Genomic DNA, 70430 nt, shown 5'->3' with positions numbered 1-70430 from the left:
GGACATAGCTGTATGCTTGCCTAAAACAAACTATGTACATTGTTAATGTTGCACCAGGTCTTTCACTGGTAACTTCTTGGATGTAGTTACTTCTTTAATGTGTACAGAGAAGGGCCTAACTCTTAATGTGTTGCAGCTAATAAGGTTCTCAAGTAGAAGAACCTCAGTTCAGCATGCAAATATGTATATACAGATTTTGCATGGTGGATCACATTTAGGTAAGCCTAGGATAACTTGAGAATCAATACTTATATCAACAGGCAGTGATGAATGCCAATACTTATTAACATTAAAGGAATGCTTCTAATTCTAGTTCTCATACACAGAGTTTAGTAGCCTGCATCTGGCTGCAGACTTCTTAGTCTTAGTACATGGACCAGTTTAAGTTCTCAGCCTTTCTAAGAGCAAAGTTACCGATCTCTTAAGATGTGCTTCTCTTGGTAATCTTGCATCTTTCTAACAAACTATTTGCAGCTATCGGGCTTGGTCTATACTCTGGCTTTCTCTTGTGGCTTCTGTAGAGAGGTATGAAGAACTTAAACTTTACTTTTTTTTTTCTTTTTCCCTTGCTAACTTCTGTAACTCTGCTTTGTTATTTTTCTAGGAAGGCTGCACAATCCCTACCCATTGGCAATGCTTGCTACTGTGCATGATAATATCTACTTTGTTGTCCCATTCTATGGCCTGTTGCTAGCTTTAGCTTTACAAAGTATTTCTATATTTTAACTCTACCTTTCCTTTTAGGCAGAAGTTACAGAGGCAGTGTCCCACGTGTCAGTATCACCATTATTATCCACTGAATCTTCAGAAGAACGCAAGGAACGGTGGGAACAGGGCCAAGCTGACTATATGGGAGTGGATTCCTTTGACAACATCAAGAAGAAACTTGATACCTACCTTCAGTAGAAGTGCCTGACTCAAACAGTGGTGATGCAAGGACTTATTCCAGAACTAACAGCTAGAAAGGTATAGATGGTGGTCAGTTACACTTGCTAGTAGCTTGAGGAAAAACTTCTTGGCTGAAGGCCTCTGCAGTGCTACAGATGAAGACTGAGCAAAAGCTAGGAAGCAGAACCCTTGGGCCACCTATTACTGCCCAATTTCCAATTCTCCTTACTAGATAAAACCAGGTATTTTCAGCTTAAAATTTCTTCTGTTTTGATCAATTGGCTCAACATACTCTTTAAACTGGGTTTGTTACTTCACCTCATTAAGGTGATTAGCATTGATTCCTTTGCTTGCTGTTTTAGATGTAAAATCTAATTCATGGGATTGCTCATACACTGGAGTGGTAGCCATTCTGCTTTACCATAGATGTATTAATGACACTGGAATACATACAGTTGTAACAGTAATAGCACTGCTTTGCTCTTCCAGTCACAATTGCACTGAAATTTTGACCAGGTTCTTACGCACAGTGCCTGCAGCATGGCAGAATGCGTTTTTCAGTTCTGTATACTATGGGACTAGTAAACTGAGTTTTATCTGTTCCTTGCAATGTTGCACTTGATACAAAAATAAAAAGTCGTCATGCATTTGTCTTCCCTAAACTCTTGAGCAATTAAAAAAAAGGAGCTCCAAAGCAGCCTAACTAAAATATTTAACAGGTATAAATACCTTAAGCTTTGCTGATGCTACTCAAGCTCTCATTAGCAAATGTCCAGCTTTTAGTTTGTAATTATTTAGAAGTATTTAGTCATTTGCCAGGGAGCTGTTTGGGGCCAATCCCCGTATTAGCTTGCCATAAATATAGGACAGGGCACTGGAGGAAGTACCTGCTGAAGCTGTTTACATTCATAACTTGAAGTCTGAGAAGAAGGTATCTTTCTTTCAAGTGGCTAAGGAAACATCATCCCTAATGTAAGCCCTGTATGCTGAACTTAGTCCCAAACACAACAGTGACACTGCTTTGGCAAGGAAAGACTATGTAGTTGCTTAAGTAACTGAATCTACCCTGGTAAGGAAATCTACTCTTTCCATGTGTAAAGCCAGTAAAAGAAAGTGCTTTTTTTGCTACACTCAGGCTACGTGTACTCCAAGACACATAGAAAAGCAGTAAAAATAAAGCATACTGATGACAGAGATTAGCTGTCATCTGTACTGAGGTTTAGATCTATCCTTTAGCCAAAAATCTAAACAGAACAAAATCATTGTTCTTTGACAGCTGGACCTTGTACTAATCCAGAAACACTAAGAAAATATTACTTCATTATTTCCTAGTAAAGGAGGACTTTGGCTGGAATCTGGTGATGGTGTTAAACCTTTAGCCTAGAGATAAAATAAAGAATGAACAAGGACTCACCATTTGCTGGTAAAGCAGAAGACATAATACAAGTATAAGGGTTGGTCTGTTTTAACTTGTTTTCACTAGTTAATTTACTCTTGATTTAATTGGTCACCATTTAGGAAAAATGCTAAAAGATGAGGTTCAAACCAAAGTAGCTTGTAGCTACCTGAACTCCCACTTGTAACTAGCCGTTTCCTGTATGGGTTTTTCTTTTGCTGTGTTTTTGTTGTTTGTTTGTTTGTTTTTTTCAATGGATAAATTTGAAGTTGTATGAAAGCAGGAGGGATTGCTAGTTACAGTCTGTAATGACAAAAATATACTTTATCAAACAAATATTGGAGAGTTCTGCATACTCAAAGACTACTCTATGGAAAATGGTAAAATAATCTTTTTAAGAGAAACACTAAATTTTCCTCCCCTTGTCTGTATTCATACTTGAGAATAGGCACGTTACTTATTTTTAAGCTTAGTGGGAGAGAACCAAGAAAGTATGAAAGTATGACATTTATCACCTGCCTGAAAATTTGGTTTAGCATGTAAGTTTTTTTACGTTAATACAATAAGATGAGGAGAGATGCTGAATAAGATGAAAACCAGTATGTTTTGGGTTAACAGGTACAGTTAGTGAAGAAAGATAACCTGTGAAAATAATTCTGTTGTAGCCTCTGTAACTCATAGTATGCTCAAAGCCTCAGGAAAGGTATGACATCTATACCAAATTCTATGCAGCTTGTTTTCAATAAAATGACCTTTATGTCATTATTTGCCACTATTTCCTTCACAATTGCTGCAGACAGCTCTTTGCAGAAAAGCAGAGATGCCTTTTTATCCTTTGCAATAGCATCACTTGATACATCAAGCACTTTTCTGCACTAATCTGAAGGTACTCAAAACAGCACTATACTCTAAACATCATTATTCAGAATAATGACAGCACTGCTTAGATTGCAACTCAAATATTGGAACTTCATTTGCCATTGTGAAGCCTACAACACCTATAAGGTGTTCCTTAAATGGTGACAACTCAGAGCAACTCTTAAAAGCTTAAGAAGCATTTTTTCCATATACATCTTTATTTTATGTATAGGGTTAAAAAAAACCCAAAAAAAACCCCAAACAAATAAGCAAAACCAGAATGACAGACTATTGACTCAATCTTTGGAGTTATAAATAATTACAAAAACTCACTTCTAGAACATACTGTTTAAACTCCACAAAAGAGAATGCCAAAAGCCAAAGACTGCTTACAGATCATAAAAAGCAGAAAAAAAGTCCAAACAGCCAAAACACCAAGGTGTTTAACCACCTGCTTACTGAACATCTCCATCAACTCAGACAGGAGTTTTCTGTGCTTAGCTTTTACCTCTTTTTTCTCAGATACATTAATGGCTTTCTTGGGAGAGACCATAAAGCTTTAGTAGTACCTTTAGTAAATTATATGTGGCTTTGGAACATGGAAATAATAATCTAATAGACAAAAAAAAACCACATTCTAGTAATTGTGTTCAGTTGTTTTCATAATCACAATAATTGTTTTCATAATCATACTATGCCAAATGTCAGCATACTTTCACATAAATAATGATGTAGCTTGATTAGTCAGAAATGGCTCTCTTCCCTGTGAAATTTTTACTTGGAAAATGGATATAACAGAAAAAAAGGCCAAATCCCCCCTTCATAATTGCAAATTATTTTTCCAGTTTATCTCTAAATATCAAAATCTGAACGAGAACAACGCAAAGAAAATTTAATTTAGATAAACTCCATGCAAAAAAACCCAAAAAACCAAAAAGAAAAAAAAAATCCCAAAAAACCCCACTCAAAACCCACCTTCAATCAGGTTTAGCTCTGTTTTGTTCTTTTTCAGCTTTTCAGTGACAGTCAGATACTGGGGTTCATGCTGTCTTCCATCGTTCATGTTCTTGTAATTCTTTCTCTAACAGACTTAAAGTATGCCTCTCTCCATAGCTAAGGTGCTGGCTCTGCAAAAACTGCATCAGTTTGTTAGTTTACTTGTTTTTAATTCCTTTCTCACTCCTTTCATTAGCTCGCTTTCTCCAAATAGTAGAAATCTTCCCTTTATTTCTCAGTCCTTTTCCATTTCCTATGCTTGCAATTCATCTTGTAATCAGTAGGCCGATATTCTCAGACATAAGAGGTGAAAGGCTTTACAAGCTTTACAGACTCCATTTCTCTGCTGCCAAGTACACCTCCCAAATGTACAGGTGTAGTTTACTAAATTCTTCCTCCATAAGTCAAGTGGCATGCAGATCAGCATTCCATTAAGACACATGTATGGAAGTGAAAAACATCATTTTTCCATTACAAGAGGAAAAGCAGTACAGGAAGACTGTTATATAGCTGGCAGCTATTAAATAATTTTTTGTTTTAATTTATTTTGCAAGGACTAACTTCCTCACTGACACGAGTGGATTAGATTCTACTTTCAATATAGCACAGTCTTATTGTTCAAAATGTCTATTGAAATTGCTAGCTAGATAGCATGCTGTCAATACATGCCTATGATTCTAGCATTATTTAACTATTACTTTGTAAACACGGCGACAAGGGTTGTAAAGCAGTTGGAGGAAAAGGTGAGGTGTTTGAATTTTTTGTGGTTTTTTTCTTTTAGGCATTTATTGTTAGGACATCTATCTTTTCTTTGCTTTATTAGAAGAGGACCTGGCTTCAATTTTTCAAGTAATATTTTTGTGATAGAATATTAACAAGCCAGGCTAGCTGCTCTTCCACAGCTAAACTAGCTGCTATGACTGACAAGAGCATTCTACATACCTTCAAGATAATGAACTGTAACAGCCAGGCTAACCAACAGATCTACTACCCCATTTGACTCACTCCAAATAGCTCAACAGGGACATTTAATTTCTTATATTAAAATCTTACAATCCAAAGCACACTTCAACAGTCACTCCACAATTTAGTTTTACTGATGAGACTGTGATGGCACAATTATTTTTAAAATACCGTAAAGCTTCTTGGAAAATAATTATTTATTCATAACCAGAACGCTGTTGGGATCATCTTTCAATTCACCTTAGTAATTACAGCATTATTCACGCAACACCTGTCAAAACACTGGTCTTCTGCAGTGGGATTCCAAGCTATTAGAAGCAGCAATGAATAAGTTAAATAACCTCCCTTCAAAACACAGTAGTATGCACATGGCATCACAAAGCAGATACTGTACCACCACCTCTTGAACAAATATTACCTGCAAATGAATTACTCCCTGCCTAATGTCTTATTCTTTAAGTATCCCGCTATAAAGAAAGCTTTGAGAACATCTGGTTATATGTTCATAACAAGCAGGAACTTCAGGTAAATGCTTTAAAAACAGAGTTTGTCAGGAGTCTAGGAGACATCAAAACAATCCTGTTATTTTAATTCTGAAACAAACACTGCATATACTAACTGCCTCAGTACCTGATGGCAAAATCTAAATCAGTTGGACACAGTCAGTTACTTAACAGTAAATTGGACTCTTAAAAAAGCCCACATATACTTTCGTTAGTATATACAATAATCACCATGTTATGTAAACAAGAAATTTTGCTGAACACAGAACAAGTGTAGCTGTTGCTATTTGTACTTTGAATGTAACATTAAATGTAAGGATCTGTGAAATGCAAAGTCTGTGCTCTGCATTTTCCCAGAATGTTTTATCTATCTAAAGGTACAGCACTACTAGTTCTTAGAGAAGAGATACTTAAATCTACATGAACTGTAATAATGTTCTGTCTCTGATAAGCAAGTCTTGTGCAGTGGGCTCGCCTTGTCATGTCACCCACATACTGCAAGTTGTCTAAGAATTCTTCTTAATAACTTATTTTAGATTCTAAAAACCTCTGATGTCTATGCACACTCAAAGACATCGAGCTACAAAATAAAAGCCAAACAAATCTTATTTCTCCAACCTATGGTAGTAAGCAAAACAGCAACAAATTATGTATTTGTCACTGCAAGATGAACATTCCTGGCAAGCTATATATGGCACACTCTTCTATTATTAATCTCACTGTATGAGAACAAAATGATGTCTGGAGGAAAGACCTAGCCCAAACATGCAGAATTCTGTTCCAGTCTATTTTTGCTGTAGTTAAGAAAGACTGAGGTGTACAAATTTCAGTCTTCCCTCATCAGTCCAGCACAGGAAAAGTGAATTGCAGTACTTCTATACATTTCTGCAGTATCCCATACAAAGGATACTGTATTTTACATTGGAAAATACTAAAAAAACTGAGCCTTGGAGAAACATCTGTATATTGGTGGTACTCTCACATTAAAGGTTTGTATTTCTTTCTAAAGGTGAGAATTCTGCATCTATGATTGTATTTAAACAAACAAACAATTTTAAAAGTGGGGGGAGGGAAAAAGTAATCTATGGTTGGATAAATATTCTTCTCTTGCACTGTGGTATTACACCTCTCAGAGAAGGAATGCAGACCTCCAAATTATAGCTCTACGATAAATCCACAGAATTTGAAAAACTGGTTACTCCACTGGTATTTCTGCTTCTTAAATCCTATTATTGCTGTTAGTACGCTTCAAGGAATGCTAAGGCATGAATGAATCTCATTCGGCCCTGATTATTCCAAAGGGAGATCATGAAGATCACGTGGGCCCACTGCTTCTCCATCAAACACAAGCAGTCAACCACTGCCACTTGGGATAGTCACCATCACAGGACAGCTACCAGCATGATGGTAAGTTGCTGTTCAGTGGTGCATACAAGCAGCAATTATATTTGACCCTGAGTTGTTAGGTATACCTATAGATTGTAGATGGCTTGGTGTTAGCAATGCTTAGTTTCTTTTCTTAAAACTGCTTGCCACAATACGATGAATTCACTATACCTCATTTGTTATCTTCACAGAAGATTAAAATTCTCTTGCAGTTTCCACAAGTATTCAGAGAGTTCTTTAAGAAAAAAAAAAACAAAGCAGCAGTCAGACTCATTGGCATTATGGTAGTGTAGGTCTCTTCCAACTGAATGAATCAATGCAGTCCATACACAGACATATTGCAATTAATGAACAAATTCTTCCATGGCAACTACTCCAACTCTATACTCTTACTCATAGTTAATTTCTTTCATTTATTAAATAAATAGCTTTTATCTTCATGCTGTTACTATTACTGGCCTGATGTCCAAGCCAGTGCTTTTCCTTTACTATTTGCGGTGACAGATGCACAAGTCCAAAGCTAAATTATTATTTTAATTTACTCTGTTTCTTTCAAGTGCAGATTTTGTTTCCATTTCCAACTGCCAAAAAACTTGAGAATTATATCAGAATGAACAGGGGGAAGGGAGGAAGTGAATAGAAAACCCTTAATCTGGTACAATGACACAACACATGAACCAATTTTGCTAAGAATACAATTTTGCTATCAATAAAGGTAATTTACATTTTTATTCCTTACAAATAATTTTGCATTTCTGAGTGCTTTAAAGAAAGGAAAAAAAACTTCCTAAATGTAGGTATTACCAGTACCCCATGACCACAAAAGGTAACCTCAGACTAATGTCTTAATTTATAAATGTGTCACACCACTCTGTTAGTAGTACTACTAGCATTCTTTCCACTTACATGGACTTAAATGGACAGCACAAAAATACAGTGTTAAAACAAGAAGATACTAGGGAAACAAATGAAGAAAAGTCATATTTATCTTTTAAACAGATACTCATTAGTGTCCTTCTTTCTCAGATGGGCTTTCCATCTGCCTCTTAGGAAAACACCAAAGAGGCTTCACCTAGATTAGGCCATACCATTATGAACAGCTCATTACCCACGGGATCCATTAAAAACACTAGGAAAGCTGCTATCACATTTAATCCAACTCCACCCACTTTCAGAGACAAAAGCATTATAGTTCAGGACCCTGCCTGGTTGCTTTGGAAACAACAAATTGCTTTCATGCTTTTCTTCTGTGCCATTGACCCATCCAAATGAGTAAAGGCAAACCCTGATTCTCTAAAGAGAAAGTAAAAATGTTCAATTTAACAATCCATTTTCGGTGACAACAGGAAATAAATACATTAAAATCCTACCTCTGCTTTGAAATGTATATTTAAAAATGCTGTTTTCTTTGAGAGATCTTTCTAAAACACCATAAAGACACATGTTTATTAAAAATAACATCAATTCTACTTACTTCAAACAGTTTTCTATCAGTGATAAGAAAGTTATGAACTGAGAAGCAACCAGACATTTAGCAGCTGGACTTAACCCTCTGTAGTTCTACTAAAGTATGCACATGAGCATTTATCTGAAATCAAATAAAGTATTTATCTGAAATGAAAGGAACTTTTTCTGGCTTGGCTAGAGTCCATTCCTACAGATGGCTTTGATGAAGTTCACGTCAATTGAGAGAAATCACCATTCAGTAATACCTTTTAAATTAACGAATCTTGAATTCTGTGGGTAGGCTTTCTTCTAACTTCCATAGAAAAGGAAGGTTTCAGCCTTTTTAGTAGTCACAAACTACAGGCTGATTGAGAGTGCTTTGAGAAGGAGGATTCTCAACCCATTTTCCAGACATACTTCACGTTGTCAAAAGTCTGCAAGTCCTCTATCTCCAGGGTACATGGAAAATAGGAATAAAGTACTGGAACTTCAGAAAATAAGGCTTAAGCAATGGACAGCCTAAAGGCTGATCTACCGTAGCAATACGCAAGAAGTAAGAAAGGCTTCCCCCAGAAATACTGAGGCAAATAAGGTATGCACGACCTTAGGTGGTGGCTTAGGTTGGCTATGTATGACAGGGGCACAAGGAGGCACCAGAAGCTCTCTTGGAACCAACATGAGAACAAAAGGAACAAGGAATTGGATTTGAGCCAGAAGATCACTGCTAGTTTTCTCAGTAAGGTTTAGCTATGATGATGTAAAGAACCACTAACTAGAGAATGAAAGTAACTGAACCAGCTAAAAAAGAAAAAAAAAAGAAAAAAAATTTTGATTTATTTTAGAGCACAGTGTCTGAAATTAGTTATTAGGACTCCACAAGAAGATTTTTAGGGAATAAATTTGTAACCGACATTTAAAAGAACAATTTCTTCATTAAAAGTGTAAGACATAATGTTTCAGAAAAGCAATCTCAAAATGAAAAGGCCAAAGTACAAGCAGGAAGATACAAATTCTGGCAGCAAATGAGAGTGAGGCAAAGAAAAATGATGTGACAGACCTTGAGAAACAAATCACAAAGTAAAAAAACAATATTGCAATGTTTTTTCTGACAAGTGTTGGATTGAACCTATGCCCATTTAGTTTTCCCCTCTGGAGCAGAATATATATTGCATAACTAAGATTTAAGAAAGAAGGATTTATTTAGATTTTGTTTTCAAAAGTAAATTAAGGTTTGAGTAAGTTTCAGTGGTTATAAAACTGCTCTATCTTCAGAAACCGAAACAAAATGCAAAGCTCTTTACCGGAAGTTTTTATGTACCGAACAATTCCCAGCATCAAATTACATCTGGCGTTCCTTTTGTCTTGTTTCCCTGCTGGAAAATTTGTTTGTAGTGTGATTTTAGTACGCATTTTCTTCTGTGTTGGCTAGACATGCTGCACAGACTTCTAAATAATAATTTGAACTGTGTTATCCATATGTATAATATGTTTAGTATAATTACACAATTATAGAGTATGGTCTACAAAACCATAATGAAAACTAAATAAAACACAATAGAATGCACCTTTGAGCTAGCTATCCTCTCCTGATAAGGCTTCTTTCCATTACTGGAGTCTATTTCCTTTTCTAAGGGACCATTCCACCAAGTTGTCTACTTGAAGCTCATTCTTACAGAGAGGGCATTTGGCTGTGCAAAAGCCCCAAAAACATTAAAAGAAACATATTAAATCTAGTTATTTATAGTGAATGATAAATAGCACCTTTACAAAGCACCTTTTATGCATTTTTTATTCTGATGTTCATGTAAAAAAATTCTCAAGGATTCATTCTTGTAACACACTGTCATTTCTGATGTGACAGTGAAAACATTTTATTTGTAAGAACATTAACATGACATAAATACTCAGCCTTCCTTAAAAATGAAGTGGTCTTTCTGAGCATATTTATATTGAAATGAGTAGCTCGAGGTTTTAAAGCAAGGATGTATTTGGGCTATTGAGAGTTTATTAAGATTATTTAAAATATGAGAAAAATAAACCATCTTTCAACGACAGTATCTTTCTTAGTTACAAACAAAAGAATGACCTTTTACCCTTTTTTTTTTTTTTTTCTCAAAGCCTGCACAGAAATAATAGCAGTCTGATGAAATATGCTTTGTCAGGACTAGACACAGGGTATCTTCTCTTTTTCCCCCAACAGACACATGAAAGGAGACATAATTTAACACCAAAAGCCTTTTTCTCTGAAGTACATTCTGGATAAAGCAAAATTTATACAATAGAACTTTCATAGGACTACTCAGAAAATTTAATAATAGACTGTGTGCACTGTACAAATGACAACTCTGTGAAGCAAAAATGACAAACACGAAAAACTTCTGCCTAACAGAGCAACCCTTTAAAATTAGCTAATTCTGTTTATATAGAAATCTGGCCACAGAACCAAGGCAGCTTTAGAGAGGCTACAAAGCAGATCTCACAAAGCACATGAATACTGGGGACTGCTAATCTGGAATGAATCGCTAGGCAATTAAAGAGACTGGCAGTCATAGTCTGATACATTAATTTATTGCAGCAATAAAGATATCCTTTCAAGAGACAGACTCCAAGCAAATTTGAAATAACAGTTTTCCAAACATAGTGAATGAATGAGCCATTCCTGATTTGCCAGCAAACAAAAAATCCTCCAGTGACAAGACAAAATAAATTAATTCTATTAAATCTTAAAAAAGTTTTCAGGAAAAAAAACCCTCCTAACAGTGCTTATAAAGACTTTTTTTTTAATAAAAAGCTCGCATCTTTCTACATCCCTTCTCCACTATAGTACTGTAATTATGAACAAAACACAAAAGTCAGCTGAACATTGCCAACACAGATACCAAAGACTTCTGCTACAAGGATATGAAAGTGGCAAAAAAAGTCTTACAATGAACAGCTAAAAGAAGAAAAAGTATTTGAATGTATATCTGGCAAGCTTTTATAAGAATGCAGTTGATACACAAAGACGTTAGATTACTATAGAGATCTTATAGCTTTATTGTGGCTTCTGCATAGGATCTTTACTTACTTGCACAACTCTAAATTTAGTCTTAACAGAAGACTGAAATGAAGGTAGTATTAACTCTCAAGCTGTTAACTTCCAAGAAGTTTTTCCAGTTTTGGTAAATGCTTTTAGGTTAACATTAGAAAGATAAAATGATTTCTCAGTTCACAATACCACGACAAGCCAAACTTTTCACTCAGCAGTTTCGTGTTTGCAGCTTCACATCTCATTTCTCACTGATGATTTAATGCTGTCATTTGTATTAATAATGGAAACCGTTATTTTGCCTGAAAGAATCCTACTTGAACCCAAGATGCTTTGGGGGGAGGGTATGCAGTTTGTTAGTCTCCTTTGTTTTCAAGGTGATACCTAAAGTACTTTGCCATGTTATTTATTAGGAGAGAATTGCATTCTAACCATTCATGCACAGCAACTACCCAGATCAGATGCAGTACTAGTACAAATACCTATCATGCAGAAATGGTGAATCTCCCAAACTTTGGGATTTAGATGCATGTCAGAGTTTAGGCTAAAAGCTGCGAAAACTTCCTTGGCAATTGATTGAAATTAGGAATCATTTTGAAGGTAAGAAAGCTTATTCACTCACCATTGTAGAGACTTGTGTTAGTTCAGAAGAACACAATCCACACCCGCCTCTGTTCACACTTCACTGCTATGAAAGCAATCTATAGATCAACATGGGATTGAACAAAGGCAGTAGTTCTGGAGATTCCACAGTCCTTTCTTGGCAAAACAGAGTAAGTAACTTGTCTTTACAGTCAAGTAGTATACAATGATGGTAATTTCATCACATCATAACCCAGTTTATTTTTCTGCATGTTAAAATCACCAGAAAGTTCAGTAGGGGCACTGACTGCTACAGACACATCAGAAACCTCTGCACTGGAAAAAAGGCCTCTACAAGTGTTCTTTCCTTCACTAGTTACCCTCAAATTTCTCAGAAACTCTACAGAATGGGATAGCTGCATCAGAATTTTGTGTATCCAGCAGTGGAACAATGTCAGTCCAGAAGCCAGACAGACCACGCTTCCCACCTCTGCCTTCTTAGGTTGACTGACTATGCACAAGCAGGGACTAACCTGTCCTTGCTAGTTCCTAGTAAAGAATACCACACAGACTTGTGCTAACATTTGCAGCTCTATTCTGGCTGAGGGAGAGTCAGAACAACTCCCAAGAGTAAGTGCAGCAGCACTAGATACAAATGGTGAGACTACCATGCCATTATATTGCCCTAGATAGAAAAGGGCAAACAAAAAGGACAAGTGTATCTTAGAAGCACACAACAAAAATAAATACTGTGGTTTTCAAAAGAGCAATCCAAGTATACTCATATCCAAGCTTTTTCTGGATAGGGTCCAGAGAAGGGACATAAAGATGGCCCTTTAGCAAGACAGCTATTTCACTGTCTTATCAGATTGGAAAAAGGAGTGCAGACATGATTTTAATTCAACAGTCAACTTCCAGTACACAGCTTTGGTCTCTTTCAAGCATAATAATATATATGTGCGTCACATCACATACAAGCAGTGAAGAGGCACCCAGCCCAATGGAAGCATGCAATGCTGTACACTTTTACTTCAGGGAGAAAGTAAGGTAAGAACTGCAGGACAAGTTTTTGAAAATACTGATGGACCTTACCACTGTTCAGCTACTCTCTCCATAGATTGACTTCAGGACAATAGTTTTTACAAGCCAGATGATAACTACGTTTCTACTCTTCATGATTGAACATAAATGAACAATAGCTAGACAGCCTTCTGGTGATAGCAGTTCATTGCTTTTGAATAGCTATTACAATTACTTTTAACCATAGAACAACCAACTTGTTCATTTCTGAGGACTTAAAAAATACACGTTTTACAAAATACATGTGCACAGTGGGTTATCACAGGAAGAGTCAGTGATTCCAAGGAAATTGTGCATTCTTCATCTGAACCAGAGCCTAGAATAAACTTAATTTTACTTAGTAATGTCTCACACAATTCTTCAGGAGTTTTGTCATTTGCAAATATAGAAACATACTTAAACACATAGATTTTCGTACAGGAAACATTCTGATCTCTCATGCTTCAAAACAGTTCCATTGATCAAAATGCAATCAGAACAGTTAATAGACAATGAGGATATAGCGTACAATACATAAAAACCCAAGCTGCCCCATACTACAGAAAATTCTGGCCTACCATTTCAAAATATACTGAGTAATCCTACTTGGAAAAATGGTAATTAGAACTTAAAGTACCTCATCTGTATGCTGAGTGATAAGCATGTATGCAACACAATGCCTAATGGGAATAAGCAATTTTCATGTGGCAGCTATTCGAGTAGGAACAATACTATGGATGTGACACTATAGTTACGATTACTTTATATTTTAAGTAAAGAAATTCAAGTCATACTTGGTGTTAAAAATGACAATATAATATTGGCTTTTGCATTTATGTATTAGCTCTTACATGTTGCTATTGATCATAAGTATTTAGATATGGTATAATTTGTAACTCCTTTTAGCTGCTTATTAGTATAACACAATCTACTAGTTTTGCACCGTACAGCTTATAGAAATAGTAATGTGATGAATATATTATATCTATGTATGCACCGTATAGCTTGTAGAAATAGTAGTGTAATGAATGTATTATACTGTAGGCCTTAGCAAAACACAAAATTATAAAATGCTTCTGTGTAACTAAGGGAATAGCGTAAGGCAATTATGTTGTTTCCCCCACATCTGCTGACCGATTTCTCCAAATGATAAGAGCAATACAAACCAGAGCACCGAGAAAAACTGGAGAAGAACTTGTTAACACCTTATCAGGGAGTGTGAAACAACAGGACGCAGACACAAAAAGAAATAAAATATATTGACCTAACCGACAGAATGTTGTGCAGATAAGTCAGAGGGTAAAATCAAACAAAAGAATTCCTTAAACATTAAAAAGCTCACAAGAATGTTTGAATAATGTATGAAACACATGAATATGAGTGTACCTCAGTAATGTAACAGTGTTCTTTGGCAAATAGCCAGAAACACCCCAGTGCTGGACATTGTCCCATTTTATTCACTTACTAAACTTTTAAAAATTCTAGAGACTGAACTTTGCTTTTCACACTTGGTTAATAATTAAGCTATAAATAATTATTGAACAATTTTCAAATAATTTTTTCCATCCTGTATTCTTCAGGAAAACAAACAACAACCTTCTAAAAAAGGTTCTGTCCATTATCTCATTGGTCTTCCAATATCCTGAAAAATCAACAAGGAATCTTTCGTCTTGTCTTACAAAAACTGTAAATAACACTAATCTTCAAAGGAGTGAAGATGTTATATTTTGACCTATTTCTTTGGAATACCCTAGTATTGTTATATTTCAAGAGCAATGGATTTCTTTATTTGGCACTTTATTTGAGTAATATTTCACTCTGAGCATGTAAGCAAAAAGGCACCTGTCTCTTCCCACTTCCTCGGCTGGTTTGAGGAGTTAATCACACAATTTCCAGAAGTGACAAAGTGAATCTGTCTAGTCAAAAGCAGGGAATGGAAAATGTGCTCACTACTCATAGAGTGGCTCTGTTTTTCTATTAAATAAAGCTCCCCTTGGGAAAGCAGGTCTGATTCCTTTTATTATCAAGAGAGATTACAGGAAGTAGTACTTCTGTATCACCACACTTAGCATAGATCACGCTGACATATGAAAACAGCTTGGCACTGCGTCCCCACGCCGTTCTTAGCACGGTCCTTCTCTCCCGCCTCGAGAGGACAGGACCCGCCTCCTGCCCGCGCCAGCCTTCCCCCTCACCGGCCAATCAGAGACCTTCCCTCGCGCCCAGTCCGCGCGGGTAATGGCCAATGGGAGCCCGCACCTGAGGCGAGGGGTTTGAGGCGGTTAACGGTCGGCAGTTGGTTCTGGTCGGTCTCAGCGGCGGTCGTGTTGTAGCGCAGTCGGAGCTCGTCACCTTAGCGAGGCACCATGGTGGGAGACGGGATCTTTGCAGCTGCGGGGGGAGAAGGGGCATTTGGGAGACGGGATCCTTGTGGCTGCGGGGCGGGGGAGAGCGTTTGGGACTGCTTCTGTTGCATTTCAGGAGAGTTCATGACTGCACGTGCTGCGGCAGAACTCGCAGGCAGTTTCTGCCTGAAGTCCCCGCGGTAGCTCTAAGGCAGAAGGGTTGGGGAGAAGGAGAGAAATTAGTGTGAAAGCTTAATAGGGATTTTTTGTGCCTCGCCTCAGGTGAGGCGAGGCATAGAAACCGGCCGATAGCTAGCAAGACAAGATTATGTGCAAGGGAAGTCTATTCGGAGCAGGCACTTCCCGCGCTAAGAGGCGAGGGACGAACTGAAACCTCTATCGGGCGGCGGGCAGATCTATATGCCGGTTTTGAGCCGCCTTGGCGCGTGAAGCCGTAGAAGGCGCAGCGCGTGCTCCGGAGTCGACGGAGGGACGGGGCGGGCGGCGCGCGCCGGGAGCCGCGCGCCGGGAGCCGCTCTCTGGGCCTAGCCAATCAGAGGAAGAGGTGTGGCCGGCGGCGGTGAGGGGCTCGGCGGGCGGCGCGAATCTCGTGACGGGTCTGCGGGAGACTGCTGGATTTGATGAAGCTACTGGGAAAGCAGCCCGGGCGCCTTGCTTTTTCTTGTCCACCTCTGCTTTTTTTCTAGATACACTCTTAACAGTAAACTAGAAAATCACCTTATTTCCCTCTCAGGTGTAAGGCAATTCAGGTATTGGAAGATTAAACATATATGGCACGGTCACTTAGAATCAAAGGAGCTAGCTTAAAGGGGGCTTATTACATTTAATTGTGACTCTTAAGATGATTTCACATAGGAATATATAGGGGAAAAATACGTAGTAATTGCTAGGACCTAGATACTGGTATGTTTATTATAAAGGAAAAGGTACTGAATGGTCTTGTGCAGGAAAGATTCTTGCAACAGTTACCCGGTACATGGTCTGGTGACAAGTCAAGAAAATTGTGGGGATATTATATAAAGAGGTCTTCCAAAAACTAAAAGAAGGTGAAAAAGAGACTAGGTATATTAAAGATGGAATATATATGCAGCATTGTAAGGGGTAATGAATTTTTATTCACCCATGTGTCCATAGGGACTATGTTGTCTTTAGGGTCTTCCAATATTCACAGAGTCAGTGCAGGTCAGCAAAGGAGAGTAGTGTCTTGCCAGCAGGAGACAACTTGTTCTCTTAAATTGTCATTTAAGAGTAACCAGGGAACATTGCAGCAGAGAAAGATCGTGGAAAGTACAACCCACAGGCGGGTAGCTCCATATCTCATTATCATTGTCTTTTTACTTTGCAGCGTGAATGCATATCCATCCACGTTGGTCAGGCCGGTGTTCAGATTGGCAATGCGTGTTGGGAATTGTATTGTCTTGAACACGGGATCCAGCCTGATGGTCAAGTGCCTAGTGATAATACTATGGGACGTGGAGATGATTCATTTAACACTTTCTTCAGTGAGACGGGAGCTGGTAAACATGTTCCGAGAGCAGTGTTTGTAGACCTAGAGCCAACCGTAGTTGGTATGTACGCAACAGTAAAGGTCTTAAGTGAAAAAGCGAGAATCCTTTAAGGATTCCCTAGTGTCTTTTTTTTGTTTGTTTAGAGCACTCTAGAGTTTAAAATGTGTATTTAGATGCTGTTTTGACATTTGCAGTTATTGTTATTTGAAAGAAATTAAATAATGGTGTACAGGTAACAATATCTGGAGAACAAGAGAACTTTTTTGTAGTCTGGATCATCTTTCCAGACTGCTGCACTGCACTGCATACAGAGTTTTGTTTCAGTGCTGTTATCGTGTCTGTACCTGTAATGTAGTTTTCTGAGTGATCTCTGTGTTGTTCCTTGAGTACATATTTAATTTGTGTGTGCCTGATGTTTACTCTGAAACAAAGGGGCAGAAGTTGTGCCAACTTTTTAGACTAGTCAGACAAGCTGCATGTAGTCGGAGATGCTGTCTACACGCTTTTGACATGTGTGCTTCGTGTGTAGTCACTAAACACACACAAAGAACTGATCAAATTTATGATGTGGTATTTTGGGTTTTTTTTGTAGATGAAGTACGTACAGGCACGTATAGGCAGTTATTCCATCCTGAGCAGCTCATTACTGGGAAAGAGGATGCAGCCAATAATTATGCCAGAGGCCATTATACCATTGGAAAAGAAATTGTTGATCTAGTGCTAGACCGCATTCGCAAACTGGTAAGGATTCATGCTACAAGTTAGTATTTGAAATAATTGATACAGCTCTATAGCTAGCTATACTGATGGTTTGCTGTTTTTTCGTTAAGAATTTTGTGCATAGTTAATTGTTCAAAACAAAATAAACCTTTTATTTCCTGGCCTTACCTACCCCCCCTTTAAATAAAAATTCAATCAGTTAAACCAGGACCTTTGAAGAACACTGTTTTGTTTTTTGTAACAATGTTATAATATCAAATGTATGACAGAGATGCTTTTGAATTATTATTTTAATACTTACTACTCCAAAACCATCAATAACTTTTTTCTCCCATTTTTTCACACCTTGTTCTAGGCTGACCTGTGCACAGGGCTGCAAGGCTTCCTTATCTTTCATAGTTTTGGAGGAGGCACTGGTTCAGGGTTTGCATCACTGCTCATGGAAAGGCTGTCTGTTGACTATGGCAAGAAATCTAAACTGGAGTTCGCGATTTATCCAGCACCACAAGTTTCCACTGCTGTAGTGGAGCCCTACAACTCAATTCTAACTACCCACACAACATTAGAGCATTCAGACTGTGCCTTTATGGTAGATAATGAAGCCATTTATGATATATGTCGTCGTAATCTGGATATTGGCCGTCCTACTTACACCAATTTAAACCGATTAATTGGGCAAATCGTTTCATCCATCACAGCCTCACTGCGTTTTGATGGAGCCCTCAATGTAGACCTGACAGAATTTCAAACTAACCTGGTTCCATACCCACGAATCCATTTCCCCTTGGTAACATATGCCCCTATCATCTCTGCTGAAAAAGCATATCATGAGCAGTTATCTGTGGCTGAAATTACCCACGCTTGCTTTGAACCAGCCAACCAGATGGTCAAATGCGACCCTCGCCATGGCAAGTACATGGCCTGCTGCATGCTGTACAGAGGCGATGTTGTACCCAAAGATGTCAATGCAGCCATTGCCACTATCAAGACTAAACGTACCATTCAGTTTGTGGATTGGTGCCCAACTGGATTCAAGGTATGTAGCTTTTTAAGTGCTCAATATCTAAATGATTAGGAATTGTGTAATCTTCAGAGGTGACAGTCACGCTACAGTGTTGTCATATCCCTGTTAAATACTTTGATAAAGTGTAAAATAACTCTAAGCTCTATAATTTATTTGTAATGGTGATTTTTGATTGTTAAGAGAAATGAGTATTTAAGCCTTAGTATTCCTAAGGAAAGTTCTCATTTGTTTTCTTGAAGGTGGGCATTAACTACCAGCCTCCAACTGTGGTGCCAGGTGCTGATCTTGCCAAGGTGCAGCGGGCTGTGTGTATGTTGAGTAACACAACTGCTATTGCAGAAGCTTGGGCTCGGCTCGACCACAAATTCGATCTCATGTATACTAAGCGTGCCTTTGTGCATTGGTATGTTGGGGAGGGGATGGAGGAAGGTGAATTTTCCGAAGCCCGGGAAGACCTGGCTGCCCTTGAGAAAGATTATGAAGAAGTTGGCCTAGACTCAGTAGAAGCAGAGGCTGAAGAAGGAGATGAATATTGAGAAAACTAAAGCCTGGAAAAATCTGTTTACAAAAAAAAAACAACAAATAACTGCAGAACCTTGTTTGTTTTCAAATGTGCTTCCAAATAAAGTTCCAAAGATTATACTGCTGCTTTTTTTTTTCTTCACTATTAATGTGTGTATTCATGAAGGAAGGACAGTTTGAGACTAGCTGATCTGTTACCTGCTTTAAAAGAGCATAGTAATTTTTACCTTCCTACATTAGCATAGTAAAAAAAAATCGAATATCCTTTACTAGTATGCTCACATGAATAGAGCTTTAGAGACACATAGAAGCAGCTCTATCATAGGACACTTGGCTTTGTGTAAAAAGTGCTGACCCAACTGGTTAGAGCACGGTGCTAACAATACCAAGGTTGTGGTTTCAATTCCCATATAGGCCATTCAGCTAAGAGTTGGACTCAAGTGATCCTTGTGGATCCCTTCTACCTGGGAATATTCTGTGAAATAACTAGGCTTTTTGGGGTGGGTTGTTGGGTTGGGTGTTAATTTTTTTTTGTTGGTTATTAAGAAAGAACTGCTGTATTTAAATACAAAAAAGTTTCTATTTTTGACGCTGGGAGAACTGGAAGAGCCCAGGTTTCAGTAGCCTAATGCATTAGGCATGCTCCTGCCGGCGGTAGCGGCTCCAAGCCGTGCCCAAGTGAAGCCTGCTCCGCACACAAACCACCGACCAAACACCCATCATCAAGGTCTTCCATTTACGAGCCACCGTTCCCAATCCGTCTCACACCTCAACGATCACTTCCAGTTGCTCTTCCCACTCAAGAGCTCCACTAGTGTACAGCGCTACTCTGCCATGACGGAAGGTTCCGGGGGTGCTCACTCTGCAGTGGAAACACGCCAAGGCCACGCACACGGAACCTCCTACCTACGGACAGGTAGGAGAGTACCTGTCCCGGGGCAGCCGCACACTGCCGGCCGCAGCCGCCCCCGCACAGCGCCGCCCGGAGGCGGCTCTGCCCACCGCGGAAGTGGAGGGCGCCGCCCCGGGAGGCTGCGGGTGCTCCCTCCGCTGCTACAGCGGAACTTTTCGGGACCATGGTGCAGCTGTACAATCTGCACCCGTTCGGGTCACAGCGAGTAGTGCCCTGCAAGCAAGAACCGTCGCACTTCTGCTGCGGCCAAGACGTGCTGTTCGTGGCCAGCACGGCGGCCAGCTGCAAGGTGGAGGTGTTCGCCGTGCACGAACAGGGCCGCTGCGAGGCCCTGGGCTCCTTCGCCACGCTGGGTCCGGTGCTGCGCATGGCGCACAGCTCGACAGGTCAGTCCCAGCCATGGCTGGGTCCGTGAGTGGTCGGCTGCAGAGGCCGGGACGCGTCAGGCTCGAGTACGTGGAGCGGCCCTGGAGCTCCGCCGGGCGGGGATGGGGGGCTCCGGGAGGCGAACAAAGCTGCTCGGGTTCCGCCGCGGCAGGAGGGCCTGGCCCTTCCACCCGCCTCCCCCTCAGCCCCTTTCTCAGGCTGCTTCCGAGCCGGAGGTGAGGCGCGCCTTCTAGAGCGGGCTGGCCAGCGGGCCGGGCTGGGAAACGCGGGCCGGTTCCAGCGCCGGCGGCGCTTGGGCCTGCAGGGAGGGGTGGAAGCCACATCTCCCTTCGTCGTCTGCCTACGGCTCGGTTGCGGTCTGTGCTCCCTCCCCTGCTTTTGGGGGTTGTTTCGGTGTTTTTGTTTTGCGTTTTTTGGTTGTTGTTGGTTTGTTGTTTGTTTTTAGAGCACGGAGTGGGTGGTCTGTCTATTGCCTTCCATGGTCTGTGGAGAACAAAACATCTCCTCATTAATGGATATAAGAAGGCGGGGAGGTGGGGGGAACCTTGTATGCAATCACAATTTGTAGAGAGGATTTACATAGGGGTTACTCTGGACCTACATATGTAAGTCCTTGCTTTTAGTGGTGTGAGAAGTGTGTGCCACCCAGCAAAGAAGCTTGTGCTTTGTATTCGGTTAGAGAAAAAATGGTGAAAACTGTTTTTGGAATTTTTTTTAAGAGTTGAGCCTTGAAGATGTTCTTTGTAGCACACTACAGCAGGCAAAGAAACTGTCATCTGTTTTTTCATGATGTATCAGTATAACTGCTTTCTTTTAAGGAGACTATCTGGTGACAATTGAAGAAAAAAGCAAAGCAACTTTCCTAAGAGCATATATGAACTGGAGATGCATGTCTGCAGGGAGTTCTCGCGTGTGTGTTCGGATGGTTGGTCACAAGATGGAAGAGTCATACAGTGAAACCTTTAAAGAACAGATGTCAGTTGTTGAAATGCCACTTTCAGATCCTCCACTGTGCATTTCGTGTTGTCCTGTGAATGGAGATCTTCTTGTGGGCTGCAAGAATAAACTAGTCATGTTCTGTTTGAAATACCGGGTCATAAATCAGAATTTGACTGTGTTAGATTTTGAACGCTCCTTAATTTTGCACATTAATAACCTCATTCCTGCTGAAGTTGCGTTTTGTGCCAGACATATAGCTGTAACAACAGAGCTGGATGTTCTAATGCTGAAACTGGAACTGGTCCAGCAGAGGGCAGACAGGACAGAGCAATGTGCTCAGGCAGTCAATGCACCAGAAAAGGCTGTGGATGGAGGTAGGTGCTGAAATAATTTAATTTTTTTTTAAATCTCTAAGAATCTGCTTATTGATTCCTGTTGTTCTGAAAGTAGTCTTGAACAAGGTCTTTGCCCTTCAGAAAATATTTCCAGATTGTCCTATAACTGACTATCAGCTAAATAGTCTAAAGCATGAAAAGTTGTACCATCCTGCAGCTGGAGGTGACATTTCAAATTTCAAACAAATATGCCATCATGCTGCACACTTAGAGGATTGTGCAGCCTCTGCAGTCACACAGTTAGGTCCCTGTTTTAGGGTGCCATAATGGGCCAAGTTAAAGTGGTAGTAGTTTAGTGTGCTGTGTTCAGTGTATTGGTGTCACTGCCTAAGGAACTGGCTAACACAATTAAGAATGTTTTTGTTGTGATGCCTATGTACTTTTTTAACTTTTAGGCTCAGAACCTGCCATAATCAAGCAAATTCTCCTTTTTCGGTCCTTTATCTTATTCCGGGGCTTACCTTAGAATTCTAGAAATCCCGGAAACAGATGTACTCAGGTTTCATTCCCATGTATTGCAAGACATCAATCTGTATATAATCAATTATCAATTCCCACTTCTCCAAAAGTATATTTATCAGATCAACACCAGCAAACCTTAGGAAGGTCCTTTCTTTGTAATTGAAGAAACTCAAAAGGATGGTTGTTTAGAAATGGAAACTATACCTAGAAAAAATTTAAAGGTAAATAAGACTTTTCAGATAGGGACAATATAAATGTAATGCTCTTCACTGAGTGAAGATGGGTCTTTCCTCAGATAATGGCATCCTGCCCCTATTTTTTTTATTGCTAAAAACTACATAGAAAAGTTCCAGTTACTTTCTGAGTGTTATTAGGATTTGCTTTCCAGGACTTAAGTGAGTTAAAGATAATACAACTTCCTGTCATAGCTGCCTTTGCCTTCTCAAAACCTCTTCAGCCAAATGTCAACACTTTTTGATGACCAGCCATTTGCAGCCATTTGCCTTTAACTCACCTTCTAATGAACAGTTTACCTGTTTGGGTTTTTTTTTACAGAAATCTTGACTCTTAAGTATTCAGACTGTTGAGGCTGTTTTCAAAATCTTGTGGTTTAAGGAAGCCAGTGCTAGCAGGGTAGATGTAACTGGAGTATTTAGTTTATATTGTCATACCATTTTCTTACTACCATGTGGAATAGTTTGAACAATTAAGGTAGTATTTTCATTGCTTAGGTGTGAAAGATGAAAGTACTTCAACAGATCCTTTACAGCTTGAATTAGATGAGTTCATCATATGTCAGAAACCAGTGGAACTGCTTGGGGAAGAAAGTAAGCTATGTGAGATACCCATCACACTGGAATCCACAGAGTTACCTACAGAAGACACAAAGCACTTCCAAGTGCGGTATCTGCTTTTCAGGTATTATAGACATATTTTCCCTTTTATGGGTTAATTTACTACAAAAAAACCAAACTGAGTTGTGTGTTTTGTCTTTCTGAAAGGAAACTCCTGATATTTTAACTCCTGGGGTTTTTATAAGGTTTGGTGTTTCTTTTGATACCAAAGAAAGCCCATTTTTTAGTATCTTGGAATATTTCACTTGGAAGGGATCTGCAGCAATCATCTAGTGCAACTGCCTAACCACTTTTGGGGTGAGCCACTATTAAAGCGCATTATTAAGGGCGCAATCCAAATGCCTCTTAAACAGGGACAGGTCTAGGGCATCAACCACCTCTCTAGGAAGCCTTTTCAGTTTTTCACCAATCTTGCTAAGAAAATACTTCTTCACATCGAGTCTGAACCTTTCCTGGCACAGCTTCGAGCCTTTCCCAGGTGTCTTGTCCCAGGATCCCAGGCAGACAAGTTCAGCACCTGCCTCTCCAGGTCCCTTCCTCAGGAAGCTTATTTAGTCTTCCTCTTTCATCAAAATTTCTATCAAAAGCTGAGGAAGAATGGATGTCAGGGTCCAACAGTGAATTCCAAAGCAAAACAGGGAAAAGGATGACACATAATTGTATAAAAAGAGTATTAGAGGTGGCATGATGTTCCAATAGCTCAGTGGACTAAAAAGAAAGAGGAAAAAAAAGGTTAAATTGAGGTCAAAATCAATTGCGGGATTTCTTCAGTGATGTCAAACTTTGGCATGCATTTTGCAGACAAGCAGAGAGGATCTCAATATATGGAGTTCTATCTAGGTGTGCCATGTGCTTCTTGGTGTTGCTGTGCTAATGGCATTGGTAGTAGGAGTGTGCATTGTTGTTGAGTGTTAAAACATGAGCTGTGCCTCTTGTAGCAGTGCTGTTTACTTGTCCAACATATATCGTCGTTTCTCACTGCAGTCCCATGTTATTTCGGACTTTTTTTCCTAGACGTTTTGCACCCCACCAGTCGCCTTTTGGGTTTTGTGAAGAGACAAAGTTGCACTCTGTTCAACTGCTTCCTGTATACCAGACAGGTATATGGATATGCATGAATGCATAATGGTGACTGTGAGACTTATGAAAGGAGAGAGCTTCTTTGTGTATCCTGTTTCATACACCGTGTGATTTCTGTATGATTTGTTTTTAAATTCAGATACTTTGTCCCTTTTCAGCAATTTAAACTGAGCTGCTGTTAACAAAAAAGTCATAATTTCTCCAAGTTCTACATAAACCTTGCACTAAAATACCAATTCAACACACCAAAAGTGTGACTAAATCAGTTTTTATCAGTTCTTCGTTGATAAATTTTGAGTTGCAAAACAGTCACTCTTTATACTGAGTTAATAAAATTCTCCTTAGTTTTGCAGGATACTAGACTGCCACTTAGCCAGCTGAGGAAATCAGAGTAGTAAACCTTAATAATTACTAAGGTACTGGTTACCTTTCTGAAGGGCCTTAATTAAAACTGGAAGGAATTAATGCAGATTTTAGGGGTTCACTAACTCAAGCTCCAAAAGACCCATGGAAGAATTTAATGCTGTTTGTTAGCAGTCAGATTTTGTAGTATCATAGAATGTCCTGAGTTGGAAGGGACTCACAAGGATCATTGAATCCAACTCCTGGCCCTGCGCAGGAGAACCCCAAGAGTCCCACCGAGTGCCTGAGAACATTTTCCAAATGCTCCTTGAGCTCTGGCAGGTTTGGGCCATGACCCCTGCCTTGAGGAGCCTGTGCCAGTGCCTGACCACCCTCTGGGGAAAAACCTTTTCCTAATACCCAATCTAAATCTCCCTGTCATAGCTTCATGCCATTCCCTCAGGAACTGGACATAGAATGCTCTTAGGCCTCTCCTCAGTCTCCTCCAGGCTGAACAAACCAAATGCCCTCCTCCTTTAGCCTCCCCTCAGACTCTTCACTGTCTTTGCAGCACTCCCTTAGTCTCTTCTCTAATAGGTTTATATCCTTCTTGTATTGTAGTGCCCCAAGCTGCCCCCAGGATTCTATCGAGATAATGCTGCCCCAAGTGCAGAGCAGAGTGGGACAATCCCATCCCTGACCCCCAGCAATGCTGGGCCTGATGCATCCCAGGACATGGTTGGCCCTTGACTTATATTGACTGCTCACTCAGTTTGAGATGGTTTACTGTCTGCTAAGTAGCAATGCCTCATTTAACTGCAGCTGACTGCAGATGACTGAAAAGAATGAACCACTTGCTGTCTTATACTCTTGTGTGATTTACAGGCTTTGACAAGAGTGTCTGTAGAATTCAAACGCAGCTGTTACCTGCTAAAGTGGCATCCTAATAAATTCTGCCATTTCCAGCCTTTCCTCCCCATAAATAATGACCTTTATTTTTTTGTGAGCTGCAGTTCCGGATGAGTATTCATTCCAATTTAAAAGTAATTGTCTAAAATCAGGCTTTCAGTTCATGGATGCATAACTGTAGTGACTTTAATAATGCTGTTAGAACTACTGAATTTCTTCACTAGGTGCTAAATCTAATATTTTGTGAAAATGCCTCCAAATGAGACAACATGTCATAGAAGTTTTTGACATATGCACTGAGCTTCATATAGAACTTCTTTTTACAAGCTTCTAAGAAAACTAGTCTGCAACTTGGGCATGTTTGATTCTATTACACATCATGCTTGGAATGGAATTGCCAGGGTTTTATTTATGAAGTATATAAAATGCCTTTCTCATTGTTACATCTAGGAATTTCTACAACAGCCTATGAGGAAACTGAGAACAAGAGAAAACTTCTGAGTCTCTTCTGCTTTTTCTCTTTACCTTATGTTGGATATCTCTACTCCATTGGAAAGTTAGTAGAGCTAATTTCTACTTACCAATATTCAGAGAAGTCAGAGCAGGCAGTCCTCACTCCACAGTTCCTGCATGTCATTACAAGGTACTGTGTTTATGGTTTTACTGATAGTATGACTGTTTCTCTATGCTGCTGACCTTTTTTAAATTTTTTTTTTTTTTTTGCCTCTGATACATCCTTCATAGCCTCCTGGAAATCTCAAGGCAGGCTCATGTGGTAGTTCATCATACCCTACTGCTTGGGCTTTTAAGCCCATTTCTTCAAAGGAAAAACAGCCGATTCACTGTAGTCTTGGCTACTTGATTTTTATCAAATCTTAATTTCTTTCCTTCATTGCTGTGTTTTCTTCTTTTGCTCTAGTCAGAGCCTGCAGTGCTTCACAGTGCGATGCAGTGCAGCAGCAGCTCGTGGTGAGGATCCCTATATCGACACGACTGTGAAGGTACACCTCTCATTATCTCACTAATGGAATGAGGGTAGTGGTATGACACTTAGTTGACTTATATTTTGAAATCCTGTTAGTTCCTGGTGGCTGAACCAATATAATAATATCCAAAATGAATGACGTGTTGTATTTTGGTGGCCTGCAGATATCTCAATGAAACAACCTGTTATTGCCATGTAAAATTGTAGACCATTAGTAGAATGTTTTCAAAAACATGAAAAGCTATAAAAACACTTATTTTTAAACTAAATTCCATGCTCTTCTGCATAAAACTTAAAAAAGATTTTTCTTGTCTTGTTGTCTGTTTCTCTCTCTTAGGTGTCCTTGAAAAACCAGTTTTTCTAAGAGGCATGTAGGCAGTCAAAGAGGTCTGCTACCAGATACTTAGGGCATGTTTTTTGAAGGAGGGCTTTTGCTACTTGGAGGTCTAAACTTTCCACCTTCCTTAAATTGCTTATCAGTAAAAATCTACTGAATTTAAAGATTGTGATACACATTAATAAATGTAGTAGGAAGGATAGAGAGAGGTTTATTTTAAGATAGCATTTAAGGATTTCTTCTGAGCATGTAGTCAGCAGACATAAAGAAACCATAGGCCAGCAGAAGTTTTATAAATAAAATTTTCAAGAGCCAAACATGTATTCTTTGCTCTGGATAGCAAATACCAGCACATGACACAGTCTCTCCTGTCCAGTCTCCAGTCTCAGCTTTCTGCGTTTTCATGGTGGGTTACATTGAAATCCGTTGCAGTTCCTCCAGTCAGTCAACTGACACACTTTCTGTGTATGCAGGAGTTTTGGAGAGGTGTAAAGGCTGCAGTCCTACACATTTCCGTGCTGCAGCTTGCCATCCACAGCGTGCCCACCCACTCTGGCATGGACCCCTCCATGGGCTACAGTCCCTCAGGGGCATCCCTGCGCTGGTGTGAGTCCTTCATGGGCCCGTTCCCTCATGGATGTCCCTACCCTAACGCGGAGTTGGAAGTGTTATGGTTTTTTATTATTTGCTATTACCATTTTTCCTGCTGTTTTTTAAAACCAGTTTTAGACCTGCCTCTTTCTGGGTCTTATTAGCCCAGGACAGTCTAGATCCTCCAGATCACTACTGTAGGCCTCCACCTCCTTCAAGAAATGTTGAGGTGTCTTCAAAAAGCAGGTTACACCTGTAATGTTTTGTTGTCTTGTTTCACTGTATGTTAATTTGTAAGTGTAGTATTTTGTCTTTTTAAAGCTGTAAATTTAGAACATTTCTATGCAAATGAGGTTGCATTTTTCAATTTTTTGGTCCACTATAGGTAACAGCATATGTTTTACATGAAAAGTGCATATAGAACAAATCAGGGAAATAATACTGGCTGTATAAGGTAACAGTAGGCAAGCAAATATAATACTTCTATCTGTAATAGCTTTTTATAAGCAACTGAATTATAAGCAGGCAGTCTTTTAAAACTTCGCCAAATTCAAACTGTTCAGGATAAAGTTTTCCATGTTAGGCATCTACCTCAGACTCAATTATTTTGAGAAACATAGCTGAAACTGTGCAGATACTTTGAAGAATGAAATATTTTTTTTCACTCACTATTAAATGATTCTTGTTAGGCATTTATGAGTATTTTTTATTCTTGCTTAAATGAAGCACTCAAAGTTAGGAAAGTCAGTGAATGTTTTTAATGTCAGATCATTGTACAAAGCTTACTTTTTTTTTCTGATTTATTTAAAAATTCAATGTACATGCCAAGTGAAATTACAAAACAGTCACTTTCCTTTGTAGGCTTGTCCACCTGTCACACTCGATGTCTGTACATTAAGAATGCAGCTTTTTATAGGACCAAGAGCTATCTGTCATTTCAAAAACCATATAATTCTTTTGACTAAGGCAGACACAGAAGATATTACTGAAAGAAGAAAGCCTACAAGAAGGATGCTGTAAGGATTTGTGTCTTTTAGGGAGATGGTACTTATAGCTCTGTGTACAGTGCTGAACTTGTGGATATTGCAATTTAAGAGTGGTTCTTCTGTTGAAAAACTCATTAGAAATAATTGCCTTCTCAGTGACTGAGGAGAGCAATCAAGCTTTTTTTCCCAATTGTGTTGTATTTATTGACATAGAAGAAATGAGCATAAAGCCACAAATGCTGGAAATCAGCAACATGTTAAAATAACATTACTAAGAATTTCTCATGAGAATTGAAAAAATATTTATCTGGACTAAAAACGTAGAGTACCAAAAATATGTAGTGCCAAAGCTACAGGTTACAAATATGTTGCAGCACAAAATTAAATGTCTTATCTTAAATGTCTACCTGGCTAAGAGTTCTTTCTGAGAAAGTTGCAAACATCACTGTAGTTATCCGTGACAGAAGTTGGATCAGATTTAGCCCCAAGTTACTGTTGTAGCATGTGTGTAGCCAGAGGCATATGTGACTTTTATGGGTTTCCATGGCAACTGCTATTCTCTTTCCATTTTTGAAGGCTTTTCATAAACAGCTAAGCAGCTATTCTAAACAACTGTTCAGAAACCACATTTAAAGTCAGTTTAAGTTAATTAACAAGAGTGGGACAGCTTTAGTTGATTGAAGAGTTATTTGAACCAGTATTACTTAAAGTCTAGAGCAGACATTATTCAGAAGAAGAAGAGGAGAAACCTGTCAGGAGAAATAAGTATTCAAAATACTGTAGTTTTCTTGTATAAAGCACATTTTCTGCCAATTGTGTTGTTTCACATACTCTAATTGGCATTTGCAGAAGATATACTTTTTGTCTTCTGTAAAGAAAGTAAGTTGGACAATACTAAGCTATGTAGCACCATCATTTTAAAATAAAGATGTAAACATCTTTACATCTGTACAGTTAAAATAAAATTAAAAACCAGAACAAAAAGAGTCCGTTTTCCTACAGTGTTTTTAACCTTAAGGCTTTACAGATGGAGCCAACATTTTAGAATAAAAGCATTCTGATACCTCTTTATGCTATGTCTTGTCAAACGCTTTGACAGAGCTGCAGGGGCAAACATCCGCTAAGTCCTTATAGGAGATTAAACAGCTAATTTAAATTACTTAACTGTTCAAGGTCTGGTTGGATAAGGCCCTGGGCTATCTGACTGGTTCAGTGGGTGGCATCCCATGCCTATGACATGGGGGATAGAACTAGATGATCTTTAAGGTCCAAGCCAAGCCATTTGATGATTCTATGATTCCTGATACTCCCTGGTGTTAAGCACAGGAGAAGATGTAGTGGACACTTCTGATGATGACTCTATTTTATGAACATGCCTTTCCCCGTTCTGTTATTAGCCAGTATGACATAAATTCACAGCTTAACTCTCCGGCACTTACTGCTCTGCAAACATACCTATTTATGCATTTGAATTACAAAGTGAGTGGGGGTTTTTTGGTTGCATAATGTTTATTTCAACACTGACAACTCAACTCTTTTCTTTAGTTCCAGAAAGACTGACAGCATCAAATCCAGAACAAATTCTGAGTCAGAGCCTGGTTGGAATTTATATATTATAAACACTGTTTCAACAATTCAGCTTTACAGAGAAATGGTATTGCCCAACTCCTGCTTTTGTTGTTTGCTAACTAAAAATAAGTATTGTTAATTAATCTCTGAATTTGCTGAATATAGTGTAATGTATTTCTTTTGAGTAGCCCATAATCCTGTTTCAAATGGCTGCTGTCCTCATTAGAGTTGTTCCTGTATATTCTTAATTTTTGTCAGGAGCCTAAGTATATCCTGTGTCTGTTCTAGGTAGATTATAGTAGAACTTACGAAAATGTTAAAACTGAGAGCTGCATCCATCTTCTAAGTGAGGCTCACTTATTGGTCAGAGCAGCTATGATGGACCCTCATTTCCTTAAATCAGATGAGAAGGAAGATCTTCTAAAAGCATTCAGAGAAAGTTGTGCCTTCTTAGGAGACTGCTACGGCAGGTATGTTTTAGATGTCAAAGTGGCATAGGTGAGCTGTGTTTCCAGTAGCGTAACCTTAAAATGAAAATCCATAATTCTTTGCTATTTTGCATTAGTACTGTATATTTAATACAAACTTTTGTGTTTTACAAAACCAGCCTAACCTAGTCCTCTCTTCAGTAGCTGGTTGTCTTTATTGCCGTTGAACAGAATTTAATTACTCAGAATTATATTGAACTCAATGGAACTACGTTGAACATGAACAATATATGCAGATAACTGATGTGCCTGCGACTTAGTTTGATTTAGTTTTAATTCTTACAGTGATGGCAAAAGCATTGCCCTTAGTTGTTTTGCTATGTTTTTCCTTCCTCTCTATTTCCTTCAGGTTTGACACAAAGGATTACCACCTTGCTTTGCCATACTACAGAATGTCAGGTTTATCCATGACTGAAGTTTTAAAGAGACTAGTTTCAGAAGGTGATGAAATGCAGACATACGCGAAAGGATTTATATTTTACTTAACTCATTCTCTTAATGAAGACTCAAATGAAGAATTAAGTAAGGTAGAAAAAAGTTGGTTTATTTGTAATCTGCTAATTTAGTTCTGATTTTAAGAATTGTGTGTCAAATATTAATCACTTTCCCTTTGAAAATGCTGAACTGCTTTTTTTTAGTTTTACAGTTATTCTTTTTCACATTATCTTTATTTTCCCATTTTTGTTGAATAGCAAACAGCACCTGTGATGCTTTGGACTGTGTTCAAGCAACATCTTACAGGTTTGGCTATCATGATGCATGTTGCTATCATCTGGTTCCCACTTGCACAGAGACACTTCTGTTTTAAGAAAGCCTTGCCTCAAATTTCTGTCATCTCTCATTTCTGTAGCAAAACAAACTGTTTCTTTGATCACAGGTAAATCGTACAGATTGCTAAAAACAATTCATTTTGGTGGTAGATGTTCTTCTTAGCATGCCAGAATATGGGTTGAATCACTACCAGTTAGCAATCCTTTACTATTACCAGTAGAGCGGCAGGAAAGGCGCTGTGATTTGATCGCTAAACTGAACTTCTCCGTTTTAAAAAAATACAAACAAACCAGTCACAAAAAACAAAACAACAGAACTGCACTATTTTAATATGCCATAGAAGAATGGATATCTGAAGAGGTCTGAGCTGTCAAATGGCTTTTATTTCAATAGGAATCAGGAAATAAAGTTCTCCAGATATTCTATCTTGCGGACCCTGTGCAGCTGCCTCACGTCCTTTGCAGTCCCAGCATGAGAAACGTATGTCCTTTGACAGCTGTGAAGTATCTTCAGAAAGTAGAAAAGATGATGCCATCAGCAGTCCTGACACTTACTAAGGCTTTCTTGGCTCTGAAAATGGGAGACCTAACAATGTATGAACATGAAATGGACTCCTGTAAGGAGGTAAAGTATGCCAAGAACATGAGCCAATCATGCTTTACAAAGTCCAAGTCAATAGTTTGACTTGTAGTTGCATTTAACAGTAAAGGAAACTTCCGATCACTCCTCTTCCTCCTGATATGCTTTGTAGGCTCCACTCAATGTCTGCAGTAACAGTAGAATGGGGGGCTGACATACATTGGGACTGTAGAGGTTACCCTGCAGGTACGTAATTCTTGTCTTGGCAAATACTTACAAAACAAGCTTATTTTTATAAAAAGTTTTTTAATAAATTTTGGAGCTCTTAATTCTCGATCAATTAGATGTTGTTTTACTGGGTTGTAACCAACTCTGCCAGTGCTCTTCAGCTGCATGGGAGGATTGTATAGTAGCATTTCTGCACCTCTTCACCTGAAATTAATATTACCATCAAAACACCATCTGTATTCAAACAGCCCTTATAAAATTGATCTTGAAAGAGTATTTGTCTATTGTGTTCACAAACTGAAGTTTCTGTATACTGTTTTATATCTTATATGAAATCAAAGCACATAACTCTTATTGAGACCAGATCAGAACCTATTTCAGAGCTATCAAAGTAAGAATTCCTCATCACTGGGGGCAAAAATGTTAGTGGAGCTGTCTCTTTAACAGATGTGCACATGTGTGTGACCAGTCTGTAAATTACTTCTTGTTGAGTTTGATCAAGACTGTGGAATATTCAAAGGTGATAGAGTTGGAAACAGAGACTTCTTCTTATAGTGGGATACTGGCAATCTAAACACTTTTGAAATAAATGGGTAGCTGTTTCAAAGTTAGATATTATGCTTTGGTGGAAGAAGTCCTTCAGAGTTTTTAAAGTTAGTTGGTTTTGAGTTGCAAGGTAGGAACTGTGGGGAGCTGTTTCAAAAATTATATTCAGCATCATCGGCTTTTGCAGCACTATCAAATGAAATTGCCATGTTGTGAACAAACATACAGTGCATTAATGTTATTTTGAGAATAAGGTGGCTTTGGTTTCAGTGTTTTTGGTTGGGTTTTCTTTCTTTCTAATCTGATCTATAAAATATGTTCCATTGCACTTCACCTTTAAAAAGTCTTTTTATTTCAAAGTAGGAAAAAAGAAGCACTTTCAGATAGCTAATCTGAACTTTTCTTCTAGGTCTGCCTTATATTTCTTGTGTAATTAATTTAATTTACTTAGCCATTATTTTTCCATTGTCTTTAAAATAGGAATAGTATTTTGTTACACTCACCTTCAAAAGCACTCACATGACTCAAGATAGCTTCTTGTTGCACAAAGTGCAGCACATTTTGATCATTGTTTCAGGGGTATTTTCAAAATAAAAATCACACTTTAGCAAAGTAGTCTACTGAAATGCAGCAAAGTAGCCTCTTGAAAAGTCAGCCAGTGATTTTTCAAACCACCCTGTATATTAAAATGTCTTGGATTTCTTTGTGAAATCCATTTTATGTGCTCACTAACTCTATCTTTCAACAGCATATTACTTTCAATGTTTAGGCACAGGGCCTGTTTTTCAGGAGTTGTTGCTCCAAAATGTGGTTTGGATCTCTGTTTCTGGAGAGCTACTCTATGAATTGCAGAAAGGATTTACTTCCCTGACTGCTTCCATCTAAATTTCACTAGCTGAGGAAATACTGAGTTTACTGAGTAGAATCATCCATATATTGAATTCTTTACCTTATTTATATCTAATTATGTTTGTAGACAACACTGGCTTGTGGCTTCATTGGGCAACCACGACTCTTGCATCAGCGTAAAGAGGGAATTGTTATGCCAACTGAGTTTGCTGTTCACCTGAAGGAGATGCAGCCTGGTTTGCTGGTGGCTGCCACTGTGGCTTTATATGAGAACAGGAAAATTGAACTAGAAGAAGCAGATACCTTTTTCAAGGTTGGCTGGTGATCATGTTTTTGCTTCTGTTTTTTTCATAGTGACATTATTGTGGGAAAGAAAAACAGCCTCAGTTGCTCCTTCACTTACATTTAAGCATTTCTGCAGAGAGAGGGAGATGAGGGTTGGAGATATTCTAGTCACGATAGGTGGCTACAGAGTCAGAAACTGGACCTTCTGGAACAAAACACTGGTTAAGTGGGGGGAAAAAAAAATCCATTAAGTTCTTTGCTTTTACTCTATCATTTGAATGGAAAATACCCTGATCTCAGAGCCCTTTCAGTGGCTTCCTAGTGATAGAGCTTCCCAAGGCCACTGAAGTGTAACAGAACTTAGATAATTTAATTCCATAAGCTCCTTTTAAATAAATCTTTAGAGCATCTGAAGAATCGGGCTTAAATGTGAAGGTATATCATGTTCTAATGAACTGTATAAATTGGTGAAAGAAAAGTGTCTGCAGTTTATAAGAAGAAATACTAATAGTTTTTTTAGTGTCCCTGAAGCTTGCTTTCTTTAAGCTGGGAATAGACAAACCTTTTTTTCTTTTATCTACAATGAATAGCAACACTTGGGTTAAAACGTGTTGGTCAGTGTACGTGTGTTGCAGTCTTTACTGTATCTGTTTACTGTGAAGACTTGTATCAAAAAGAGCAAGTCATGAAGTTCCAATTAGAACAAGTGTTGTTTAAAACCATTTGGAAACCAAGTAAAAATCCTTTTTGCTGGCACAGCAGATCTTAAAACATCTTCCTTGTGAGTCCTACCATGATACCAGCTGAGCTACACAGTAGATCTTATCATGGACTATAGAGGCTTCTTCTGAAAACACCTACTTGTCTGTTGACATATGTAAAAATCCTCCTCATTAGCAGTCTGTAAATACTTGCTGCCAGTTGTGCTGACATTTCTGGCAGTGGAGTAAATCTTGAAGAATCAAGTCTGTTGGTCTGAATTGATTACCTTAAAATCACTTAATGAACTTTTTACTTTGCATATCAGTGTATTACATAGAATCACAAGACAAAAAAGGATTCAAAATTACGCTTCTAGTAAAAGTGAAAAACTGTTCCTATTTTCTAACTTCTGCTACTAAAAATCACCATAGTCTAACTTTCTGTCTTCTGTCATTTTTGTTCTTAGATGCTGTGTAATAGTAGTGAAAACACTATTCCCCAGCTCCTGGTGGATTTCTGGGAAGCTCTTCTTGTAGTGTCGTCTCAGGAAGAAATACTTCAGGAACTCCTATTGAGGGTTACTTCTCAGTATGTTTGGAGAATATCAAGGAAGCAGCTTCCTGAAACTAAGCCATTGAAAACAACAGAGGATCTAGTAAGTTGTGAACCACACAGAGGAAGTTTTGGGACTGCAATGTTCTTCCAAGATCTATCCTAGTACCATCCTTAATATTTTAATTCTAGACAGTTTATCTCTTGAAAGAAGCAAGTCTGAAGTCAAGTAAGGTGGTATGCAGTTACAAATCAGTATTTCTGTCTTTGGCCAGTCCTGCTCCTTGGGGACATTTGCAAATATACTTCTAGCAGGAATTTCAGCTGTGGATAGAAATTAGGGTTAAAATGAAAAAAAAGAGAATTTTTCAGGTGGATTATTTACAATTTTACAAAGCTAACTAGATGAGAAAATTGTGTGAATAATGAATTCTAAAGAATTGCAAACAGGAAAGCTGACATACAGAACTAAATAGAAGTTTCCAGTTTATTTGGGTTGTTATTATTATTATTTGTTATTAAATTACACAATCCAGGTAAGAAAGGGTACGTGCTCTTCTAAATTATGGTATTTGAGATTAAAATTTTCTTTACTCACTGTAAGTTTCCTATGGAACTGTCACTAATAGAAATGTTTCTTTTATTACAACTTGATTCTGTCTTGTATAGATAAACTCCTGTCGTCATTTTGGGTTGATCGTCCCATGGGTAACTTCTGTAATGTCAGTGGGTTGTTCATCTGACAAAGATTACCATGGAGACATCTCAAGACTACAGGTATGAAACAGGTATTACGTCTTACTGCTTTATATCTTAAATTAATTCTACAGATGTTCATGTTTGTATGAACAACTTTCTCCAGTGAGTCTCCTTCTTCTTCCCCCCTAAGTTATCCAAGTCAAGATAAAAGGGCAACTGAAATGATGGGAGAAAAAATACTTAAGAGTTCTGTTAATAGCAATATTTTCATTTGCATCTACTCTAAACTTGCTTTCTCAGTTTTCAGCAATATTTATTAAGGGAAGTATTAATTCAGGATTATTCCAACAAGTAAGGACTTCTGTTCTAAGGTTACGGTTAGCGTTTTTTTTGCAACATTTGTCTTAAATCCAAACAATACTTTCTCTTCTTGTCTTCAGTCTCTTTTATGTAGTCAGTCAATCAATATAGCATCAGCTCTGCCTGTTTTGGAGCCCCTGACAGAAGCTGACAATGTTGGCCTCACCATCCGTGTCCTCAGCAGTACCCGTCTGGGCAAGTATGAGGAAGCCATCGAGCAGCTTCTCAGAAGGTGTCCTGATGCAGCTGTGTTCTACGCTCAGCATGAGCTGAAAGGTGACAATCAGGTGGGCTATTATCAATACAGTTATTCACTATTGTTTTGGGTTTTTTTTCCCTAACTGAAATTCTGTATGTACAGATGGACTCTGGATGGATCACATTGCCTAGCTTTCAGACAAAGTAAATTCCTTAGCTTGCCTTCAACCTCTTCCTTGGCATTTTAATTCCTTTACTCAGTCCCCAGTAATGTAATGGAATATTTTTTCCTCCAGTTTCTTTTGTCACTTACTCTATTCATTATAGTAAACTTAAAGCATTGTGTTTTTTACATGGCAAAGTGCCTCAGAAAAAGAGAGCGATATGACCTTTTTCTACTGTAAATGAAAAGCTACCTAGCTTCTCACTAACTGACTATGTTCTAAATTGTTTGTCAGTGTTTATAATATAAAATCTTAGTACTAAGCTAACTGATAAGAAAACATGGTCCTCCAAATGAAATTGCATTTAAATATGTTCTATCTGACATGTTCTAGTGACATCTTCTGACCTTCTAGCAACCAGAATGCTACCAATACACTAGTGGAAAGATTATGTTCTTATGTCCCATTTTCCCATTAGGTCTCTATATATTTTTAGTGTTTGAACAGATTTTATTCTAGTGTTCCAGGAATGCAGGAGTTTATTTCCATTTCCCAGTACAGTGACTGGGACAATTAATTGTATGCAGCTCTGATGACCGGAGTCAGCAAAGGTGATCTCTAACAGAAGGATGTAGTAGAACTCTATTCAGAACCAGATTTGAGCTCTTTATTCTGATCTGAAAATAGGTTCTGTGGTTTTTTCCACATTAGAGTAGAATGTGAGGCTGCAGTACTGAATCTGAACACAAGTGAAAGAAAATAGTTGCCAAGTTTTAAAGGAGGAAAGAAATCCCTTTCCTTCTGTCCATTCTTATCTACAAAATTGTGCACAAAACCTAATTTACTCCTAAATTGTTGGAATGAGACAAATCAGGTCAGGAGACAAAGCAATGCCACCACTTTCCATGGAGCTGTTCTGAGAGAAAAAACATCATCTCAGACTGCATTGGTATTGCTAATTATGTGGCTTTTTTTTGTCTTCTAAACTTTTTTCTATAGAGCTGTGGAGGACACTGTGTAAAGATTTTTTAGCAGAAAAAAGTCGCCCTGAAGATTGAAAAACACAACATATGTAAAATCACTGCATTTCAAACCATTATATAAACTAATTATTGAGTTCATAATAACTGACCTGTATTTGTACACATCTGAGCTCAGTTCAGGGTATTTTTAGCATGTCTTTCATACTCTAATTGCAGTCCTTTTTGATTTACACTTTTGCTATGGGGTTTTGTGGGTTAGGCTCTCTGGTGGAAGAAGCTGCTTCCTGAACTTTGCAAGAGAACTAGACTTACTGGAAATGACTGCCCTGTTCTTATTTCATCACTCAAAGGTAAATCAACTGGTTGTAACTCAACTCCAGAAGGCTTTGTACATCAGCTAATTTTCTTAATAATTGTTCAGACTAAGGACTACTGGTACAATAATTTGGAAAAAAAGGCGGTCTTTTTCTTCAGTTAAAGCTAATGCTGTGTAGCATCCTTTCTAGTCATTAGCACAGAATTCTGCAATGAAGGTAGTGTAACCTCATAAAAATCATGGCATTCATTTTGTATTGAAAACAGGTAAGTTGTTGTAATCGTACTCTTTCTGTATAGGTCAAGAATGGACACCATTAAGAAACCTGCTAAACAGAACTAATTTTGATTGGTTTTTTTTCTAAGCTAAATGACTTTATGGTTCTTATGTAATAGGCTGCTGTCGATAACAGAGGAGGCTTAAGTGTGTATTGATGATTAGGTCATAGAGTGAAAAAAAGAGTGTGTTAATACTAGAAGTAGAGAAATACACCCTAGTAGTTCTGTAGTCCTACCATTACATATTTGTAAGAAGTTAATCATACTGTGTGTAGCTGAGGGGCCAGTGTGATTGTTTTTACAAATGAGGAATATTAAATAAAGCACATATATTGTCAAAAGTGTGCCATTGGAATGCCTGAGAAGAACAACATTGTGGGATTGGATTGCATTGTGCAGCACAGATTGCCATGCTTTATCATAAAGTTCTAGTTTCTGGTGCTAGCAGGTTTTTTTTTGTTTTATTTTCATGCAGTAACTGCTGTAATTGCTTAAGAATGTAACATTACAGAGCTTGGTCTGAGAAGCTTCTTGCAAAGCATCCAGTTTAACAAATAGTGTTCAGTTAGGGTACTAATAATTGCTTTGCATTTCATACAAAAGATGTGAAATATTAGAGCAGACGTGTAGACCTAATGAGTCAAGACAGGTTTTTACTAAAGTCATAATTTCAGTTTACTTTTTTGATTTTGCATAGTTGTATATGCGCTCAAATGACTATGTCTCAAATTTAATTCCAGTTGCAATATTTAAATAATTTGATGACTTTATTTAATAATTACATTGTTAATGCTTTGGGGCTTTTTCTGTGTCTTAAACTCAAAATACCTAAACAATATTTCTTCCCCTGCTCTGAGCAGAAACTTTATCAATTGTTGCAATGGAACTGGAGCTAAGGGATTTCCTAAGTGTTCTACCAGAGGATGGGACTGCAGGATTTTTTCTGCCACATCTTCTTCACTGCAGCCAGGGGAAGTTGCTGACCTAAAATGATGACCTGTGGATCTGCTATCCATTCAACTCCAAAAAATGTACTGTAATAAAAAAGCAAATGCAACAAGGAGTAGAGCTCCTTATTAGGTACTGTGGGACTCCTTCACATACATTCTATGTCAAGTACTGAAGGACAGCTTTTTCCGAGGCAAAGCATCTATTTTGAAGCTAATTCTGGTGCCAAAGCAGGTGGGGAATACAGATTCTGCAGTCCAACTGAACATACAGTGTTCACTGAAAGTAACGTTGAAGGTCAGTCTTAAATCTTTGTTAGTTGGATCGTGGACCTAGGGAGGAATTCAGGCTCAGGCATGTCTATGTACGAGTAAAAGTGAGTACCTACACTTCCAAGTGGAATTGGGCCCAACTGACTGATACGGCAACACAGACATTTCCTTGAATTCTAGCTGGCAAAATTGGGCTGCTGCTCTGTCATCTTGGTTACATACCCAGGCAAGTGTTACACTGAGAATGTTTTAATTTAGCAGTTCACAAGAAAAGGCCATTAATCAAAGAGAAACAAGTGGAAGATATGGCCTATGGTTGGCTTGCTGGTCTTTGTTCTCTTTCTCCCGTTATGCTTAGTCAGTAGACAGTATTTGAAGTATCACTAGGCCATAAATACAGCCAAAAACTCTTATTTCTTCTAGGGTTTTTGATAAGCATCTCAGGTACTTGTGCATGTGTGTGCTGATGTTTGTTTGTCTTGGGAGCAGAAAGAGTCTTTTTGCTCCTTCAGAGTTGGAATTCAGTCATAATAAGCTGTCACACATATTTATAACTTTCTTATGAATGTAGTTTGGGGTTTTTTTGACAATTACCAAAAATACAATGACTCCCATGATCCCAATACCATCTAAACCATCTAAAGGCCTAATTAGCTGACAGTGACTCCATAAAACTGTTTTCACTGGAGTTGCAATGTTATTTAAACCTGTAGAAGTCAGTCAGAAGAGATGGTCTATATTTCAGCAAAAATACATTAACAAAAAAAAAAAAAGATAAAAGTAGTTTAACTTACATAAGTAGTTTAACTTACTTACATAGCATTCCTGCTACAGGTAGATTTACTGGTAGGTATTATGCTGGTTTCAGTATAATCTTTTAAAAAGACCGAAGTGATTTAAGCTTGTTACAGAGAAGCAGTTTCACTCTTACAGTTATAAAGCCCAGATATCTTGCTTTCCCTGTCTGCCCCATACATCTTTCTTTCTCATTTAGCACAGATCTAATATGAGGAGTTGGGTTATTGAAACACAACCATATCGCTCTTACTGTTCTCATTTTTGACTAGCATCAGCCATCCTCTATTACTGCTGCTTACATCCTTCAGGAAACACTTCCTTTTTCCTTTGCCAAGGGCTGCAACAACAAAATGGTTCCACTGCAGGAGTTACTTAAGAGTCATCAGAGCAAAGCTCTTCAGTACCATAGTCACCAAATTTTGGCGTTCACGGTCTGCTTTTCATGAGGCTTATTTCAGCCTAATTTTGCCTTGGAATTATTTTCATAACAGAAAACCAAATATTTTAAATGTACATTCTTGAAAGATACTACTGAATAAAATTGTAAAGTAATTCAACAGAATTACTATTTTCAACATATTCAACAGAACTATTTTGTTAACTGCTCAATTATACAGTACTGTGTATCCTTTCAGTGTGAACCGATGGATAAAGTGATAACCAAATTCCTGTTTTCTAAGCAGTTACTACAGACATACCTATCTAGTAAAATGTGACAGTATGGTGACCAATACCCCAAATTTTGCCATTATTCAGGGTTATTTGCAAACTTTAAAAAAAGTACATTTCATTAGTTCTTCCATGTTCTTCAGCTCCTAAATAACATGCATTAGCCATCACCTAGAATATTGCAAGATTCTGTTTTTATTTATAGAAATATATATTTATAAGCTGTTACATCCATTCACCTGTGTTAGCCTGTGGTTCTTTTCTTAGTCATGGCCACTATGTGAAATCTTCCAAAACCTGTAGAGATGAGTGGTCTAGGAGAGAGTATTTTCCAAGAAATGAAGGTAGACCTTGGAGGATCACTCTGTTAAAATTCTTTTCTCATTCTTGGGTGCCTGTCATGCCTTTACAGTTGAACTGATTGAATAATCTTGGGAGCAGAGACTGTTTGACTGGAGGGGGAAAAAAAAAAAAGCTTTTTGTTACATTTCATCAAAAGAACTGTCTGTGCATGTGGCCAACAGAGTCCGAAACTAACACAGAGGATCTGAGTACCTTCTGAACATTGTGAGTTAGGTTTAAGAACAACAGTGCACTTAAGGGTACATTTTAATGCCATCTAGATGCCTAATAATAAAAAAAAACAACATACTGCTAATCCAAGTTAAAAGTCTGTTTTTACATGTTTTTCTGTGTACTTTTAAATTAGCCTTGTTACTGTCTGGAGGTCTGGCATAACATACTCTAAATCAATTTTACTGTTTATAAAATAGAATTAGGTGTTGTTTCACATTCCAATGGTTTATCAAATAGAATTAGATTTTATGTTTAACATTGCATTCTGTATTTTTAGTATTGCTATAAATGTAAATCATATAGTTGCATATATATACATACATCACATATTTAGAATTATTTCTACTGTTCTTTTTCTGTTGATACCTGTTATGCTCTGTCTTTTGAGTAGCGGAAAATATTGTTTTTAAAATTGTATTAAGTTTTTAGAAGCAAGAACTTTCAAAATTCTTCAACATTCATGATTGTTCACTTGTAATAGTGCTAGAGCACGGTAACAGTGTCCATAAAGCTACAACATGCCCTTGAGAAAGTAAACACTATTTTAGTTTTTCAGTACTTCAGCTGTACAGGAATGATGAATTCAGCTGTATTTATCAGCTGTGCTTGTTTTGAACAAAGATTGAGATGAAGTCTGACACTACTGGCACTTCTTGGGTACAGAAATACTCTATCTCATGAAAAATTACTTTTAAATAAAAAATTCTGTCACTTAGATTTCATGATGGTAAGGTGACGTAATAGTTACCATCCAGTCCTTCAGCTACTTCATTTTCCTGAGCAGTGCTGCGGGAAGTATGACCAGGTGGCCTGCAACACCTTGTCTTCTAGACATGTAATATTGCTGGGTGTCTGAACTGGTTCTAAGTATGCTGGCCTGTCCGTGAGCCCCATTGTGCATCTTAAAACATAACAAACATTACTAAGCTAGATGGCTCTTACCTTCCTTCGGGAGCACAGTGTAGGTCACTTCCATGCCTGCGTGGATGTGGGCAGTAACGTGACAATGTAACAGCCAGGTTCCAGGGTTCTGTGGGGTCATTTCCACAGTTTGAGATGTCCCAGGGAACAGGTCAAAGACATCTGCCCGGTAAACCCCTGTTTGCTTTGAGACAAAATGAAGCAACAGTTAAACTGTGTTAAACACACTTTCTGTGCGTCATTTCTACTGCAGCATCACTTTGTACATCCACCTCATGCTCAAAAGTTTAAAAAACTAGCAACTAAGTGGAAACAAAGGAAGACTATAACTTTTGTCTTACCACAGCCATGAAAAATTCACAATTATCTTGTTGAAGTAACTTCTGAGGTTACTAGTGAGCAAATGCCACTGGCAGATATTCTCTGGCTCTTGTATGTTGATCAAATGTTGAGGCATAAAACCCTTGTGGTCAAAATACTAGCCCTGCTTAATATTGTAATACAACTTCTCACCATAAATAACAGTCCTTGGTATTTGACTTACCTCTCATTCTTAACACAGCAAGAAACAAGGGAAAAAGACCTGGTACCTTGTAGTCAAAGCTGTGGCCGTGGAAGTGTGCTGTGTGAATGTCTATCTCATTGCCCATTCCCATCAAATACCAGCTGACATTATCTCCAACATGCATAGTCAGGCCATGTAAATTTCCAAACACCTTTCCATTAATGCCTAAAAAGAAGGAAAGTAAGACAGAGAAAACCAGTAAGATTTTGTGTATTGTTCATCTCTAATATGATACAGATTGAAAGATTTGAAAGCCAGTGCCAGACAAAAGTAATGGCTTTGGACAGCACATAATGAATGGTTTATATTCCACATTAAGCTAGAAAGAAAGACATAATTAAGAACATTTCTTTGCTGTACACCATTGCTAATATTGCCGTTTTTAAAGAGCTGTGGGTATTGCAGATCTTTAAAAAAAGATCTGCTATTCTTGTAGATCTGTGTAAAAGGGTAAGCTTTACAAAGACACACTTTCAGGATGCACATAGTCTTTCCAGCATATCCAGAACAGTTGTTTACTGACATAAATCAGAACTTCAAATTCCATTTTTATTCTTTCTCTACTCAAAACTTCTACATGGGAATATACTAGGGTGTGTTATTGTTGTTTTGTTGTTGTTAAGGGTTTTTTTAACTTGTGAAAAAAAAAAGTCATTTACTGGCATTAGCAGAGTTTGCATACAGTTTGAGTAAGATTTTTTAGGCATTCTGTCCTGGAACTGAAAATTCAGGGGGCTGAGAAAGTTGAATTAATATGCAGTAATTTCAAATATGTAATTTTATAGAATTTTCAGGGCTATATGAACTAAATTGGGAAACATACCATGCATTTTATTACTTTCAAGGAATTCCTCATCCTCTTTGTCAACAAGGTGTGGGTTGGTAGAATACATTTTAATGTTTTCATCCAAGTACCAAGACTCATTTTCATCAAAAACCATAAAGAGAAGAGCAAATTGAACTTTCTTTTTAGTGTGAAATGATGGCAGGTAATGTTTATGACACACAACAAGTGTGCCTATTAATCCACTGTAAGTGTCCTGAAATGAAGAATGAAAACCCACATAATTGCAAGATGTAACTAAGCAGAAGTACTTTTAATGGCATACATGAGTCCTTTTACTATCTTCATAGCTGTCAGTATCTAGGAATAAGGGCAGACAGTGTCAAATGAAGTTACTTCTTCACTCTTATATGTTACCCAGGAATCAAGTTCAATGAAGACTGCCTCATTTTCATCTCTCGATACAAATAAACATTTATTCTGTATTAATTTACTGATCTTTTTTCAAACCGTTTTTAGAATTTTGAGCTTGATTTCCATTTAAAATAAACTTCTTGACACTTCATTTGTGACAAAGGCAAGAATACATTTCATCTCCATTAAAAATACTATGTTAAGCTAATTCATGCTTGGTAAAAAATGACAGAGTTGTGTTTCACAGTTGCATTTTAGTTTCCCCAGAAATGACTAATTAGATATTAAGCAAGCTATAAAGTGTTAGCTTTAAGAAGGGAATGTGAGATGATCTATACCAACAGCAGAACAATCAGGAAGCAAAACGATGAATGTGTGTAGTACTGAATTTCTTCCCTGACTTTCATACAATTTTCCTCGAAGAAACATTTAAATTCAAAGGTATGGTAATAGGGGAAATAACTTGGTAGAGAAAGCAGAAAAAGTTTCAAACTCATCTCCTTCGGCTCTATCTATGTTGGAGACATGAACAAAACTGACATCAAGAATATACCTTAACAATGTCCACTGTTGAATGGTATGCCCATGGAATACAGTGTGAATCTCCTCTCTCAGGACTAGATCTCTCTGGGATTTTCCAGACATACATTTTTGTTTCACCTGAATTAAATAAGTATCAAGTTAATTTTTGAAGTTTTCAGTGTGCTGACCTACAGGAGGTCATCCTGAAGCAGATGTTATCTCCATTTACAGGTTATGTAGTTGAAGTTCCCTTTCCAATTTACTGCACTGGCTAGCTGATGGCCCCTTCTGCAGATCCCTGATTCTTCTTGACAGTGGCTTGTTTTGTTTTTTATTTTCGTGTGTGTGTGTGTGTGAATGTGTCTGCACTGTCCAGTTCACCATACTTAATAAAGTCGATTTTAAGTTTTGTAAAGATCGTAGAGGAACTTGAGAAGTGATACCATAAGCTGTGCTTTTCCTATGGAGCCAAATCTGTTGGCTTTCATCAAAGGTGTAGCCACATTGTGTCAAAAAATTACTGATCAGTCAAGGATTACGATACATAGCAATAATTAGCAGGGGCATTTGAACTGTAGGAATATTTGTCATAATCTGCATCAAAAATTTAAAAACTTGAGGCAAGACAAACAACAGTTACGTCTTTCCTGCTATCTGGGAGCTTGCTAAATCTTACCAGAAGTTTTAATGTTACCTGCTGGAAATAAAAAAAGGTGGTTTGTTACCTGGGTTAGTTACAGCAACAACAGAACTGTCTGTTTTCACTCCATGGGCATGGATAGAATAGGGTCTTGATGCTAAGTTCTTAAAAACTATTATGATTTTATCTCCAATATTTGACACAAGCAATGGCCCTGTTGGATTGAAAAGAAAGATTAACTTGGTTTTACAAAACATCAGAGCAGACAGAAAGCCAGCTTGTTGTGTTCAAATTCACAACATTGGCTTATGATTCAGCTGAAACCTGTATAATGGTCACTATGACATGCCAACTTGAGATGTTAAAATTAGGCCTCTACTTCTCAGCACCTACTCTGTACCTGAAGTCCGTTTGGATGTTGGTTCCCAGTTCTATGCTAACTTAGGAAAAACTGACCTCTGATCAGGCAGCAAACCAAAAGGGTTTTTTTTCCCTTGTAGAACAAGCTGTGTTATCTTGCAGGGAAAGCACCACAATAAAGGTAGCAATTCCAAGTAGGTTTTCCATTTATATTGAGGCGATTCTTGTGGGTAGAACTGTACTCAATATTATTCAAAATTGTATCTTTTGATCTGTGTCACTACATTTTTTGTGTTTTCAAAACTGAACATGATGACTTTACCTTGAATTTCCAGATGCTGCTGCTCCTTTGCTCTGTTTTTGAGAGTACTGAATGTCTGATCGGTGTACTCACGATATACTACCTTTTTGTACTTTGAGCCAATGAATTTGTTATCTTTATTTAAAAATGGGTTGCCAGGGCTGCCAAAAGAAGAAAGAAATGCATTCCTTTATGCATTTTAGAACATCTTTTGCAGGTATGTCAATTAACTATCAAGCAACAATCCAGTTCAGTGAAAGAGTAATCTCATAAACCGCTAGTATATTGAACATAAAAACATTCTTGTTTAGCTGGGTTAGGGTTAACCTTTAGAAGCTTAAAAACCCCACTATAGATAGAGCAAGTCTCTATGGTACTTGAAAATATGCTGAGTGCTTGGCCTGGCAAATGCTTCAAATTGCAACAGGAAACACAGCAACTTGCATATGGAAAAACAGAGCCTTTGGTGACTTGTGTACATCTGAAATGAAGCCTAAAACTTGTAAAGCTTAAGTGCCTTGCTGACATAAAATGGGAAGGATTTTCTGCTGAGATCATGGCTGGACACAATGGGAGGGGGAAAGTCTAGTAAGAACATAGTCTGTATTACTTGTGCTTAGGATTATGCCAGAGTCCACTGGTATACAGGGCAAGGAAATGTACTATCAAACTGAGGAAAAAGAAGAAAATACAATTAAGTTAATAACAAAATATAGTTATAATCTGCTACTCAAGTTATTCAGGTGAAACAAAGAAATTCATCATTCTTTTTGAGCCTTTTCTGCTAATTGGCATGCATTATTTGATACAATCATTTCTCTCTCATTGAGATTCAAATACTGGAAATAAAACACTTAGACAACAAGCTTCATAGTGAGTGGATTCAGTCATGGTTGTATCTTGTGTAAGCTCATGAAATGTAGAGGGGTCAAAAAGTACCTTGCTCAGACTACAAATAAACATGAGACAAAGACCTTGTTTATCAGGACATAGTCATCACAGATAAGATGGCAACATTTTAAGCCATGGGCTACCAACATCAGTAGATAATAAATGTGCTTGCACTATCCAGGATCCATTAAAATTTATACCTGTCCTACAGGAGGTCTGTGCTGTACTGTTCCTCAAACACTGAGCTGGTCTGTGCTGCCTGGCTCAGTTACATGGCAGCACTACCGGGGAAGGACAAATTCAAGTGAGCCCAAAAAACATGTGAAACGAAAGTGTGTCTAGGAGCATTTGGAAGAGGAAAAGGTTCAGAGAAGTGAGTTGGTCCTTTGCTCTTTTTGCCTTTTTTTCCCCTGTGAGTATTCCAAAGTACCTTTCCTCATGGTATTGATGCCGCTCAAATTCCCATGTCCTGTTAGGAGAATAGTCCCATTCAACTTCCACTGCAGCAATGTAGTAAATCTTTTCATGCAAATACATAGATAAATCTACATTCCACCAATGGCATTTTTTCACTTTGTAGTTCTGTTTCATGCCCCCAGTGTAGTGGTCTGTTGTCAGGCAGGACACTTCAAAAACTCCTAGTGGTCATGTAAGAAACAAAGACTTGAGGAGACTGAGGCACAGGTTATTGCTCATATAAATCAAAAATCTTTGTGCAGTATGGCTACTTGTAATAATAAAATTCAGCATACAGAGGACCTAGAAAAATCAAGGCTTTAGCATTAAGAACATATGTCCTTAAAGTTTACTGCCCTTCAAACAGAGCTGTACTCAGTTTTAGCACCAGGATCAATATACCAATTACTTAAAGCTTCTCTCTGCACAAAACATTCATTGGTAACAGCTTCTGCATTAGTAAAAGGATTTTTAAATAAGACATTTACCTTCAGAATCAGGCTTCATAATAGCTGTAAGAACTGTATGTGGAAACAGATTTGCTGTATCCCTTCTTGTTCCTTTTGACACAAAAGTGTTTTCTGAGAAGTAGATCCCATGGACATCAACTTCTGAACCCAAGCCCATCAAATGCCAGGAAACAACACTTCCTTTACACATCTCAAGACCAGGCTGATTTCCATACATATAACCATTAATGGCTATAGAAGATTTGAGAAAGCAAAACCCACCTTAATTAATATATTACTTAATTCTGCAATAGAGATTAATTAATAAACACTTCAGATGTAATGTCATGACTTAGACTGAGAGAAATACCAATAATAAAATAGTTTATCACATCAACAAAACTAAAGAATCAATTCAAGCAAAACAACTTTTAAACTCCAGTGTTTAAAAATAATTTCTGTTTTCCTTTTCAATGTCTTCAGCACATACTGCTGCCTTGGCCAGCTGGAAATTTCCCTGTTTTCTACTTGTCACATATACAGGATGCATATATATATAGGATCCTGTTTTATGCCATGAAATACCTTCCAGCCACACAGCGGAAGCAATTGGAAGGGTTTTTTAGTTTGAGTTACTAACCCTTTCTAGATAGTCCTTTGCAAAACTTTCAAACCTTGGGCTTCTCGGGTACCACTGAATGCTCAGTGCCAAGTGTCTGTAAACAGGAATGGCCCTGAAGGGAAAATTTTTCAAAGTGCACAAACAAATATTCTTAAAGATTAGGACTTACTGGCAGGGCTAGGGCCTGAGGGTAAAAATGTCTTTTTCACATGAAACTTGAAAAACATTTCTGCAGTACTAAAACACAATCAGTGTGAAACTCAGTTCTGCTTTATTAAAGAAGCAAAGAGCCATTCTGAGGCAAAGTCCAGCCAGCAGGTCGAGGGAGGGGGATCCCTGCCCTCTGCTCAGCACTGCTGAGGCCACACCAGCAGGGCTGTGCTGAATTCTGGGCAACGCAGTACAGAAGACATGAACACACTGGAGAGAGGGCAACAAAGAGCCACAAGGATGATGAAGGGACAAGAAAGCATTCTTACAGGGAAAGGCTGAGGAAGCTGTGATGGCCCTTCAGCCAGAAGAAGAGGCAACTTAGGGGATCTCAGCCACCTGTACAAATACCTTCAAGGGAGAGTGGCTAGAGGACGGAGCCAGGCTGTTCCCAGTGGTACCCAGTGACAGGGACAGAAGCCCAACTGATGCTAACAGACACCAGCTGACACAGGAGGTTCCCTCCAAACATCAGGAAACACTGTGTTTACTGTGAGGCTGACTAAGCACTGGCAGAGGCTGCCCAGAGAGATGGTGGAGTCTCCATCTTTGAAGGTATTTGGAAGTCATCAGGACATGGTCTTGGGCAAGTGGCTCTGGGTGGCCCTACTTGAGCAGGGGGTAGGAGCAGGTGATCTCCAGGGGTCCTGTCCAACCTCAACTTCTCTGTAACTCTGTGAAAAACCTCCTTTCAGCTACATCATCTGCAAAGCAGAGGTCAGTTTTGTCTTGCTGCCTGGTTGCACTCATAGTGGTTGCACACAAGCTAAAGATCTAATTCCTCCTTCTATTTGCTCGAAGTGGTACATAACCATGATGAATTCTCAACTGCCATGAAAGACACTGAACAGCTGGAATTATACTTTGAAGTACCACATTTAGTTGAAACTGAATTGCACTGAAATGTTTTTGGGTTTTTTTCTATTGTAAGAGTGAAGTGTCTCTTCATTATACAGCTTTCCTGCCTTAAACATGAAACCATAAAAGTAAAAACCTTATTGTAGAAATTAATATTTGTCTAACTAATATTTTTCTTACAGTGCATTTTGTTAGACTCTTGGAAGTCTTCATCATCTTTGTCAATTTTGTCAGGCCTTAGGGTAAACATCAAAATATTATCATCCAAATACCAGCTCAGATTCTCATCAAATACTGTGGCAAGTAGAAAAAACTCCACGTTCACATTTTTCTGTTGAGAAGAAATAGTAGAAGGGAAAATAGAAATTAGTGAACAGAAAATATCAGGGGGAAAAATCCTATGTTCATAATAATTTATGTACAAGTACAAGTCACAAAATAGAGTAAATTTTGTTAAACATTGATACTTCATTCTGATAATCTCAGAGCTCTGTAATTGCTGTATCTGGAAACTAAGTACTGCTAATGCTCTTTCTACCAGCAGGGACCACCTCCGAAAGTGAGTTTGTATTTGGTCTTTAAAATCTCTACATATTCCTAGAGATTCTCATCATAGCTGAGACAGCAGCTGCTCATGGGAATGGTGTTTTCACATAGCACTAGCTGCCTATCTGGAGCCAGATTGAAAATCAACCCCATTTTCTTCATGTTATTTTTCCCCCTTACAACATGAGTGAAACTGTGATGTGGAGAGGAGGTGGTCCAGTCTGGAAGCAGAAAGCAGATTCACCTGTGATGATGCAAATGTTTCCATTTTTCTTCTTTGACTGACCTGTTTCCCAGAAGAAAGCAGAGCTCCTTTCCTGCACACTAGGAGAGGACCAACAAGGCCAGAACTGGTGTCTCTGACTGCATCCACAGCTGAGTAATAAAGCCAGGTTAAACAGTCTGGGTCTTGCTCTGTGGGACCCACATCTTCTGGCACATCCCATTCATATGTAAATGTGGTGCCGGGACTCACATGAGAGGCTGGAGATTTGGTACCTATTAGGGAAATCAGCATTGGGAATTATGCCAAGTGCACATTCTTTCTTTTCTCACCTTTAACACATAGGCAGGTAAGGCAGTGAGTGATCAGATGCTGCAGCACCCCATCCGTGTCTCACCTGTGGAGGCACTGCCATAGCGTGCCCCTGCCTCGCTGCTGCGGTAACTCACACCGTGGGGCTGGATGCTGAATGGGCGGCTGGCGTTGTTCCGGAAGGTCACCATGATGCGCTCACCCACTTCAGCCCTGATCACAGGTCCTGGAAAGGTGTACACGGTCTAATTACAGGATATTTCAATCAAATGGTGTATGGGTCACCACGAACTTATGGTATTCAGTGGCTGGCTGCTTTTTCCCTTGCACGAGGAATGCCCCTGGGCCTCTGTGGCCACAGACCAGGTCCCTGCCGCATGGAATCGCAGCCCAGCAGCAGCCAATCCCAATTCTCATGAGGCCCAGTCACTGGACTTTCAGGACAGTTCCTCCCTTTGGAAAGGGATTTACAGACATTAGGATTACAGACAATCCATGCCTGGAACAGCAAGGTTATCAATAGGACTAGATCTGCCTAGCCTGGCCTTGTAATTAAGAGCCTGACCTTCGGAGACCATGGCATGCTCCAACAGGGAAGCTGGGTACCATCTCAGTGTTGCATTCAAGAGCTTCTTTACACTTGGGGGAAACCACAGGCACTAGCGACTGCTGGAGGCAAGGAGAGCTAAGGACTTCTCCTTGGAGGTGGGGGCACTGCTCACTAACTAGTGGAAGTGACCGTTTACTCATAAATATTTGACATGAAAAAATTTTAGGCTTTCTTACCTAGGAGTCCAAGATGTGCTTCCTCTGCAAGCCTTTTTTTATATTCAGTGAAAGAACCATCCGTGTATTCTTTGTAAATTGCTTTTTTGTAGGAGCCACCAATTCTTGTCTCACTTTGTTTAAAGAAGATGTGAGATTCACTGTGTAAAAGGAAATGGAATAGATGCAAACACTTCAAGTCAAAATGCTCAAGTGTATAAAGGCCATCAGACCTCAACCCTGTTTTCTGAGGTATGACAATGCTGAGTTTGTCTTTTGGGTTTCTTTTCAGTGGTATGGTCATGCACTTATATGCACTTACATTCCCGTAGAAGATGTGTAGGAATACATTCTCCTTCACTAACTTCCCATTAAGAAAAAGCAATTGTGATACCCTTACAAAGACAGTATGCTTAGAGACTCCTCAACAATGTTTTCTAGTCAACATTTCATAGTCTTCAGTTTACTCTTCTTTTAATTAGAAGTTACAAAAATTCAACAGGAGGGGATACGAACACCAAGAATATGTATATAACATCTATATACAAAGTGAGAAGATTCACTCTACACTTCCACCCTTTAAGAAAGGACCTTTCAGTGTTTTCCAAGCACCATTCAAACAATGAACTGTGCCTGGTTGCTTGTGGAAGAAGTAAGTAGGCTTTAACTCACAGATGAAAAACTTGAGGAATCAATGTATTCAGTGAATTGATCCAGGTCTTAATTATGTAAACACAGTGCAAAGGGCAAAGCTATCTCATTCGATCTGTTTCCTGGATGAGCTACAGTTAGCATGAGTTTCATCATCTAAGGCAATGGTCATGAACTCCTATTTTGTTCCCTAACTCAGAATAATCAACCATCTTGAATAATCAGGAGTCACAGCCTACATAGGACAGATTAATTAATTATAATCCCAGTGAAATGACTAACATAGGAGCAAAATATAAGGTAACATTACAAGGAAAACAAATTACCTAATTTGGTCTGAAATTTATTCTAGCATTAATCCTTAAGTACAAGTGAGGACAATGAGCAATTCTGCTTAAAAGTCAGTTCTACCATATGGCTTCCCTTATTTAGTATGGTTAAATCAATTCTGCTTGGAAAATCAAAATTCTTTAATTGGAGGCATTTACCTGTCAACAATTAATTCTTGTCCTGTAAAATGGTTCACTGCAGATGGGCCATAATTCCAGATGATCTCTTCAGCAGCAATGAAGTACTGTCTTATCTTTGTACTCTCATTGTGACTTGGTGTGGATTTCTTACAATCTTCTACTTTAAAAAGGGCCTGCATACCACCTGGGAAAAAAAGAGGTAGAAAAACCTAGAGAGAAGGAACTGTATTTTGTTTTCTCTTTCCCTGTGTCAATCAGCTCTTTTGTTCCCTGGACAATTCCCACACCATTGATGGATACGCAAATCACAAAGAGGAAGATGAATGCTATAAAAGGAGACATGCCAGCTGAGCTAGGATATAGAAACACAGCCATGGTATCTACAGCAGGCAGACAGGTGTGGTAAAGGGCATTCTGCTTGTAAAGCTGCTACTGGCATGGCAAAGAAGATTAGGGTAGAGTGGACACAGCGCTATTAGTGAACAATTCAGCCAAGGTCAGATGTTACTAGGCTGACCATCCTCCATCTAAATGTAATTAACAGCTTACTTGTGGAACTCCCAAGTCTGCATCCTAAGGGAAGCAGTTAGCAAATCTGCTTGCTGAAGATACACATAGTATAGTGAAGAGAGCACTTTTACATAAAGATAAATCAGGCCAATTTGTAGGATTTCAGTCTTGGCCAGGATGCTTCAGCCATATCAGGATGATGCTTGATCTGATAAAGCTTGGAACCTCCATGTAGTTGAATCTGTTGGTTACATGCTCCTTTTTATTTTGAAGTTTTCAAATCTTGGAGAATGATTTTCAGTTCTATGTTCTTCCCCACTTCTGTGACAAATTACTTCTCTCACTTACAGGAATATAGACTATTCAAAAGAATGGAATTAGCTTCTAAGTATTCCATATGGCTATTAAAACTGAAAATAAAGGATAATACAGGGAAAAGAACATCTCTGCTTATTCAAGAATGCACTTTCTAGAACATGTGTTTGTCAGCAGGCAAATTAGCCTGCCTATCCTGTACCCCTTGTCAAACATGAAATGAGCCCCAACTTTTTTGTTGGCAAAGAGAAAATCGATGTTAGTTATCTCCAGCAGGAGGCAAACGTCATGCTGGTTTTTTTGCCCAAAGGTGAGGCTTGCAAAAATGCAGCTGTGCTAATTGCTGCCAGCTTGATTCCCACAGCTACAGGCTCAAACCCATCTAATGCACTTGTAGGCATTTCAATTACTTTGTGAGTTTTATTACCTAGAGGAGAATATTGCCTGGCATATCACCAGGTCAAGAGTCCTGCAAAAGTAACTCAGTAAACTCATAGCTCAAGCTAAAAAAATCTATCACTGAAACTTGTACTGTACCTTCAATATGGTCATTCACTTGGCAGCTGAGCAGCCATTCCCCAGGGCTCCTTGGTACCATGACAGCATCCATGAATGTGGCTGGGAACAGGCTGATGGTGTCAACTCGATGATGCCTTTCTATTAAGGTCTGCCCATGAAAGTAGGCTGAATGGATATCAGCTTCATTACCCATGCCAAAGAGATGCCATTTTATCTTATCTTTCACACACATTGTGAGGTTTGGGAGGTATCCATACATGTACCCGTTGATAGCTAAAATAAATGTTGTTTATTGTTGTTATTCACAGACCTCAGGATTTTTTTTTCAAATACAGGTATCATACAACCATTGCTCTACTCTTCAAAATAGAAAGAGCTTCAAAAGAAAGCTCCACATCTTTGAAAACCCCTGCTAGTATCAGATACATGCTTCCTAGATAGATACACATAGATATGATTCTGGAATACATGCCAGAGTAAGAGGTATCTTATTTGTTTACACTAACCGTAAAAACTGTTTTTCTAAACTGTGAAATTATAATACAGAGCTCAGGACTAAGAACAAAGTAGCACAACTTTGTTAGAGTGCCTGGGAAAATTACACTGGCAAAGAGCTTCTTGGCCCCTAAGAATTTTATATCGCAACTCCAAAGGTTTAATTGTACAATACTTGCCATTGCTTTTTAATTTTTTAATTTTTATTTAAAATAATCTGTCTTAATCCTCTAAGAAAAATCCCTGGTTTAAAAAAAATCTACAACTCATCTTTAAAAGAGACAAGACAGAAAAATATTATTTCACTCTATCAGTGTCAAGCAATATTAATATAATGTTCTCTCACAGTGCATTTTATTGCTTTCCTGGAAGTCCTCATTATCTTTGTCCACTTTGGAAGGCTCAGAACAGTAGGTTCTGATATTGTCCTCTAGATACCAACTGAGATTTTCATCCACCACAGAAAACATAAGGATAAATTCAGCATCAAAGTGTTGATCACTGTCCCTCTTAATTTCTGTACCTGAAAAATAAAGAGGTATATTCAAAATCTTTTTTTTGTCAGTTTTAACTGTAGTCTCAGTAGGGCTGGACCCTGTTAATGTTACGTTTTGACACTTTTCTTGAGTGTTATTGTATACATAAACTTACAGACACAGGAAACAAAAATCTCTTTTGAATTGTTCTTTAAAAGTACTGAGAATAAATATTACATGTTATTATCTTACTTATATCAGAATTTACAATTCCTTGCACATTGCTAGCATAGCACATCTCATATGGATTTGTGAACAAAGTATTCTGTAAATTATATTCACTCTCATACAGAAAATCAAACTGCTTCCTACTCTATTGAAGGCAGCTGATTGAGAAGACCAAAAGCTGTTATTTCAAAATCAATTATAATCTTCTCCTCTTGCAGGAAGTTATTTCACTGATATTTATCAATGATAATTATCAATGACCTTGCATATGTATTTATTTACTCACTTATTTATTTATTTATGGTTTACCTTTCCTGCAAATTATTAAAGGCCCAACAAGACCTGAGGCAACATCTCTTGGACCATCTATGTGGGAGTGGTAAGCCCTGGTTATGCAGTCTGCATCTGCTTCAGCTGGACCTTGATCTTCTGTCACATCCCATGTGTAAGTGTACTGGCCTCCAGGCTCCACAGCATCATCTTGCTTTTGCAAATCTTTGGTGGTGTCAGGATAAAAAGCACCTGAGGAATTCCACACAGCCACCATTAGCACAACACATTCACAACAGGGTGTCAGGATACCACCTGCCATGCTGGAAGTTGGCTACATGCTGCAGTAAAATGGACTGAACATCTGAATACAGGTTAAAAACCCACAGCTTTTTAGTCAGATGAGTAGATGTTTTCTTTCTCTTTAGGAATCTTTTCATTTGCCTTTGAAGTCCATAGGAGTACTTCAGTTTATGACCCATTAAATTTAGTCCTTAGTTTATTTGGAGTGGACTATGTACTTCTTGTAAAAATATAACAATTCAAATATTTGTAAAACATTTCTTAAATACTCATCTGGGAAACTGTTCTAAAAAATTGCATATGCCCTGAAGGAATATAAGTGTTCCTGGAATGACAGCAACAGAAGAAACTTCTGAAAAGTGTATGTACTGCTACATACTACACTGTTCTGACCCCACAGAGTGTGTCTCTATCAAGGCACGTACTAGTTGTAATGAAAACTAGTCACTAAGAAGTATCTGTTTCTCCATTTTAAGAAACTCTTGTGTGTCTTATATAGCATATGCACAGATTTAGTGTTAAGAAATGGGAACAGTACATTATGACTGTTAACAATATCTTCGTTACAGCATTAAATTTTTATATATCCTCCATACCTGAATTTCTTATATACCTTTATACCCTCATTTTGATTGAAACACAAATACTCTTATTTCAGGTAAAATTTTGATCTAAAATTGCCTTCACAAATGCCAATTTTGGTTATATATTTCACTCTTGAAAAAGTGTCAAACTTAACTTCTATTTTAAATTATTCATGTCCTAATTTAAATCTCTTTTTACCTGATCAGTCTTCTCTCTGATGGGAGAATACCAATTACACTCAGAGGGATGATTAACCTTTGATAAATTTTGGCACAGAATGGAATCAAGCTTACCTTCATTTTCTTTTGTGTATCTTACACCATGTGGATGCAGTGTGTAGTTTCTGGAAGCAAAGTTTTTCAAGTGAATAGTAATGGAATCTCCAACTTCTCCCTTAATTATAGGACCTAAAAAACCCAGCCAGGAAGGTTTGTCAACTATCACATCATATAAATGATTGGTATATTGAATGTAGATAGCCTTCTTGTACGTGCTTCCTATCCTGTGTGGTCCTCTTTTGAGAAAGACTTCAGCCTGCCTGTAAAGAAAATACACGTATGCATCTGTAATGTGGATTTCAATTAATAGTCTCAAATAAAAACCAGGCCTCTGCAGCGCTGTGCACAACTGCATGCAAGCCTTGTGGTGAAATAAGTTAATACTGCCCAAAAATGCAAAGGATTTTCTACGAGGTGGAGTATTGTTTGAGCATATGGGGAAGGAATTGTAGGTACCTTGGCAAGCACAGGTCTGAAGTGTAGTTAAAATGCCAGTCCAGAGCTCCACTTGGGGAGCAAAGGCTCAGTTACTCTAATTCTGAGTGCGTGAGGCCTTTGCGCTGCAACCTAAAACGAACATACATGGTATGCTTCTTCTTGGACTGTTTTAGACAGCTACCATTTAGTTGTAGACTGTTCCTTCTGCACTGTGCTTTTCTCTGCCCCTACAAACATCATTCTCCACACAAGCACAGCCTCATAAAGCGTCCAGGTGGAGAAGGGGAATCAGAGAACTGAAAAGTACAATACAAGGGACCAGCTCCACTGCAGGCATACAACTGCAGAAAACCTGAAATGAATGTAACATGCAGCAGGTCACCACAGACCAGAGAAAAGCAATGAAAGTGAAACAGTGAACAGCTGTGGTTTGTTGTATTACAACACAGCTGTGCAATTCTCAGACAAGATGCCCTGTTTCCACCTTCAGCTAGCCTGCTGAATTCCTGGCAGTGTCTTACACCTCACAAAGTTTGTGAGTGGGAAAAATAAAAAGCTGACTGCTTTGTCTCTCACCTCATCAAGTGGCAGGTTATGGATGAGGCTCTCACCAAAGAAAACAAACCACAGGAAACCTTGTAATCCCTCATCCAGGGAGACACGCTAAATGAGATCTGCATTTTTGAGATTCTTCTAATTTCTGATTTCTCTCAACATTGTTTTTGCTTTGATATAGTCCTATTTAAAGGCAGTGAAAAAAGAGAAGAAAGGAACACTTTTCCTGTCTCAAATATTTTTCTGATGCCTTGTTATCTAGATTTTCTTTATTGATTATTCAGACAACCATGGTGCTTCCCTCCTCCTCACCCCACATATCTTCAGTCTACTTACTGCTCTCAATCTGCACAGGACACTCTTTGCCTTGTAACAAACAACCCAGCTCCTCCACTGTGGGTGGAAGTATGTAGCTGTGCTTTTGCACCAGTGAAAACCAAACCTGCCAACAATGAATGACTAAAAAGGAAACCTGTGCTCAGTAGGAAAGTTTTTAATTTGTCAAGATTCTGCATTTTAAAACAAAAATCATCCCTTCAGCACTAGTACCTTAGACATTCAGGGTCTTATTCTAGTCTCTAGTTAGTAAATATTTCATTACAACAGATTCAGGCTCTACTGCATGTTCCAATGCTTTGCAGAACTTTGGTATGCAGTTCTCAAGCAAGCCAGGAAATAAATCAAAATTCCCTTATAGGTCTGACAGAAAATCTACTGACACCAACAAGACTCATTTCACTGCCTTTACCAAGATTTCAGTACAGCCCTGATGTTTAAGCCAAATGATGTTGTAAAATAAAACTCAACCAGTGACACTGCTTTACTTACTCTTCTTCTGCAAAAAGCTGCCCAGAGATGGCATTGGCATTGCCAGGTGCATAGTTCCAGGCTGTCTCTGTAATGCCAATATAGTATTCCCGGTTCACAGCCCCAGCTTGGAAACAGCAAGAAATCAGCAAGCAGCTTAGGAGAAATAGCTTCATTTTGCATTCATGGACCTTGTGAAAAACATGAAATGAAAACACAGGACGGGCACATGCAATTTCCTTTTATACATTCCTATCTCTCCTACTCCCCACATCCTTACCTTCCCCCTCCCTACTCCTGTTTGCTTTTGTGAACACAATAAAAACAGTTGCACAATGTGTGTCAAGAGCAAGCAAAAGATTCTGGTAACCTTCTCAGTTCAGAAAACCAAAGAATTTTTTTCTATTTCTTCCAATTTCAATCACACAAATTAGCATTCAGACGGTCGTGGAGTGCAAATCTTGTCACTGAATTAAAAGCAGATTTAAGACCTAAGGTTCATTACATTCTTCATTATCTTCATCACTCTCTACAGCTTGTATACTACTGGGAAAACAATCCTATGATATGTGGCACAAGAACACAATTTCTCAAGCACAGTATGAAAAGTTCTAAGTCACACTTTTTCCCTATGTATCTGCTCTGCATTGACAAGGAGCCCAAGCTGTGCCTGCTTCTGTCTGTTCATCCCACCAAACTGGTGCAGCACAAGCAGAAAAGGGAGGACAGATCACTGGAACCGGTGTGCCCAGCAGTGCGTGCTTGGGTTAGCTCTGCTACCCACCACAGTTCCCTTAGAAATGGAATTCTAGCACAAAGTGTGGCACGTATTGCTAGAGATGGAAAGGAACAGCTGTTCATGGATGAAGGTGGGGAGGTTTGCATCCCCTTTCCAAGCAGTTTTAGTATTGTGAAAATGAGGCTCAGAAACTCCACAAAATTACCCCGCTATGTTAACTTCCTCCTAGTCTGTTGCCAGACAGGATAAGCCACATTCTTCAATGATTAAAAACATAAGATGCAGATAATTTAAACTGTTACCATTATCTAAATGCACTACCCAGTGCCAAAGGCTTCTTTTGTTTTATTCAGGTTCAGTAAACATTTTGTATTGGTCTTACTGAAAAATAAGAACAGAATTGGAACTTAAACATGTAACACTTATAAACCACCTAACTGAAGTTTGCAATGGCACTTTTTGGGAGTGTATATCCATTACAATATGGTTGTGTCTGAAGCTTTAGGCATACAAAGCTACCCGCAAACTTCTATTAAAAAATAAGAATTTTCAGTCACTTGGAAACTCTTAAAAAATGTCATCTGTGCTCTGAGCACTGACACAATTACACTTTTTCTAAGTTGCAATTACACTTTTCCATGGCAACTTACAATTATCTGTAATAAGTAAAACTAAACTTATCTGTAATCATAAATAAATAAGTAAATATTTAGTAATGCAATCAATAAAAATTAAAATTATCTGTAATAGGTAGGAATCCTTTGCAGCTATTTTTTTATATTGGTCAGAAAAATTATGATTATTTTGGACAGAAGACTAAGATTCAGAATATAGCTAAAGTCTATTCTTTATATACTGATAAATAGTTTATTTACTTTTAAAGCAGTTTTCCTTTAATGATATAAAAATCTTAGACTTATTCACCAAGACTATGGTATAAGATAGTTCACCAATTTTAATCACTATTCCCATCAGACATTGTCAGAATATTTAATTTCTTCACATTTCTACATATCTGGATTAAATGGAGGACTCTACTTCTCCCTAATGAGAAAGCCAAAGCTGAGATTTTGAAATCTTCCCGAATCTATTATGAAATTCTGGACTTTCACAGGTTGATGTCACATGTTCAGAATTATTTCTGTAGGTTTTGGTTTTTTTTTCCTTTGCCATGGATGAAGATAAGTAGTGCAGTGAAAAGATCAGCTTATCTGGGTTGCATATGCCCCTTTTGTAAATTAAGTGAGTTAAAAATGAGAAAACTTTTATCTCCTGTTAAAATACTTAAATTCAAAGTCATTCCTTAGTACATGCTTTAATATGTAAGTTGTTCATGTGTATGTAGGTTTTTGATATATTTTTGTTCAGATTTCCATTTGATTGAGGAAAAGTCCACACAAGCAGTATCCTTGAAATCTCTACATTTATCTGAGGGTAAGAATATAAGCTTTATTTTGCCTTACACCCCTGAATACTCTAAATTACTCTTCCTTGATTTGCATAAGAACTGAATGTTTTTCTTATGTAAAAATACAACAAAAGCTTCTGGCAGACAATATTTTCTCCTCCCGCTTTTAATTGCACCTTCCCCAAGATTTCAGATTAACTGTATGTCTAAGCACACTCATCTTTTCCTTAAGGAACTCAAAAAACTGATCAAAGTACCTCAGCTTCTCAAGTCTGTATTATCTTCAGAGAGCATCTGAAAAACAGGTACTTCTCTCAGGATCTAAATAAAAAGACCCTATTTAACTGGTTAAATTATGAGTCTGCAGTTTGGTGTCACGAATATCCCTTTATTGTTTTAAACCATAGTACCTCATTTCTCCTATTGAAGATGCTGAAATACACTGACAGTTTTTAAAATCCCCCAAAAGGCATTGAAAAGATAAAGCAAATATTTTACTTCAAAATTTTCTTTGAAAGAAAAAATAAACAAACCCCAAATAGAATATTCTGCCAAAAGGTCTCAGTAAGATTGCACGGTGAAGCTGAATTGAACCCCCACCATTTCACAATTCCTGTATTTTAATGGTGTATTTTGCCTGCTGCCCATGCTGCTGCTCTGGCTGCTTGCAAACCTCTGCAGTTGAACACCCTTTTAAAGAGCTGGTGCAGCTTCATGTGTCCTCTGCCGCTCCATGTGGAAAACCCCTCTGTCCATAACGGGAACTATCAGGAAACCCTAGTTTTGCAAGGGTCACTTTTAGCTACACAAGTATTAATATACCCTAAAATGCAAAAGTGTGGATGGGGCTTCACAGTATTTTACTACAAAACTGAGTGTCTACAGTGATTTCCAGCTGCAGTCTTTTAAATGAATGACATTACTGTTCCAGACACAGAAACCTGATACTCTGGCAAAATGCACTGGCTGTGGGGGACAAATAATGCTGGAGCTCTTACTGCAGATTCAGTACTAACTCCTCCCTGCCAAGAGTTTACAAACTCAAATGGGCAGCTTTCTTCCTCTTGTGCCTGGGGTGTTTTATGTGGGGATTTCAACAGGCAGGACGTGCATTTCATGTCCAGGAACTCTTGCGCAAAGAAGGGTTTCTCACATTCCAACATGGTGCAAACCTTGTCTCTGCCCCGAAGACCACTTCTCCCTGCTGTTGTTGGGTGAGGTCTGTATTCTGCAGCTGGATGGTCATGTTGCCTCAAACAACACCATCAGGATCATTGGTTATGTCTAGATTTCAAGCCAGTTAATTAAAATTCTTTACAGGAATCTTGGTTCTGCTACCAGGCTCAGCTCATAGCACCTCTTTTCAAAGACAAAATACTTAGGATTAAATCAGGATTTAAACTGATTACATCAAAGTTACCTTTGCCTTACATCCAAAAGCCCTGCATGAAACTGGCTGTTAAATCTGGAAATAGACCCCACTGTTAGCCTTTAGCATTCTTAACAACAATTTCAAATTAATAAATGTCCCCTTTAAAAGATGAAACATCAAATTGCAGTTGAATCTGGCTATGGCAATGGAAATGCCAGATTCTGGATTATGGGTAAAAAGAGTTGCAGGATCAGGATGTTCAACAAAAGCTACATTACATGTCTCTTTATTTAATTTAAGCTCCAGAATTAAGAGATGTCTGAGATAGAGTGGAAATGTAAATTCATCAGACACAATCATACAAAAAATGGTAAATTAAAGACAGATCTAGAGTCTGCAGGCAGGAAATCAGCAAGGTTCTCTGAGATGTTTGATAGGAGTACAGGTTAATTTTTAAGTTTTCTTTCTTTTCCTTCTGTCCACAAACAATATCCACAAATCCATAAAAATGCAGGATTATCGTTTAAGATAAATGGTATGTCACATATTTAAATCTAGAGAAAAACAAATGTGCAATGACACAGTCTTCATTTTATCATCATGCCTTTGTATCACACACCTCTGACAATCCATGCCACCTTGAGCCATCTCCCAAAAGACTAGCCCCATTCTTACGTATCATTTATTACTTTATTACTTCTTGCAACTTAAAGGAAACTAATAAATTAAAATTTTAGATGCATTCTTGAAATCCTACAGGAAGAAATCAGTTATTCAAAACAATCTGAGAAAAGAATATGAAGGCAATATCTCAATATTGCCTTGAAACAGAATCAAATATATTTATATATATATATATATATTCTATTTTTTTCTAAACAATCTACCCAAAGCTGACACTTTTTGGTTTGTTTGGTTTGTTAGGAATGGTTTGCATTTCTAACAATAATTTAATATTTGATGTCAGTGTACCTGAATCCCACTAGTTCTGGTGTAATAGGGATATATGCATTACTGCAAGTCTGAAGTACATATTTATCTTTCTTCTGAGTGTTCATTGTATAAAAACTGGAGTGCTAAATACAGCCAAATGCTGTCCATGCAACTACAAATGAGCCAGGTGTTCACTTCATTGTGAATCCCTGACTTTTCACTGGAAATGAAAAAATAATTCTCAGAGAAAGTAAAAATAACTTTTAGCTGCTAATTTAAAACAAATTATTCTTTTTCATCTGATCATTATTGTCAAGAATGTTAGCCTTCCATTGTAGCAAAGTCAGGATACTTGGAAGAATATTAATAAGCTAGCATTGGGTGCTCACAAGGTTCCCTCATATGTTCCCTCAAGTCACATCATACTTGATTAAAAGAAAAAAGTTTGCCTCTAAGTGCAAAGTGCAAAACCCAGTGCAGCTATTAATATGTACCAATTAGTACAGCTGAGTTCAGACCTATGTGTCTAATATGTCAGTCAGGCCCAGGTGACTTTTTTACCACAGGAAAACCTGGTAAACTTTTTTCAGTAATTGTTTTTGCAGTTAAGAATTTCTAAGATGGAAGGAGCGGGGTAGGCTCTGTCCTCCATCATCGTCATGGTCTGTCTGTAACTAAAATTAATTAATTTAGAAATCATGGCTTAACTCAGTGCATTAACAACCCCTCCTGATGTACTGTGCTTTGAACCAGGCCCTTTCGGAGCAACAAATAGTCATATGGTCTAAGCAATGATAAGGGAGTACAAAAGCAGTTCTACAGCAGTTTATTAAAAGCAAAACAAACAAAGGTGATTTCAATACCAAAGCAGTTCCATTTTATTCAAACATCCTTGTTGTCACAACAAGTTGGAGCGTAAAAAAATGAAATGTTCCTGCCAGGTGCAACAGGACAGATGAATAAAAATGTAGATGTCAGACAGTTGAAATATATCTCATCCAAAATAGAGAAGTTTCATAGAGAAAGGTTTAAGACAAGAGTTTCATTTTTTCTTTGTAGCATTTAAATCTACCACTATGGATAATGGAGAGGCTATTTCACTCTTTTTCTGGGGGTGGGGGAGAAGCAGCAAAAATTTCCTTGCCATTTTCAGAGAATCCCAGCCTGCAAGTAAAAAACAAAGTGCTGATCTTCCTCATCATTGCTGCGAAAGCCATGTATTAGTAAGAATCAGTCATTCAGTCATTAGTAAGAATCTGATCATTCAGTCTGTAAATTGAATGTTAGAGCAAAGGTTTTCAACAACCTCTGCTGACATAAGAGTAATGGACTTGGCATGAGTGATAATTTCCTAACCACTTCTTTTTCTTCTCAGTCCTAGTCTTAAAGGTCAGAGTGAGCAGCCACCAACCTCTGCATACCAGAAGAAATTAGAGGATTAATCAAAATAAACAAATGCATTATCAGTACATATTCTCAGGAAAAAAATGCAGTAGTATAGAGAATGCAAAAGGATAGGTCCCCAACTGAGAGAAACTGCTGAAGCTGCTTCAAGGAGACAGTGACAAGGAGATACTGAAGAAATTAACCTCAGATGTTTTATTACCTGCACAAAAACAGAATAGGTCCCACAGAGCGTTCGTTTCAACTCAGCAGCAACTTTGAGAATACAGATGATCAACTGCAATCCACTGAGGGCTATCAAAATCGAGAGTAAAATGATGTTCCACTCCACTATGTTAGCAGGTTCTGTGCACTTGGACCAGGCAGGGTAATCTGTGAGGTACCTATTAGAGAAACACCAGACTGAAGTAAGAAGAATGTTTCTGACTACTGATTTGATGAACAATTCCTCCCAGAAGAGTTACCCCAATGTTTCTTACCCCCCAGAAGTGTCTTTGAAAATATAATTCCATCCACTTGATGAATTGCAGAAAGGGCCTTGAATCAAATGCAGGGTAAAAATGATGCAACTGTATCCCGAGAAAGCTATTCCAAGCAGGGCTAGCACAATAGAAATAAAACTCTAAAATAAAGAGAGAGAGAAAAAAATATTACCTTGTGGGGATAGTGTCAACAGCAAATATGATCATTCAGTCTGTCTAGCTACTTCCTTGGGGCTGAATTTCACATTTGATTTACACAGTCTTCAAAATTCAGAAAGAAAAATAGTAGGTAAAGAACAGTAAGAATACACATACAAAATAAAGATTAAGACAGAGTTTAAGACAGCTCTACAACTATAAGTTATGTATTATTTGGGTAGGGCTTTTAAACTTGCATTTTTGTAAAGTTGTTTCAGAAAATACCAGAGGAACACAAGCATGTATTAAATATGTCTGCATCCCAGGTAGCATGTATTGAGTCATTTCTGAAAAGAAAAACACTTCCAAATAATACAAAGGTGAAGCTGTTTAGCTGGTGTGCTTCATTCTACGTTCTTATTTTATTTTGCAAGGATTTGGGGGAAGTGTGTGTCTAATTTTCTTTCATCATGCTTATGCTTCAGAAGAAAGAAGCTACACTTTCTGTGACCTTGCAACCCAATTTAGAATCCTCTGTGAAAGGAAGTGAAAACAGAGCAGTGGAGAGGGCAGCAGGATGTGCTGGAAACAGGAGCAGGAAGGCATTCAAAACAAATGCTAAGGAGATGCACAGAAATAAAATACAGACTCACCCTGTAGGTTTTGTTACAGCTCTCACTCTGGCAGCACCGATGGAACACACTACACTCCAGTATTATTAGAATTACCGCCAAAATAAGGATCTGTAAGAGGACATGGTAAGGTCAGTGAGATGACTGCAGATTCTAAGTCAAAGTCTCCTTCACCCTTAGAAGGCAGGGACTGCATCTCTTCTGCTGTCTTGCTATTTTAAAGCTGATCCATAGGACAGCACAATTATTCAAGGCACACATGGGACTGGGGTGGTTTTAGTAGGCTGCTGCTGTACTCGTGTCTTATACTTGAAAGACAAGAGTACAGCATCTCTCACCACAGTAAAGTGCTACGAGCGTAGGCACAGCAACACCAGTGAAGCTGAAACAAATAAACCCAGTTCACAAGCAAAAGAATCAATACCAGTGAAAAGGAGAATATTTTATTGATACAAACACATCAGTTTAACACCTTCTTGCTGACACAGGTATACAAATCAGGGTATTGCCTTCCTTACCAACACACTTAGGCTAGAAAATGTCAGTAATGCAAATTTTTGATTAAATTCATTTAGACTTTCATTTGTTTGTCAAGTATCTAAGTAATATTTTCAAATTATTGGATTATTTAAGCCTGATCCTAGAATAATTTTGATAAATAGGATCTGGGGTCCAGAATCACAAACTGCCATTCAGAGAGGTATAGGTTTGAAAAGAGATGTATGAGAAGAGAGTCTTCCTGAATCGCAACACTGTCTTCTCACATGCTGCTGGTTTGTAACAGAATGATGCATGCATTTTTAATAAATTGGTAATAGTCTTAAGGCTAAAATGCTTCAAAATATCAGTATCACTGGTATTGCAGTTAACTTTTTCATACATTTGCCATTGTTTTTCTGTTTGAATCTTCTCTCTGGTAGTTTTTCTCTTCTGCTAGAACAGAAGGTTTTTCTTCTGCTTTAAAACAAATACACAATTTCTAAAGAATGTCTAATGTTTTAATAACAGTTCATCACTTTCATAAAAAAACCTCCCTTATGCAGATAAACCCTTTTTAAGCACTGATTGAGTGCAATGAACTTTGATCACATAACCACTTTCTGTTCCTGAGGCTACAGCTCTTTATCAACATGGTGAATTGCACGAGCAGTTAGCAGCTCCGTGGTAGTTCATTACTGCAGATGAGCATATTACAAACGTAACAGGGAAAATCCTACTATGCTCATCACAGTGAGACACTTCTCTGTATTTAGGCTGACAACAGTACTACCTGATGCATTGTGAACTCTATCCAGTCTTCTAAATAGTGGACTGCATACCACTCTTCAAAACATTGGAACTATTATGAGAAGCTCTTTTTTTTCATTTGGGTAAAAGAGCTCTAATTCAACCTTCAGGTTATTAAATCAACATAGTGTTTGCTTCCATAATACAGGGAAAAATTACATATAAACAAAAAGACAGCAGAAAAAACACCCCAGCACACCCTGCAAAATCATTTGCACTTAACATACATAACATGTCATTCAGTATACTAACTCTTTTTTCTGTTCTTTTCTGCCTGCAGTGGTTTTTGTTGAAGTATCACAATATGCTTTTTTTTTTAAAGCGATTACAGAAGAGTTCCTGAAGAGTAATCCAATATTATTTGCAGTAGAATGCAATTCATCAAAAATCCATAGACTGAGCACTTACCATCACACCTGAGAAACAGATCCCTTCAAAATACCACTCATGGTTGGGGAGCTGGTAACTGGCAGCATGCAGAGCTTTCCCATTGGGAAAGTACAGGAGGATGTTCACAACAATACTCCAAAGCGCAAGAGGTACCAGCAGGCAACTCAAACAGTTTCCATATGTCTCCAAAGCCATCTTTCAAGAACTCTGGAAGTTTTTTCCTTCTAAGCTAACAAAAGTTTACAAGTCTTTCAATACAAGAAGTGTTTTGACCTCTCCAGCTTGATTCAGTCATTTCATAGTCACAGGAACCAGTGACTGGGGTTAATTCCAGGGTCTGAAGTGCTTAACAGTCAGCAGAACAACAGATGAGTATCACTGTGTAAGCTCACTGTCCTGTGTTAAGCACGTCTTTAAGTAGCCATTTCCCTTCCAAAAGATCCTCCTTTGTGATCTTCCAAATGAAATATGTCTAGGAGTCAGACTCAGGAAGGAACTTCAAAGCTCTCATTTCCTAGTGACTGCTCAAAAACATCCTCCTTCCCATGATAGGAACTGCAACAGAATTTGCAGAAGAAAGGTTTTTCAGCCTTACTGCACTGTGGGAAAGGGGGCTGTAAGAAGATAAATATACCCAGTCTCTGTACAGAAGGACACACTTTGCCTCATACTACAGAGATTTATTAAGACAACCTTAAGGGGGTACCAATGTGTTACTGACTTGCAACAGCAGGCTGAGTCTGGGCAATCTTACAGAGAGTACAGAAGCCCAAATAACCCTGGTCAGAAACTGCAAGACAGACTTCTTTTCACACTTTTAATCAATTGCTCTTTCCCACAGCATTATGTGGCTTTGCAAATGAAATACTGCCATTTCTCCAATTGTTTCATTCTGTGCTTACAGCTGAGCTTGCACAGCTACAGGCCTGACCTATGTACATGTGACTTCTTGTGCAGGACAAAAGGTCTGGCTGTGGTTCTGAAATGCCTGCTCTTTGCACTGTGCAAAGTCAAAGTCAGACAGCTTTCCCATTGTTGAATGTCATCATTCCCCAAACCCTGAGCGTCTAAACACTATCCCAGTAACACAGAGCCAGGGCAGATTGAACACTTGCAGCACAACCCAAGCCTTCAGTCAATCCCTCTGTGAGTCATCAGAAAAGAACTCAAGAATGACCTTAAGCTTTATTCACTAGGAAAGCTGGGTCAGAGGGAACAAAAAAAAAAAGGAAAAAAAAAATGAGTCTATCAAAAGCAGGAAGGCTGATTTTAAAAGCAATGACATCACAAAATATTTTCCTTGTGTTTCCTCATGAGCTGTTTCAGGCCCTTCACACATGAGGCTTCTCTCATCCTCCCATAAAAGCTGTTCAGATTGCATGTTGTAACTAATTCCATACTATCACTTAACATGAGATCACACAAGGAAATGGGCATGGTGGTACTCACAAAATTACACCATTTTTCTACCTGTTCTCTGCTGTGACTCTCCTCTTTTTCTAGGAGGTTTCATTTTGAAGTCCTCATTCTTCCCATATTTCCTGTTTTACACTCTCATCACTCTGGACCCTTTTTTTTTCAGGTCTCCCTCTAATCAGAAGTAGTAGCAAGCCTGTCTTTCCAGACTCATAGGCAGAGACAGAACTCATGTAATCTACACCGTGCCATAGAGAGTAAACAGCTGCATTAAAATCATGCACATCCAATCCCCATGACTGATTTTTTTAGTACAAAACTCAAAGATCATATAATTGGCCAAAATATTTTCTTAAAAGCAAAGGCCAAAATTAGTAGCAAGCATCTTATTTTGTAATCAACTTTGATGCTATTTCCATTATAACCTGTTCTGATTAGAAGAAGCTAACTTGGGAAATTATGACTGAAGCAGCATTTGTTCTGCATTGCAGCAGTCTGCTTCATGACTTTGTTTTTAAACTGGGCTCTGCAAATACCAAATCTCAGTGTGGTTATTTTTTTGGCACACAATGCCACTAGAACAGGAAACAACTATTTTATACTAAGAATTAAACAAACCTGTAAGCCAGTTTCTCAAACATTTTGCCAAATGTTGCAAGCACTACTTTTCCATTGCTGTCATTATTCATGAGCTGATTCCCAGCCTGTTACCGAAAAGTCATGTTTACTCTGTGTGAGTGACTTCTCTGCCAGCTGAAATGAATAAAACTTAAACCAATCACTTCTTCACAATGTAACAGGTAAATCTCTCAAAACACTGTCTTATGCACCAGGCAACAAAATAATCCAGCTGGGGATTTTTTACATGACAATACAAATAGTGGGCAGTAATGCTGTGCATTACGGCTACAAGGATCTATTGGTGCTACATACATTTGTGCTGAAGTTTCAAGTCTAAACCCTAGCCTAATCATTCTGTGTATTGGAATTCATAAAATTGTTCCAGTTCTTTAATTGTGTGTACCAGAAAAACAAGTAATTTTATGCAAGAATAAAGGCAAAAATCTTTAAGTTGCATGGTAGTTATACATTATTCTATTGAGGACTCCCTTCTCCACTTTCTCTCCTGCATCCCATTTAACCTTACAGATATTTTTTTCAAACAGTGGATCTTCACACATAAAGGCACCGGACCACACAGCTGCAAGGAATTTTGTGTGTATACATATGTGCATGCACGTATTCTCCTTCCTCCCTTCCATAGCAGGGCAGGACAAGGATAGACACTACCAAGAAATGGCATTAAAATCCCTCAATTACTTCTATGTATTTAGGTGTGAATAAATACTCTTGTGAAATTCAGATATCCTGAGATTCTAGACAAACTCTCATCTGAGAATTCTTTTGCTGATGTAGATATACGTGGACAATTTTGTTTTCACAGTTAACTTTTTTTTTCAGGCATGTATTTGTACAGGGCAGACTTAACTGTGCAGACAGTCTGAGATACACATGAAATTTCTGGCTATCTTTAAAGACTACACTCCTAGTTACAAATAGCCTAAGGATGCACTGACACCCATGGGAGCTTCTTTTTCTCCCATGAATAGAAACCAACTTGCTTGTTTTCAAGGACAATATGAACAGCTAAATTCCAAAACTGAGCCTCCTTCCTTTGAAATAAAGAGCATGTCCCATTTTGGTTTTCACTTGAAAAATGCCATTGCCAGCAGCAATGTTGCCAAGCTGGCTTTGCCAGCAATGCTGTTGGCAGCGCATTATTCAGATGTACTTGTGATGAAACTTTCAGTCTAATGGACAACAAGCTACACTTCAGAGATTCTTACCCAGGACCTTACAGTAATGCCTTCAGGCTGATAACTGGTGAAGTCAGATATTTCAGATTAATCTGTTGTTGCTGACCTGAATTTGGACTTCAATCCTTGAACACTGGGAGGCCTGAGGGTCTGCTGAGTGAGGTAAAAAACAGGAGTCATGCCCACATCCTGTTTTATCTCAGGCTTATAATGGAGCAATCAGGGGATGATCCCTCTTGGGAGGGCAGGAGGGGCTCAGCTGTGCAGGGACCCCCTCAGCTCCCTGGTTGGGAACTACCAGCCCTGAGCCAGGACTAAGACTCCACATGTGCTGTTGTATCTGTCCCAAAGCTATTGTTGAACCCTTATTGATGAACTAACACCCGTTTCAGTTAAATGAGCCCAACCAAGAGAGGAA

General features: G+C 38.3%; 5 protein-coding genes across 10 annotated transcripts in view; 3 read left to right on the top strand and 2 right to left on the bottom strand.

Moving 5' to 3' along the window:
• The window catches only part of GYG1 (glycogenin 1), a 17093-nt gene extending 13331 nt beyond the window's left edge, over positions 1 to 3762 (top strand). The window contains exons 7-8 of one of the 2 annotated variants that reach the window (XM_015637725.3): positions 475 to 525; positions 745 to 3762. In XM_015637725.3, coding sequence (XP_015493211.1) covers positions 475 to 525; positions 745 to 906 — 213 coding nt within the window. In that variant the 3' untranslated portion in view covers positions 907 to 3762. The remainder of the gene's footprint in view (positions 1 to 474; positions 526 to 744) is intronic. The other variant, XM_015637724.3, reaches the window with a different exon arrangement.
• An 11604-nt stretch (positions 3763 to 15366) lies between these two features.
• On the top strand, positions 15367 to 19365 carry TUBA3C (tubulin alpha 3c). The gene is made up of 5 exons (XM_015638323.1): positions 15367 to 15474; positions 16817 to 17039; positions 17572 to 17720; positions 18055 to 18735; positions 18963 to 19365. The coding sequence occupies exons 1-5, from the start codon at positions 15472 to 15474 to the stop codon at positions 19257 to 19259; spliced, it is 1353 nt and encodes a 450-aa protein (XP_015493809.1). The 5' UTR covers positions 15367 to 15471; the 3' UTR covers positions 19260 to 19365.
• An 876-nt stretch (positions 19366 to 20241) lies between these two features.
• On the top strand, positions 20242 to 41972 carry HPS3 (HPS3 biogenesis of lysosomal organelles complex 2 subunit 1). 3 transcript variants are annotated; one of them, XM_015637631.3, is made up of 17 exons: positions 20244 to 20544; positions 21364 to 21858; positions 23073 to 23259; positions 24210 to 24295; positions 25977 to 26169; positions 26446 to 26527; positions 28301 to 28455; positions 29971 to 30079; positions 30283 to 30464; positions 30832 to 31009; positions 31647 to 31877; positions 33583 to 33768; positions 34909 to 35097; positions 35664 to 35771; positions 36134 to 36340; positions 37658 to 37748; positions 38853 to 41972. In XM_015637631.3, exons 1-17 carry the CDS (start codon positions 20322 to 20324, stop codon positions 38978 to 38980), a joined length of 3030 nt encoding a protein of 1009 aa, XP_015493117.1. In that variant the 5' UTR covers positions 20244 to 20321; the 3' UTR covers positions 38981 to 41972. The 3 variants fall into 3 exon arrangements, with proteins under 3 accessions (XP_015493119.1, XP_015493117.1, XP_015493118.1); XM_015637632.2 differs by lacking the exon at positions 20244 to 20544 and adding an exon at positions 20566 to 20760; XM_015637633.2 differs by lacking the exons at positions 37658 to 37748; positions 38853 to 41972 and having other exon boundaries at positions 20242 to 20544; positions 35664 to 35782; positions 36134 to 36227.
• Positions 40855 to 58272, bottom strand: CP (ceruloplasmin). Of its 3 annotated transcripts, XM_033516837.1 has the most exons (19): positions 58016 to 58272; positions 56210 to 56454; positions 55068 to 55280; positions 54401 to 54577; positions 53578 to 53832; positions 52234 to 52399; positions 51116 to 51255; positions 50415 to 50555; positions 50081 to 50292; positions 49429 to 49579; positions 47598 to 47810; positions 47084 to 47291; positions 45784 to 45923; positions 45187 to 45315; positions 44493 to 44599; positions 43565 to 43781; positions 42767 to 42906; positions 42198 to 42360; positions 40855 to 41131 (listed from the first exon to the last, which is right to left on the bottom strand). In XM_033516837.1, exons 1-19 carry the CDS (start codon positions 58168 to 58170, stop codon positions 41061 to 41063), a joined length of 3243 nt encoding a protein of 1080 aa, XP_033372728.1. In that variant the 5' UTR covers positions 58171 to 58272; the 3' UTR covers positions 40855 to 41060. The 3 variants fall into 3 exon arrangements, with proteins under 3 accessions (XP_033372728.1, XP_033372729.1, XP_033372730.1); XM_033516838.1 differs by lacking the exons at positions 43565 to 43781; positions 44493 to 44599 and having other exon boundaries at positions 41048 to 41131; XM_033516839.1 differs by lacking the exons at positions 40855 to 41131; positions 42198 to 42360; positions 43565 to 43781 and having other exon boundaries at positions 42774 to 42906.
• A 4984-nt stretch (positions 58273 to 63256) lies between these two features.
• Positions 63257 to 67305, bottom strand: TM4SF18 (transmembrane 4 L six family member 18). Its single transcript, XM_015637630.3, has 5 exons — positions 66798 to 67305; positions 65124 to 65213; positions 64330 to 64472; positions 64053 to 64233; positions 63257 to 63610 (listed from the first exon to the last, which is right to left on the bottom strand). The coding sequence occupies exons 1-5, from the start codon at positions 66972 to 66974 to the stop codon at positions 63596 to 63598; spliced, it is 606 nt and encodes a 201-aa protein (XP_015493116.1). The 5' UTR covers positions 66975 to 67305; the 3' UTR covers positions 63257 to 63595.
• Positions 67306 to 70430: the final 3125 nt, after the last annotated feature.

This window comes from Parus major, chromosome 9, assembly GCF_001522545.3.
Source record: "Parus major isolate Abel chromosome 9, Parus_major1.1, whole genome shotgun sequence".
NCBI classification, from domain to species: domain Eukaryota; kingdom Metazoa; phylum Chordata; class Aves; order Passeriformes; family Paridae; genus Parus; species Parus major.
Note: the sequence above shows the minus strand (reverse complement) of the source record. Positions and strands in the feature narration are given on the sequence as shown.

Excerpts from the sequence above, each read along its gene's own strand:
- TUBA3C (XM_015638323.1), top strand. Across the intron at positions 17,721-18,054 it reads TAGACCGCATTCGCAAACTG|GCTGACCTGTGCACAGGGCT; the intron begins GTAAGGATTCAT and ends ACCTTGTTCTAG. Across the intron at positions 18,736-18,962 it reads GGTGCCCAACTGGATTCAAG|GTGGGCATTAACTACCAGCC; the intron begins GTATGTAGCTTT and ends GTTTTCTTGAAG.
- HPS3 (XM_015637631.3), top strand. The coding sequence starts at position 20,322 with ATGGTGCAGCTGTACAATCTGCACCCGTTCGGGTCACAGCGAGTAGTG. Across the intron at positions 28,456-29,970 it reads AAGCCTACAAGAAGGATGCT|TTCCAGAAAGACTGACAGCA; the intron begins GTAAGGATTTGT and ends TCTTTTCTTTAG. Across the intron at positions 30,080-30,282 it reads TTCAGCTTTACAGAGAAATG|GTAGATTATAGTAGAACTTA; the intron begins GTATTGCCCAAC and ends TGTCTGTTCTAG.
- CP (XM_033516837.1), bottom strand. The coding sequence starts at position 58,170 with ATGAAGCTATTTCTCCTAAGCTGCTTGCTGATTTCTTGCTGTTTCCAA. Across the intron at positions 56,455-58,015 it reads CAGCTTTTTGCAGAAGAAGA|GCAGGCTGAAGTCTTTCTCA; the intron begins GTAAGTAAAGCA and ends TTTTCTTTACAG. Across the intron at positions 55,281-56,209 it reads ATACACAAAAGAAAATGAAG|GTGCTTTTTATCCTGACACC; the intron begins GTAAGCTTGATT and ends GGAATTCCTCAG.
- TM4SF18 (XM_015637630.3), bottom strand. The coding sequence starts at position 66,974 with ATGGCTTTGGAGACATATGGAAACTGTTTGAGTTGCCTGCTGGTACCT. Across the intron at positions 64,473-65,123 it reads GCTGTAACAAAACCTACAGG|AGTTTTATTTCTATTGTGCT; the intron begins GTGAGTCTGTAT and ends TCTTTATTTTAG. Across the intron at positions 64,234-64,329 it reads TTCAAAGACACTTCTGGGGG|GTACCTCACAGATTACCCTG; the intron begins GTAAGAAACATT and ends TTTCTCTAATAG.